At 42.6% G+C, this 72,089-nt stretch overlaps 2 long non-coding RNA genes across 4 annotated transcripts; one reads left to right on the top strand and one right to left on the bottom strand.

Moving 5' to 3' along the window:
• The first annotated feature begins 32,977 nt into the window (after positions 1–32,977).
• On the top strand, positions 32,978–49,349 carry LOC143336499 (uncharacterized). 3 transcript variants are annotated; one of them, XR_013078529.1, is made up of 6 exons: positions 32,978–33,763; positions 43,718–43,763; positions 44,744–44,835; positions 44,976–45,087; positions 45,214–45,487; positions 45,830–49,349. It is a non-coding gene; the product is annotated as an uncharacterized LOC143336499 (long non-coding RNA). The 3 variants fall into 3 exon arrangements; XR_013078528.1 differs by lacking the exon at positions 32,978–33,763 and having other exon boundaries at positions 34,365–43,763; XR_013078530.1 differs by lacking the exon at positions 32,978–33,763 and having other exon boundaries at positions 34,365–43,763; positions 45,214–45,503.
• A 1,642-nt stretch (positions 49,350–50,991) lies between these two features.
• On the bottom strand, positions 50,992–52,459 carry LOC143336500 (uncharacterized). Its single transcript, XR_013078531.1, has 3 exons — positions 52,222–52,459; positions 51,477–51,638; positions 50,992–51,388 (listed from the first exon to the last, which is right to left on the bottom strand). It is a non-coding gene; the product is annotated as an uncharacterized LOC143336500 (long non-coding RNA).
• Positions 52,460–72,089: the final 19,630 nt, after the last annotated feature.

The following is a 72,089-nucleotide window of genomic DNA, read 5'->3' as shown; positions in this document are numbered from 1 at the left end:
CAGGCTGGTTTCACTCCTCACTTTCCTTTCCAAGACTCTTGAATGCACAGTCTTTAATTAATCAAGTCTTTGAATTCCTTTCAACAACCTGCATGATCCTAGCCAATCTGGTTTCAGTCATAGACACTCTCCGGAGACTGTGCACTTATCTGCAGTGGAAACACTTAGACACAGTTAGAGCTACTGGTCAGTCCTCTGTTCTCCTATGGCTCGACCTATAGGCTGCCTTTGACACGGTTAGCCACCAAGTCCTCCTCTCCACACTCACTGAGCTTGACTTCTCAGGATCTGCTCTCTGCTGGTTTGAGTCCTACCTCTCAGAGAGATCCTTTGCAGTGTCTTGGAGGGTAGAAGTGTCTAAATTCCACTGCTTGGTCACAGGGATACCTCAAGGGTCAGTGCTTGGACCCCTTGTCTTTTCAATATACACTGCTACATCCAATGTTCATATCCCTCCACTGGCTCCCGGTTGCTGCCCACATCATGTATAAGTCCTTGATGCTTGCCTATAAAACTACAACCAAAACTGCTCTGACCTACCTGAACTCCCTGAACATTGAGGTTTATGCTCCCTCCCGCTCCCTAGGCTCTGCTCAGGAACGGCGCCTGGAATTGCCAACTCAAAATGTCCCTAAGTCTCTAGCTAGATCTTTAGGAAAAGGCTAAAGACCAAGCTCTTCACTGATCACCGTCTTTCTTAAAAAACAAAAACGAACGAACAAAAAAACCTATTCACTCTACGCACCCTAAGCATTACCTCGTAGCACTGCCTTGTAGCACATATGTCCAATTGGACCAGAAATTTGCATTAGGGCACTTATTCTTGTTCTCTCCTGTCTAGAACCTTCCTTGTGATGTATGAAAATCTCAAATCTATGTCGCTTTGGATAAAAGCATCTGCGAAATGACAAATTGTAATTGTAATTGTAATTGAAAGTAAATTGTCAGTTTGCATCAGAGATGTCCTTCTTATCCTGAAGAAGTTTAATCACACTAAAAGATAACCTACATGGTTTTCATGTTTGTGAATTAAGATTTGAGTTGTGACTCAAATTCACGTCCTCCATTATCTTTCCCTTATCATCAACTATCCTCCACTGTGGAGGCTTTTCGCTTTGTTCTGCTGAATACCCATGTCTATTACAGATCAGATCCTGTAATAGTTTTTAAAAGGTTAAAAATCCCATCCCCTTGAAAATATCCACCGCCTCCTCCTGCAATGTTGATCTGAATGGAGCTTAAGACAGGTCAGCAATTTCTTATTCATTTGGTGCCAATCTGATTTGGGGCCTGCTCTTCATTCTTTCTTACCATCTGAGTAAATAAGATTAAATACAGTTCTTAACTTGTTCTGGGTGACAATTTTGTCAAATACTGACAATGGTCCACACACACATCAGCTTTTAAATTTTAATAGTTTTACATATTTCTCCCTTTACAAAGCAATGAAATAAACACAGGAATCTACATTTAGTGTGAAAAATTATTTGGGCACACTTGTGTGAATGACTCACACCAGTCAGCTAAGATAAATGTAATCTAGGTTTCACATTGTAACTATTTCTCTAGAACACTAATGTCCCACTATTCCATATTTCAAATGATTAGTGGGTCAAATGACTTTGTGTAGTGTAAAAAGTGTTGCTTGTAATGAGAAACTTACAGATAATTATCACCAGACTTTCCACTTCCTCTCAGCACTACAGAGCTGTTACAGATGGAACACATGTTCACCTAGTTATGGGTTGGTGCAGTGGCATGAATAAGGCAGACCCTTGTTTTGGTGCAAAGCCTTAGTGTCGCAGTATATTCAGTTACCTGCTGCCATTATCTCTTCATCTGTTCACCTGTGCCCTCAGTACTTTTCCACTCTCAGCCACGCATACCTGCCTGCTCACCTGATCACATACCTGAGGCTCATAGCAATCCGTGCAATATTTTGGCACGGTGGCAACACTGTCGCCTCACAGCAAGAAAGTCCCAGGTTCGATTCTCGCTGCGGGCACTGGGGGTGTGTCCCCACCATGCCTTCGGTGCCTGCTGCAAAAAAGAGGGCCTTTCTGTATGGGGTTTGCATATTCTCCCCGTGTTCACCTGGGGTATCATCCGTAAAAAAATATACCCTCACTAAAAACATGCAAGAAGATCACCACCTGACCAATGGTGACGGTGAAGATGGGTCCCCGGGCGCCGGTCTGGCTGCCCACTGCTCCTGGTCTGCCGTGGAGGAGGGACGACCACGATGGGTGAAATGCGGAGGACAAATTTCACCTTGTGTGCAGTGCGTGCATGTGCATGTGTGTGACAAATAAAGGGGAATGTCTCCCCCCGATTCTTCTAAATATATCAGCCTTTTGCCCCCGACCACGAGTCTTGCCTTACCCTTCCTGGATTTTTGTGTGCCTAAAAAGACTCAAAGACGTGGTATTCAGCACTTTCTGAATCATTGCCTGCCTGTAACTGCTTGGTATTTTATTCACTGTAAGATACCAGAGACTGTTTTGTTGCTGGTTATCTGGACCTGCCAAGTCTGAGATTAAAGTTATATCCATGTGTGTATTGTGGTGATTCTGCACTTGGGTCCAAAACCCACTGTATTACAAAACAAGGACAGCATAAGGAACAAAGGAAAAAGAAATTGACATTGAAATGCAGAGCAGCAAGTGTACACATTATAAAGCATAAAGTTTTGATTCAAATCAAATCAAGTGTATGATACTGTATTTTGATAAAGCATTGATCACCATTTTGTTGTAGTTAACACAAACTTATTTTCAGGGTTGCTGATAATTTGGGGAATAAAATTTCATTAATGTGAGCCTTTAATTCAAGTTTAATGACATACATTACTCACAGAAAGTTCAGGATTTTTGGCTTCCGGGTGAAATTTATGAAAAATGTAAAGAAGGTCACACTACAGTGATACTATATCATGAAAGTAGGGCATTTAAGTAGAAGCATGCAATGCCTCACCTCAACCAATTTCCAGCAGTGGTGGGTATACCACAACAAAAAATGTCAATGTCTCAATAGCTTGTCATGTGCCCTTGTGCATCAATTACAGCTTGACAATGATGTCTCATGCTGTTCACAAGTTTATTGTCTGCTGAGGCATGGCATGCCACTCTTCTTGAAGGGCGACCCTCAGGTCATTGAGGATCTGGGGTACAGAGTCACCAGCCTTTACACAGTGACTCAGCTGATCCCATGAGTTTTCTATGAGATTCAGGTCTGGAAAAAGTGCAGGCCATTCCATTTGAGGTACCAAGTCTCCAGCAACCATTCCCTAATGATGCGACCTTGATGAGCTGGAGTATTGTCGTCCGTGATGATGAAAGTAGGCCTGTGTTGTTCATGCAGGGGCACAATGACTGGATTAATGATGTTATTCAGGTAGTATGGGCTTATCATTGTACCTTTCACAAAGTGTAGGGCAGTTCTATATTGACTAGACACACCTGTCCACACTGTAACACCACCACCACCAAAGACTTGTCTGGTGACAACAGTGGCTGATGCGTAGCGCTCTCCTTGACGTCTCCGACATTGTTGGTGGCCATCATTTCTGCTCAACGTGAATCAACTTTCATCAGAGAACAGCACTGAGGCCCTGGTATGCCTGGTGGTGTGGTCAGGTACCATTGCAGGTCATTTCGCATGCAAACCACTCTGATGTAAATGGTTTTGAATGGTCTGACGTTACACTTGGGTGCCTCTCACCTCCCTTAAATGTGCCTGGAGTTGAGTGGCATTCATCATCCTGTTCACAATGAAGCGGCCATCAGTGTGGGATGTGGCCAAAGGACGTCCACTTCTATGCCTTTCTGTGACTCTTCCAGTCTCTCTGTATCTCTGTTGCAACCTCCTGATGACACTCTGTGAAACTCTAAGCTCAGTGGCCACTTCCCTCTGAGAACATCCTGTTTGAAGCCTTGCAATGGCAAGGTACCGTTGATTAACTGTTAGGTGTCTTGGTCTCATGATGTCAAAATGTGAACAGCATGATGAAGAGGACTGTTTAAATACCAATTCTAATTGTACCAGGACATTTATTGGTCGATTCATGGATCAAACACCTGTTGTGAATTTTGCTGTTCAACAATAAGTTGTGCAAAAAGTACTGAAACATTGAACAGTTGGACATGTGCATTCAAAAGTTTAGAGAAGGTCAATTTAAGTTCACCTGAAAAGGTTATAGTGCATTTTAGGTTCATCCTGAAAATTCACCCAAAAGCCAAATATCCCTAACTTTTTGTGAGTAGTGTATTTATAAGAACATTTTTAATTGATGTAAAACATATATCTAAAGGTTAATGAATGTTATTGTTTATTGATGTTTATTATATATATACACATATAGGTTGGAATATGATTGCCATTATAACATTTAAACCTGGGTTCATACTCTCTGCTACTAATTTATTATTAAGGATGATCTTTTGTTATTCATAAGGTGTGTTGGAATCCTTTGAAAAGTTTCTTTAATAAGGAGGGATTAAACTTTTAACTGTGATTTTGTTAATTCTTTAGAAAGACTTGGGACAAGACAGATTTAGAGGGAGGAGTGGTGAAATTTATTGTGTTTCACATCGGACACCTCACACCACTGGACACCTCTCTACAGTAGGCTATGAAGTAAGAGATAGCCAAAGTTTCTTCAATTTGTGTGTGCTGACTTGTCTGCTGACCTGACCTGACCAAAATTAGAAAAGTCCCAACTGTGACAAATTCTGTCAAGGCTGCCACCGTGTCTCCTGCACACCTAAGTGGGTGCACTGCGAAGATGTTATCACTCTGTCGTCTCTGGAGAGAGAGCAAACACAAGCCAAAGTTACTTTGTGGGATCAAAGATACCCAAAACTACCTAAGAACTCCAGGAAGCTCCAGACAAAAGAGAGATGTATCAGCTGGCCAAGCTGTTATGAGAAGTGTCATTGCTTCTCCTCTCCTCCCTCCCTCCTGAATAACCTCTCCACCTGACCATTAAACAACAGGTGAAACAATACTTTTCCTGCAAAATTGGGTATCTGCTATAGATTAGATTGCAATCAACAGTGTTTAATAGTAGTTTTCTTGCACCTTTCATGGTACTTTTAATAGTACTTTTCCATCCACTCCTGCCCCCACCCCACCCAAGTGAGTGCATTTCATTCAGGTTTCCTCTTTGTCTTGGCTATGCCTTGGCCTTTTCACAGGGCAACCCTCTGTTGTGAAGTTTCTTAGACATTCTGGATACATCCTCCAAACCACAAAGCCTCTCAAAACACACACACACACACACACACACACACACACACACACACACACACACACACGTGCACATGCACATACACACAAACACACTCGCATATACACACATGGCACACATAATCTTTGTGAGTTAATCACTGAATTTAACTGCGATTGACTTTTACAGCCAGACTAACATGGCTGAAGCATGATGGAATAGTGGAAACTGTTGCAGGGCCTCAGATTAAGAAGAATTCAACAATGGACTCTTCTTCTGTGGCCTTATCAAAGGCCTTTCCGACAGATTGTGTAGTGAAGAAAATTGAGTTATTGAGGCTATAAAGGCTGAGATTCTCTGTGAACAAACATTTGCTGACTTGTTAAGGGAGGGTCTATTCACTGCTGTGTGCGTGTGTGTGTGATGGTTGCTATCTGCTTTAATTAGTCCCACGTTAATGTGGATAGAGAATTTTGACAATATGGAGTGATAGTCAAGCTGTTTGCGCAAATTAAGTTGTTGTAGTCCCGAAGTGGTTCTCCTCACCTTACAGTTATTTTCTAGTCAATTTGATCTGTTGAATCTTGTACAATGTTATGATGCTGTATGCCCATCTTTACAATATTACAACTATTTTTGAAAATCTTGACTGTTTTATTGTCTAAACTGTATCTAAATGTCACAGAACTGTCTTTTTTCAAGGTCTACTTTCTTGTGAACCACATCCTATGGTCATTATGTTATCATGTGATATAAGTATGGAACTTTGGAACTATGGAAATTTGCGACATTACAGCAGCAACAGTGAAAACGTAATAGTAAGAAGCATGAGTTCAAAAAGCAAGATGAGCTAAGGGGGCATCCCAGGACACAGCCGGCCTTCTTAACCAGTCTGTCTCTCCCTGTCAGCCCCAGCAGACCGCTCCATAGAAGACGGCTGGTGCCACAGAATCCAAAAGTCCTCAGGATTGCCCCCTGCTCTCCAAAAGACTTGAGTCTGCACAGCAGAAACACTGTGCTCTGGCTTTTCTTATTTGCCTTTCTTTTTCAGTGTATTGTGAGTCCAATCCAGTTTATTATTCAGATGAACACCCATGTACTTGTAAGATTCCACCATTTCAATATTTCATTTGTGTATAGCATATGACAATTCTTGGAGTTTAAAGTGTTATCCTTGACATTTTGCTGAAATGTGTGACCTGCGGTCCTGTCTCTCATTCTGACAAACTAAACAAAAACATATAACACAATTTACTGAACACAGTTATGCTCTTCAAAATATATCTGTACATGTCAGTCATAGTATTCAGGGTTTTTTGTTTGTTTGTTTTGTTTTGTTGTTGTTTTTTACTGGCACAAATTTTACTGCTGAACTGTTTGAGCAGTAAAACTTGCACTGACACACTTTGCATCAGTTTAGTCCTTCCAGGATCAATTGATTTCTCTTGTGTCTTAGCATTGACTTCATATGCAATTGATCTGCCTCTGAACTTCACTTAATATTTATTCTCAACACATCCTCACACCTAAATATCAAGTTTGTATGCACTTCTTTTATTAGTCCAAAAAACCTAGAAACATTATTTCCCAAGGACCAGAAAAGATCTTGCTGTCTGGCTTTTTAGAAGCACTATTGCAACAGCTTGCAGATATTGGAGTGAATTACAATTACATTATAATATTCAGTGATGAAATTTTAGGAAAATTTATTCATGCAAAATCTGTAAGGTAGAATTTAAATGTCTTAGTACAGCATTTTTATTGCGCAAATTTTCCATTCTCTGCAGCAATGATTAGGCTGAGGTAAATAAATAGGGATTTACAGGTTTGGCAGTCACATTCAAAACTCGGAATACACGTGTAATGTGGCTAAATCTGCATCAATAAATCAAGTAAGAACTTCATGGGGACTAGTTAAAAAAAATCATGGTTTTGTTTCACACTATTAATGTTTCTATATTTAAGTGAACTGGAGTAACTTTCCCCCAATTTGGCTCCCTGTTAATTGGCAGCATATGTGTGGAGGTGTTAATGCAATTAGGCAGCAAATACCACTGAGAATGTCACATTAGGATCTAGTTTGGGGCTCAGTACTATTAGAATTAAGTGATTGCATATTATTGCTGATCTGGTTTGGCAGGTAGAGGTTTCAGATGCATGTCAGTAATCTGTTTCCTACCTCCTTGTTAGTTCTGATCTAACAGGATTGTTAAATCCGTAGGAAACATGTAGTGAGGAGCACTGGACTTGAAAAAAGAGGCTTCGTGAAATTATCATGTATCCAGTTGAAATGCTCAATCATGTTTGTCACCAGTGCAAGCCATAGTCTTCCTGAAAAAGAGTCCATATATACATAGCCAACGTGGTGACCTTGTGCTTTCTGTTACTGAAGTGCTATCGATTTGACTTAGTTTTGTGGAGTTCTGTGATACACGCTGGCTCTGTCTTTCTCTTCGAGTCTGAGTTTGAATTTGGTTTGGGGTGCATTCTGAAATCTGTGAGACACATTTTCCCCCCAAATGTGTTAAAAGGAAGCTCAAAACTTAAAAAAAAAAAAAAAAAAAAAAACTTTAAAAACATATTTTATTTTCTTTCTGCCGGGATTGTAGTCCTGCAACAAGATAAAACTTAATACCAAAGTTTCACATGATCAGTTCATCTTTTTGGCTTTGTCTGTGCTCTGTCCAGTAGTGTAGACAGTAGGCTGGGCCAGTTGGACAGAGGTGATGTCATGTATTTCTATTCAACATCTGGAGTTTAGTAACATCTGAAATAAAATGTGATGACAGTTTTGCGATAGTGTGTTTGTTTGTGTGTCTGTGGTAGTTATTCTGACTGCTTGCTTCCGGCATTTTGGGTTTTTAAGCATTGTTGTGCACCTTTCAAGCCACAAGAATGCAGGGCACACTAAAGAAATGTATTTCATCATTGTTCCAAAATATTAAATTGTTTTGTAAAATTAAGTTAATAACATATGAAATCTATTTTACCTAATTTACAGTGACAATTGATCATCAACGCTACATGCATATTGTTTTTTATAGTAAATGAACAAAAATGTACCAACTATTATATATGCTGTATCATTACAGTAGCAGAAATAAGAAATGATCTGGGGATAATACAAGTATTTAAATCATAATACAAAACAAATGTTCCCACTAACAGGCACTAAACACTATTGACCCAATTGCAAAAGTTGTCTTTATAAAGTCCGCAGACAAAAACTACCAAGCAATCTCTTCATTAATCTACATTGTATGGGCTGCAGTTGGCCATGTAAGGGAAATGTGGAGACAAGCAAGTATGTATGAAAACTGTTATCAGCAGCATCCAAGTTGAATCAGGTTGAGTGTACAGGTTTATGAATGTTCTCATCAGTGCATACAGCTAAGGTAAGGCCCCAAGGGGGAAAACATGAATCTGGTTAAAACAAGCTAAACTTTGTCACACATCACTTGTGTATGATTGTGTACTACTGTAATACTTCCAGTTATATGGCTGCCATTGTAGCATATAAAAGCTGAGAATGTGAGAGCCTTTGTCAGTGTTGGACTTTAGACTGCTAGCATATGGCTTTTGCCAGGAGGCAATACATACCAATGAAGACCTGGTATGAAACAAACTTGAGCAACCTTTCTGAAAACAACATACACTTCCCTACTAACTAATCTGTTCTGTCGTATAAAACAGATTAATTTGATGTATCAGCCCATTGAATGTTATAATGATAATATATTTTTTTTATGTGCTAACCCTAATCCTTACTCAAGATATGAATTCTTGTTTGAAATCCAGCCAATGATGGTGGTGTTGTTGTCCGCAAACTTCACAACACAGTTCTCTCTGTCTGGGGAAGTGTAGTCATGGCTGTACAGTGCAGGGGCAGATTCAGAATTTTTTAAATCATGGGCCACAAAGGGGCTACACAGAGGGGCTAATTATATGTCCAACATCCATGCAGATTTCCTTACTCAGAAAGTCATTCCTTGTTTGCAAACAAGGGATGTATCTTGAACAAAGATACAAATATGATTGAAATATTTTCAAATTGACCCTTGTTGAAGCACACTTCACTTGGACATGATCTTTTCATATTTATTATATTTTAAGATCTTACCAGTCCTGTAAAATTTTGCCTAAAACACCTATCCAAGGCATACCCAAAGTAAGTTGACAGCTGTTCCTAAACCATTTGGAGAACATGCATGGTTTTGGCCTCTTTTGATAAGTAACACTGAACTATATCTGCAGCAATCAGAATCACTGTGCTACTGTTAGGTTTAGATTATTAATTTTAAATAGGACCCAAGGGGCAGACACAAAGCATTGAAGAAGGGAGTTGTTAAAACCAAACGGTTTATTAACAATAACAAACAAACAAACAAACAAACAAACAAAACCCTAATACAATAATTTAAAGAAGAACAAACAAAAACACAATCTCCAAACACAAAAACAGGTGTGCCATTTGCCCACCGAAAAGCCTGGCCACACCACCGCAAAACTGGAAGGGAAACTCACACACAACACATTATACAGAAAAAGATAACAGAATAATAACAACGCACTGCTTAACAGCTACTGTGTCACATCAGCCAGCTCCTTATCTGCTGTCAGCTGTCGAGCGGCTCGAAGAAACTTTCAAGCAGCATCAGTCCACGATGGCAGCCACCACAGCGGCACTTACGGATGTCATGACATCCCAAGAGCAAGCGCTAACGGCGTTAGCGGCACAGATACAACAGATGGTCGTAAATTATTCCCAGCCTGCACCTCCGGCTCCGGCTCTGGTCCAGTTGCTGCCTGTCATTCCGGTGCCTTCCGTCAGCGAACTCTATACCGGAGACCCAGAAACCTGCAATGCTTTTCTGACTAACTGCTCCATCCTCTTCGCCCTGCAACACCTTCGCCTCAGAACAAGCTAAAATAGCCTTCGCTATAAACCACTTGATGGGGAAAGCTTGCCTGTGGGGAACGGTGGAGTGGGAGAGGGGTACTCCTGCCTGTCAGTCTTTCCAGTTGTTCGCAGCGGAGCTTGGCAATGTCTTCTGCCTCAGTGCACAGGGGTCCACCGCAGCCCAGAGTCTCCTAAATCTCCAGGAGCAGGAACGGTCAGTGGTTGAATACTCCGTTGACTTCCGCACTACGGCTCAACAGAGCAACTGGAATGAGTCCGCCCTTTGTGACACCTTCACACAAGGCCTGGCAGCCTACATCATGGATGAATTGGTGTCGCAGGAGGCACTGTCATCCTTAGACAGCATCATCAAGCTGGCCACCAGGGTTGACCTCTGCATCCAAGTCCAGCAACAGGAGAAGAGATGGGAGACATCAGGTCATCAGCCTGCAATGCAATTCCGGACCACGCCCCCGGCTGCTTCGGGTTCCACCTTCATCACGCCCCAACAGGAGGGGCCAGAGCCCATGCAACTAGAATGCACCAAATTGGCACCGGAGGAAAGAGATCAACGCCGTCAGTCTAACTTACGTATGTACTGTGGTAAGAGTGGTCATTATGTGTTGGGTTGCCCAGTAAAAGACAGGGCTCATCAATAAAGGAGGAGATACTCTTGAGCCATACCTCTGCCCAATCCTCCGTTTTGCCCATCAGACCTCTGTTTCAAGCCAAGCTCCTCCCTCCCAAAGGTTCTCACACTTCAGCCACATTCATTGACGCTGGGGCTGATGCCAGTATCATGGATGATGAACTTGCCCAACAGTTGGAAATTGAGCTGGTTCCACTTGCTCACCCCATCCCCACCAGTGCTCTCGACGGCCATCTGCTTGGCACAGTCACTCATCAGACCACTTCAGTTCATGTTCTGCTCTCCAAAAACCACCATGAAACTGTTCAATTTCACATCCTGAGGTCACCACGCTTTCCCCTTACTTTGGGTTTTCCTTGGCTTCAACGTCATAGTCCTCACAACAGGAGCCATCCTGGGATGGAGTGCTTCCTGCCATCAGGTTTGCCTTAGACAGGCCGCTAGTCCTCAACACTCCTCTATCTCAAGCTCCACCAACGACCTGTCATCCGTGCCTCCCGAGTATCACAACTTTAAGGAAGTCTTCAGCAAGGCCAAAGCTACCTATCTGCCCCCTCATCGACCATATGACTGTGCCATTAAGCTTCAGCCCGGCTTGTCTCCACCCAGGGGACATGTGTACTCTGTCAGCACCCAAGAGAGTCGCCATGGAGAGCTACATAAATGAGTCATTGGCGGCAGGCATAATCTGGTCATCGTCTTCACCAGTGGGGGCAGGCTTCTTCTTTGTAGGAAAGAAGGATGGTTCACTGAGACCATGTATCAATTACTGGCCTGTTCCCGAGACGCACAAGCAACTACAAACATTCCTGGGGTTCGCCAATTTTCACGGGCACTTTATACGAGGCTACAGCTCTATAGCTGCTCCCCTCATGAGTCTCACATCCTGCAAGGTGGGGTTCCAGTGGACACCATTAGCAGACGAGGCCTTCCAGACTCTCAAGGCACCCATCCTCCAAATACCTGACCCTGAGCGTCAGTTCGTCGTGGAGGTGGGTGGTCTCCAACCAGAAGCTTCACCCCTGCGCCTACTTCTCTGGACATCTGTCCCCCACTGAGCTGAACTACGGCATTGGTAACCACAAACTATTAGCAGTCAAAATGGCGTTGGAGGAATGGCGACATTGGCTCGAGGGAACCAGGACACTCTTTCAGGTCTGGACCGACCACAAGAACCTAGAGTATATCCGTACAGCCCAGTGTCTCAACTCCAGGCAGGCTCAGTGGTCGCTGTTTACTCAGATCAACTTTTCTTTGTCCTACCGGCCCGGATCCCGTAACATCACCACTCCCATCCTGCCTGCTTCCTACCTCATAGCCCCAGTCACCTGGGTGATAGAGGAGAGGGTGAGATCTGCCACAGAGAACCAGCCCGGCCCCAGCACCTGCCCGCAGAACCGTTTATTCGTCCCTCAGAACCTGCACTTGGACGTTCTGCTGTGGATGTGAATTCAGCGGACCTGAGGAAGTCATCTTCAGCAGGATTCAGAATCTTCGACAAAGTAGATTCCCTCCTCGAGGGTCCCTGTGCTCATCCTGCAGCGGAGGATGACAGAGAGATGTTGGAGGAGTACTAACCCTATGCCAGAGCTCTCCCACCCTTCCCTGTTTCGGATTTTTGGTTTGGATGTCAGTAGGCATCCCTTGAGGGGAGGGTTCTGTCACATCAGCCAGCTCCTTATTTGCTGCCACTCTCTCCCTCACCTGCACACCTGCCAGCACACACCTGAGACTAATCACAACCAGTGCCATTCTTAAGTGGTTCCCTCACACTCACTTTTCAACAGATTGTTCTAAGCCCTTATGCAAGACTCTCCAGTATTTACTTTCGGACAGAAAACGAGGGTGCTATTATTGGTTACAAATACTGGTATGTAAGGTTTCTTATTTCTTTAGCTTTATACATGCATTGTTTTGTTTTTTGTTTTTTTTATTTGCTTGTATCAGTGCACATGTGGAAATTGTGCAACAATGCAGTCAGAGCCTGAGAACATATGCTGCCAGGAGGTGCCACAGGTCACATTATCTTTACCTACACTCGATCACAGTGTATGATTGCAGATAACATGCCACTGCAGATACTCACCTTACGTTATGCATAATATGACACAAGATGGCTGCAGCAGCAGGACAAAAGGCCTCCATGCATGATCGACCATCCATGTTTAGAACCTGTTTGCCTAAATGTGTTCTCGCTGCAGAACCCAGGCAACATTTATAGGGCTGACTACGGTCCTTTACAGCTATGGGGGATAGAGCAGTGAGTTTCATCTATAATAACCCACTTAACTTCACTGTTCATATACCATAATAAACTAAATATTGTCAGCCAATGCCACAAATCCAGATTGTATTTTTTCTTTAACATATAGCCAAGTTCTTCCTAAGCAAACACTGTTACACAGTTATAGAAGATACAGCCCCCCCCCGCGACTGAATCTTAATACGTAGCTGGCGATGACCTCCTCCTTGTCTGGATGCTCATATTGTGAAGACATGTCCGGCGGGATGGTCATCTTTAGAATTGTAGCTCTGTACGATGGTGGGTTGACAAAGACCTTCTCCATGATCATGTCCATCAAATCATCAATATACCCTGTGCAATACACAGACACACAAACATACACACAAAAAAAGTGAATCACTAGTATCATTTACTAGATTATTCAACAACTGTTAATATAGTGACATTTTGCCCTTAAAATTTTGTAGTTTCTCACGTATTTAAGTGTCTTTTTTGGTTTATTTATTGTGTTGAAAGTACCGAGTTGCAGTACTTTGTGTCATGTACAATACAAACTTTTATTTTTTGAGTGAAAAAAGAGAAGTTAACACTTACGAATGTGGCCTGAGTCTTCACTGGTTTTGCTCTGCACTCTCCCCTTATGGACTTTGGAAAGCTCAGTTTGGAGAGAGGATCCTCTGATGATGTGGGTCTTGTCCTCCATCAACATTCTTGTTGTAATGCAATGCATTACAACAATAATCATTGCAGTACATAGTACCCTGGACAGCTGTAACAAAAGCATATATTTATGATAACAGGCCATACCTAGGAGTAAAACATGACAGCACTGTTACAGTATAAATTTATGCATTAAAGGCTCCAACATCTCACTGCTACACTTGATCAACAGCTGGTAACTGTAATGATGCAATGGCCTATATAAAAAGAGAGAAGTGACATCAACTTTATATGTCATGTATAGCTATGCCAACAGCTACATACAGCATAAAAAGGGATCATTCATAAATAACCTCCAAGAAAACTCATGGTACAGAATGGTTGGCTTGGAGTGTAAGTAGTGCTGTATGTAGCAGTTTTAACCATACAGCCGTTTTGTCCTGGGCTTTGCTAACACATTGCAGTTTAGAAAATATTTCCAAATGCATTATTTTCCCAAATTTCCGAAGCTTAGACCCTGCGGAGCATCTGTGTATGTATTGCTTGACCGACTGGGTCGCTGGGTTTGCATATGGAAACCGTGCTGATTGCTTCAATCCATGCCACTCTTCTGTCCGCTGCGGCTGGGAGCTGATGGAGCATTTTGTGCTCATCTTTACAGCCAACAACAGAGCACTGCGTGTGGCGCCTCATATTGTGATTCCTAACACGGTGCTTTAGATGAGGAAATGGCGGATCTGTGAGAAGGTAGCGCTGTATTTGGTGGGTGGAGAGACACCAGAGAGAGGAGGAGGGGGTGGTGGCTGGTGGGTGGGAATATGCAAATGTGCGTGCTTGTTACGTAATTGTCCCCGCCGAATTTGATCGCCTTGTTTGGAAGCTGCAGGCACGGTGCTTTCAGAAATCCGTATCTCACTCAAAAAGCACGGACAGTCTTATTCTACGCGTTGCATGTGTGTGGTCGCACACAGACACCCAAAATAACACCCCAAATCCCAGAAAAAGTGAGTTTTTCATAATATGGGACATTTAAGCTCCCGGAGCTGTAAATAACTTACGGAAGTGGCATATCGCTGTGTTCAGAAATTCATTGGTTAGTTGAAGCGTCACACGTCAGACTGTTATTGGCTTCTGTGGTTGCTAGGCTTCATATGTCAGATCATGATTGGTCTTGTGAGGTCTTATTTCAGACCACAGAGTCCACAGAGCGACTGGAGACAAGACATCTTTCTGTGGATTATTATCATGTTTTATAAATCTTTCCCATCATTAACTTAAAAATGCAGCATCACCATAGTTACTAGAGGTTATTTGAGGTGCCAGGGATCTTATCAGGCCCAGCATTTTTACTCATATTCACTCCCAGGATTCTTCTTACATGTGTGGTGGATACTGACAGTGGCTAGGCCTCTGGAGGTGAAGTAGATTTGACAACCAACTCTTTATTTAAGAGATCAAACCGAACATAACATGTGTTAAGCTTATCTGGCAATGTGGTGCTCCTGCTTTTGTAGCCTGTGATGGTTTGGATCACTTGCCACTTGTCTTTGGTGCTGTTGGTGTTATGGTTTCTCTCCAGTCTCCCCTAATGTCTCCACTTGCATTCAAGCCAGCTCTCATTCTCATTCTCACTCTTGCAGTGTTGCATGCTTCCTTATCACCTGACTGAAAGGCAGCGTTTTTGGCTCTGGATAGGGCCCTCACCTCTCTGTTATTTAGGCTTTCTGATTGGGGAATTATTTTATTGTGCTTGTGATCAGCATATCATTTACATACATTTCTAAACATGTGCCAGTTTGTGTACTCAAAAGATTCCACAGCAGGGAAAAGTGGTCTGACTGACCAAAATGAGGGTGGGGGAGGGTTTTGTAGCTGCCAGGAATGTTTTTGTAAGCATTGTTCACAGTATTGCCTCCCCCTGTGGCGGTGTGGAAATGCAGATGCAATTGAGATAAAACAGTTGTGGGGTTTGTTTGATTTAAATCACCAGCTACAATAAAAATGCTAACCAGTTGTTTTACCACGTGACTGCTGATGATCTCACACAGTTCCTGTAGGGCGTTTTTGAAATTTGCGGTTGGAGGAATGTAAACAGCAGCAACAAAAACACTTTGTTTACTGGGCAAAAATTATCTTAGGAGATAATATGGTCAACATCTTAACATCAAAAATTCCAAAAAAATATTTGGAAAACATTGTCCATCAACTTTGACTACAGTTGAGCACCAAGCATTGTTGATAGAAAAGAGAGACTGCCTCCCCTCAGCTCGAGAGTGTCTTGTGTTCTCGTGCTCTGTCAGCACGCAATATGCACTGCCCAACAAGTAGAGAAAGTAGGTAAGATGTAGACAGTCTCTTTGCTGAGTTTACTCTTAGTCTTATTATTATTAGTCTTATTATTAGTCATTAATTTCATTTTCCCGCTACAGAACATTAGCCAGAAGTAGGCTAGGTACTGAAATAGCCTTTGGTTTCTTTGGTTTGACCTGGGTTAGCTTAGCTGTATCCTGGTTCTCTTCCCAGGGTGCTCATGTGACAGGTTAATATGTGACCAAACAAACAAAAAAGTAATTAATCTGAGATTTATTATTCACTAGGTGAAATAGTTCATTTCAAAAAAAGGTTAATTTCATTCCTCTTTATTATTGTTAGTGTTATGTTTTATCTGTTAATGTATGCAGCTAGTCAAACAAGTAATAGACGAACAAAGTGATGCAGAACCTCATATTAGTAGGTTGATTATTCTGTGCTCTGTTGGTAGTGCCTTAGAGCCTTGTGCAGGTAGATCGATTGCTCAGTGATCTGTTGGTAATGCCTCGGGGCTCCGGTAGAGGGAGGCGCGCTCTGCTTCCTCATGCAATACAAGCGAGTGAACGACAGAGCTGCGGTTTGTTTTCTTGCTCCTCTCTCACTACTATTCCCCTTTTTAAGGTAATTAGGGTACACAAAGCACTTTATAAGTTTATAAAACGCGTTAGTAATATTTTACTCTGTTACTATGTGTGTTAGCTGAAAGGAATGATACGTTTTGTACTGGTTTATTGTTGAAAGAGTTTCTTCACAATGTATAAGCTGGAGACCGCGGCCATGGCGGCGCGGACATGGCGGCGCGGCCATATTGGACTGCTACCCTCACGGTCTTGTTGTTTAAGCTAGCTGCTGTTACATTACATTAATGTTTGTAGATGTTGTTATTGTTTGTAAAGCAAGATAAAATCATTTATTTTATGGAATAGTTCATGTGACAATAGAAATAAGTTCATTGACTAAAAACATTTCATAAGTCATGTAATAATTTAGTTTTAAAAAGATGATTTAAATATTTTAGGAGAAGTTAAAAAGTTTTAAAAATGTATATTTCTCCTGGTATACGTGATACTGTTATTGAGTTTGCTAAATGTATTTGTGGTTAAAAACAAATAAGTTGTATATGTATTCGGTGAGAAATAATGCAATACAAGCGAGTGAACGACAGAGCTGCGGTTTGTTTTCTTGCTCCTCTCTCACTACTATTCCCCTTTTTAAGGGCACAACACTCACACGGTAGTGTGTGGTCTAACTGGTCTGGGTTGGGTGGTCAGAGGATGCTGTGGGCACTGATCATCTGGTGCATTTAATCCAATCCCTGAGCTTCCTTTGTCAACGTTGATGAGTGCATCTCTGTCATATGTGCTTTGTTAATAAAGACAAAAATAAAATAAAAATGAAATTTTTCTAAAACATTTTATATATTGTTTTCAGGGGCAGATTTAGTCAAACATGCACAGGTATGGGGACCTTCATATCCCTTGTTCTCCCCCTTTTTCAATCCTTATTCTTATTTATGTAAGACAGATCCACTTGTAGCTTCTTCCCTTGACCAGACTGCATACTGCAATGATGTCCAGACATCTGGAATTGCATCTTAAAAAAAAAAACACAACAAAATATATTCAGTTTAACAAAAGCACACTCTTATTTTCATAAACAATATCTTCTCTGTTTCTTTTTTCAAATTTACATTGTTTGAGTTTGTCTCACTTTTTATTGGGCTGTTTTTATATTGTTGTGTCTATAGAAGTCATAACAGTGATGTCTCTCATGGATTCTTGTAGTATGGCATAGGACATGTGCCAAATTGTCTATGTGTGGGAGGCACAGTTTAGATGCCATACTAAATTCTGACCTTACAAGCCTTGGCCTTAGCAAATCTTGCAATCAGTAATGCCATATCCAGATATCCATTGACTTTCTGATTCATGGTCAATGGAGAGAACAGTAAATGCAGAGACCCTGTCTGATGACACTGTTAGGATCCTGCCTTCCTGTCTCTCCTAGTGTGTCTCCTTGCCCTTTTTCCTATTGTTTGTTGTCTGTCTGTTCTCCCCTGTCTGTGCAGCTGGGCGTTTCCATGCTCTCAGCCAACTCTGCCTCAGCAGGGGCTCACCTGAGTGGCATTGTTCCTGTAAATGCAGTTGCTTTTGAGTTTATTTTGAAATACATGCTTTTGTTTTGAAATTAGTGAAAGAACAGGAAGTAGCGTCTGTTAGCTCCACAAGCTTCATCAGAGACCGAGGAGCACCTGTAGTAGTGATGGGAATTCTGGCTCTATTTAGAGAACCGGCTCTTTCGGCTCGGCTCACTAAAAAGAGCCGGTTCTTTCGGCTCCCAAACGGCTCTTCAGATTTTTTTGTTGCTTTAATCGATATATTACCAATAATAATGTAACATTATGCACAAAATGAATGAGTAATGTAAAAAAAAAATATTATACTACTATATTATAAATATGCCTTTATTTTTTCACTCTACAGTGAACTTTTAACTAATTTAAACTTTTAACTTTTTTATACTAAGCAACTTTAAAGTCAAGCAACACAGAATCCCTGAAAAACACACGACACAACAAAATGTAAATTAAAAATATTTACTTCTCAGTGCAACAATAAATAAACTATGAAATACAAGAACACACTTTTAGCTTTTTTATACTTAACAAATTAAAAGTCAAACACAGGATCCCTGAAAAACACACAAGAGAAGAGCAAGTTGCAACAATGCACAGTCTGCTGAATGATGCTGTTGACACTGCAGCAGCAGCAGGAGCAGCAGCAACAGTTGCAGATGACACACTGGCACCTTCATTAATACCAGGTTCAACTGGTTGCTTCTCCAGTGGAACTGTTGAATGGACAGTTCTTAGGTGCCTGTGGAGGTTGTTGGTTGAGCCGGCTCGATATGAAATTTTTGTCTTGAAGACAATGCACTCTGCTTTGGAGCCATCAATATAATTAAAGTGAGTCCAGATTTGGCTCCTTTTCCTGCTTTCACTCATTTCTGGACTTACTTTTTGTTGGTAAATGTGTGTGTGTGTGTGTGTGTGTGTGTGTGTGTGTGTGTGTGTGTGTGTGTGTGTGTAACTGCCGCCCCTCCCCCCTCTGCTCAGCGCACTAAGCGGCGCAAACACAGAGACGACACCACGCATATTGACCAATCACGTGCGGCTTCAAGAGAAAAAAAAGCGAGAGAAAAAAAAAGCGTCTCGGAGCCGGCTCCCCACCAGTCAGGAGCCGGCTCCCGTCGTTCACTTCAAAGAGCCGGCTCTAAGAGTCGTTACGTTCGCGAACGACACATCACTAACCTGTAGCGGTGATGTCCGCCAATTCGTCTCCCTCCTTTTTGTTTATCACTCCATGCTTTTCAAACTATGAATGAAGTTTATGAGAGGTTCCTGATAAAGAACATATTTCGACTGTGAAGACTGCCACTGGGAATGACTCTGCCGTTGGTTGAGGAGCAAGCTAAAGTGGTTAGTGTTTGATGTGTTTTTATCGATATTAGCTACGATGCTAAGTCACATTATTTGACTGACGTCTTTTATTTTGTATATTTGAACATTTAGTTCTACGGTGTTGGCGTAATAAACATCAGTAAAAAGAACAGGAGTCTTGCATCAATCAATGGGTAGCATAGTTCCTGATTGGCACAGTATTTAAGGAGAGAGCCCTCTCTTACCTGTGCCAGATTATTCCTCATCCTCCCCATGACGGTGTCTGGTCGTTCCGTTTGAGTACTACGTCTTTTTTGTCCTCCTCTCCTCCTGAGATACAGTTAATGTTCCACTGTTCAGTATTACCACTTATAGTGCGCTTCTTTTGTTCCAGTGCCTACCTGCCGCTTCCACGTGTGCCTAGACTTCATAACTGCCTCGTCGGAGCTCCTTTAGTTATTTTCCACTCCTTTTGAGTGCGCCTCATCTCATCTCTAATCTGACATGGGCTATATCTATGTATAAGATGTTATTTGAAGATATCTTCTGGACTTGAGTTGGCTCTCTTGCTTGATACTCAAACTGGTTTTCCGACACACTTCTGGCTAGCTCATTTCTGCCTCAAGCCTATCTGTTATCTCCCTAGTATCTGTTTAGGCAGAATTGAACCATGTTCCTGAAGAAATTGTGTCACTGCCCTGATTTCTTCCCTCTCTATTTCGACTGAAATTTTGGGGATCTTGCCCACATTATTTACCTGGAACAACACATTGTACCACACAATGGTTACTTACCACAATTGGCCACCTTTGCATCTTCTGGCAGATGCTTTAAGCTGTTGAGGCAACATCTGCATGAGTTCAGGCAGCTGGTTTGGGACAGCTTCAACCAACACTACTACTTGGATGTTTATAATGCCTTTAGTCTAAAGTTGCTCTCTGAGAATGCACCAGCAATGAATTGAGGAGCTGTAAAGTTGTTGTAACAAACCGAAGAAGCAGATAGATGTCACAGATGACTATGCAACATACCCAATAACAAGGTTTATTGTGTGACACAAGGAACACATAACGCTTTGCTGCTTAGTTACAGCACGCTATTTTGCACCCCTTGCCTTTTACCCTGCATTTTACTGCCAGTATCATAAGACGGACCTTGACAGTCAGATATATCCCAACTGAGTGTTACTGAGTGGTGGCTTTAAAATAAATTACATAAGCCTTTTCCTGTTGTGTCAAGTGCCTGAAGAAAACGAGTGCTCATGAAGGGAAACATCTTTTGAGGTTTCATAATTTAATATACTTAGCATCACTGATAGCAGATCATTGTAACTGGGGTCTCGACTGCAGTCCATGATTAATTCATAATATTATGCTTTATTTATTCTATTGTAGCAGAACTGGTCTGTAGCTGACCCTCCTCTCACCTCTTTGCATTGCTCAGGAGAAGTGTAGTGATAAAACAATCAGACTTTTAAGAGTTATTGACCATCTGGAAGGTTCACAGAAAGGTGTGAACCCAGGCAGAGACAGGATGTCTGGTTTAGAGACCTCTTATCACACTCTTTCAGGGCAACAAGAGTCACTGACAACACTTTTACTTCTAATTTACATTTGGTCAAGACGTTCTCATGGAGGTGCTAACTCTTTCTTGATAGCCCGTGGGAGTTAAGGACAATAAAACTGCCTGGATGGACGAATGCCATGTCTCAAAAGAATCTTCAAACCAGATAATGCTGATGGGTTGTAACAACATTCCTGAAGCAAACTGTTCTGTATGTCTGTGTGCCTTTTTGCTTAACCTACCAAATTAACCAAATCTCAATGTTTGATTTAACTGTAGATGTTATTACATTGCTAAGCTCGTGATCAGTACAATAACAATGCTTTCCTGGTGTTTCTAACTTACAGAATGACGAAACTGTGAATTAAACTATTTCAAAGGTTTTCTCTGAGTTTCTACCATGTAACCATACCGCCATCTAGAGGTTCGTAGCAGTTAGGTTGAATGTGCTTAGCGGATACATTTATTAATAAGTAACCATAATAGCGATAATCATTTCGGCAAATATAGTCTGCCCTTCTTTATTCCTTCATCATATTAAAGTAGTTATACCCTTAGTCATCATGTTTGTTAGGTTTGTTAGGATTAGTATTAGGAAATGTTACCATGTTCATTGTTTAATGTTGTCGTTATTCATAAGAATTGTCTAACGCATGTAGCGAACACGCATGTTGTTGTTGAAGTGCCATTGAAAATTGATCATTTAAAATATATTCGATTGACCATAGTGAGAAGCAGATGAGTCCCTCGTATGAATCATTAATTAATTCTCGCTCTGTAGGATGAAATCACGTTGCGCGTCTGCGAACCATCCTACATGCATGACGTCCTATTGATTAGACACGCCCTGGAGCAATGAAAAGGTTAGTCGCGCATTGCGGACTTTAGGTTTAGTTCAGTTTTCTTTTTCGTCTTGTTCAGTTCTTTCCTTTTCCGTCTAGTTCTAGTTCTTGTTTTTCCTTTCTTTCAGTTAATCTAATTTTTGTGTTAAGTTCTTTGTCTTTAGTTTTCAAGTAATTTTTCCGCTCCGTCGTTTTCTCAGTCTTTTTGCTGCTGCTCACAACTACGCAGAGTGGCCTGATTTAATTCTGCAGAAAACGCACTTTTCTAATCTTCGTGAAATTTTCATTTTTGCTCGCCACGCCAAGCCGCATAATTCCTATTTTTGTTGTTAAAGTCTAGTCACGTAATAATAACTTTGAAGACATTTTCGACCGGCCATCGAAGAGTTTCTCAATCTTATTATTAGTAATCAAAAGCTTTGCCAAACGGCCAACAACTAACTGGCCGCACCGAAGACCTGTAGCCTGCTGCTGACCCGCTGGTCCGGGTTAAAGAACCATCAGAAGCCGTTCCTCGTCTGTAACCGACACCGAAGACCCTCAGCTCCCGAGACATCCCTGTCCAACACCAGCTCTCATCAGCGGTTCGCTTGATTCGTCCTGCAGACTGCTGTATGGGCCAGAGTGACAGACCACGGCGCGGAGCCTCTTCGTGTTAGTTCGGAGCAGACATCTACAGGAACATCGCTGACAAAGTAGGCATACTTAAGCGGTTTTGAATAAGAGTTGGTCCGTGAGGTTGAGATATTGTTAATTTGTCTAAATTCTCTAAATCGTTCATTCAACAAATTAACTTCATATTCGCGTCCCCATTTCCCTTTAAAACCTACTTCTCACTATCGCCAAACTCAATTTACCATCCTCTTGCCATAAGTTCCTCTGTGCAGTGTTTGTGTTAATCTACCTCATCCATATAACTATCGTATTATTCATGATTCATATTCATTTCATTACTGTGTTTAATAAATAATCTTTTGCATACAAGTCGTTGTCAGACGGTGTCCTTTTGAGCTGAATACAAGCAATCCCTGTACTGAGAGTTTACGCCTTAGATTATCAGACTGATCCACTGTCGATACATTCGTTCTCTACATCAGCTTTAACAGATATAATATACAAAATCCTTCTTAGCTGACGAAGGTTGGTGCCCCTGGTAATATTAACGAATGTAACATTAATTTAGAGGTAATTCCCCTACACTATACAATTGCATCAGCTGTGTCACTTTACCACAAGCAAAATTAAATAACTGTCATTCAGCTCTTTTGTCTGAATTCTCCTCAGACGCTTTTGTATAAACACACTGAAACAACCTGTCTGACTGACCAAACAGGTGACAACAAAAGTGCACTGTCCTTTTTCACTGCACACAAGCCAGGACCTGCTTATTTTTTTCTTTATTCTTCATCTGCATGTAATATTTATGTTATGACTGTGGATTGTGAGTGTGTTTTGCTCCTGCCCCAGCCCCGGCGGACCTTAACCCCACCCGGGACATTCCCACCTCCAATCTGGACCCCTACTCTGTAAGTTTGAAAAGTGTCGAGGTTTCCTTTTTCAGTGTCGGCTCATTTTTTCCCAGCGGCCCCAAGCTTTTGCCACCGATTGGGCAAAGATCTATTTTATGATCGGGTTACTCAGGGGTAAGGTAACCTAGGTGGAGCCACTGAGTTTGACGCTTTAACTTACGATTCATTTGTTAACCAGTTTTGCTCGGTGTTTGACCACCCAGTTCATTGGGGCAACGCCTCAGCCCAACTGATGGATCTTCGCCAAGGGTCTCGGCCCGTGGCAGATTATACCGTTCAGTTCTGCACCCTGGTCAATGAGGCGAGTTGGAACGAGGAAGCATTAAAGGCGGCGTACACCAAGGGGCTTAGTGATAGGGTTAAGGACGAGCTGGCGTCTCGAGATAGACCCGCTGATCTCGAGGCATTAGTGTCGCTGGCCATCCGGTTAGACAGCCGGTTGTGTGAGTGCTGCCGCGAGGGGGGGGGTGGGGCAGACCGGGCTGGGGAGAGTTCCATACACCCAGCCACGGAGCACTCTCCGCTCCAGTCTCCCTGCCTGGGGGAGGAGCCCATGCAGTTGGGTCGTGCCCGTCTTACTCTGGCCGAAAGACTTCATTGGCTCCTCTCCGGTGTCTGTCTTTACTGTGGGGAGGCCAGACATAGAGTAGCCCAGTGCCCCATTCACCCAATAAGAACCTGCCCGGCAGTAAAGCCTGGTTTACGCTTCTGCGTCGCATCGACGCCGTACCTACGCCGTCGATGCAGACCCCTATGCGGACCCTACGCCGTAGCCTGACGCGCACCTCCAAAAAATCCTGACGTGGTGGTAGTGACGTGAACGTCGAGGACTGTGATTGGTCCGTTCAGAACGTAATTTTCGGTTCAGTCGCAGCCCTATGGTCGCAGCACAACAACACCGCCATTTTCAAAGTTTCTGTGGTGAGAGCTACAAGAAAAACTGGACCAAGCCGAAGAAAGAATTATTGAGGAGGTACGCAAGTACGACCACCTCTACAACTCCTCTTCGCGGCAGCAAGAGCCCCCCGAAACCATACAAAGACACAGCCACACCCCCCTAGCGGCTTGGCGGTGAATTGCGGAGCAACGCGTTCCCTCGACGCAGAACTATGAATGCTCAGTGACGGCGTAGGGTGTACGCCGTAGGTACGGCGTCGCCGCGACGCCGAAGCGTACACCAAGCTTAAACGTGGGCATACTGTCGGGCCAAACCAACTCCACCATGCCCACGTGTCCTTGTTCTGAGCTGCAGGCCACATTAACCTGTGCGAGTGGCGCTTGGCCATTACACGTGCTGGTAGACTCTGGAGCCGAGGATAATTTCCTCGACTCCGAGTTTGCTCCTTAGGTCGGTATCCCCCTTATCCCTCTAACTAAGGAAATAAATGTAAACACACTAGATGGTAAGCTCCTCGCCACCATCTTCCATCAGACTGTGCCTCTGCAGCTGGTTGTGTCGGTAACCATCCTGAGACTTTGCATTTTAAGATTTTGTCCTCCCCATCAGCTCGCCGGGTTTTGGGCCATCCCTGGTTTAAAGCCCACAACCCCCACATTGATTGGTCGGCCGGTAAGATTCTCAGCTGGAGCGCATTTTGTCTTGCCACCTGCCTGCGTTCAGCCATTCCCTGCTCGGCGGGGGCTGAGATAAATGGAAAACAGCGTTCAATACTCCCGTGGGACACTTCGAGTATTTGGTGATGCTATTTGGGCTTACCGACGTCCCCACTGTTTTCCAGGTCTTGGTCAATGACGTTTTGAGGGGCTGTCTTGACCGATTTGTCTTTGTGTATTTAGACGACATCTTGATTTTTCCGCGAAGCCTGGACAAACATGTCCGACATGTGCGTTTGGTGCTACAGAGACTACTGGAAAATGGATCAAGGCGGAGAAGTGCACCTTTCATCAGTCATCTATCCTGTTCTTAGGCTACATTATCGACAGAGGGCAGATCAGGGCTGATCCGCTGAAGATGCAAGCGGTGGCCAAGTGGCCCACTCTGTCCAACCACAAGCTTCAGCGGTTCCTGGGGTTTGCAAATTTCTACCGGTGCTTTATTAAAGACTTTAGCCGCGTGGTGGCACCGCTCACCCGCCTCACCTCCACCAAACTGGTGTTCTCCTGGCTGGAGGAGGCGGAGCAAGCCTTCAGGACCCTGAAGACTTTGTTCACTGCTCCACCAGTGCTCGTCCAGCCGGATTCCACCAGGCAGTTCATGGTGGAGGCGGATGCCTTGAACACCGGGGTGGGTGCTGTGTTATCCCAGCGTGCAGCCCCTGACCAGCGTCTTCACCCCTGTGCCTACTTCTCCCGTAAGTTGAGCCCCGCGGAGAGGAACTACAATGTGGGGAACTGGGAACTGCTGGCGGTTAAGGAGGCCGTAGTGCGCGACGCTCTGCAGGCGGGACACACATCCAAGTTGGCCTGCCATCCTGGCACGACCCAAATGCTGTCCTTCCTCTGGAGGGAATTCTGGTGGCCAGCCATGGAGACGGACGTCTGGGAGTTCATCGCGGCGTGCGTTGTGTGTGCCCAGGGCAAGGCGTCGCACTAGGCTCCCTCCAGTCTCCTCCAGCCCCTCCTGGCTCCCCACCACCCGTGGTCTCACATGGCAGTGGACTTCATTACAGGACTGCCACAATCGAAATGTAACGACACCATTCTCACCGTAGTGGACCGATTCTCTAAATCGGTTCATTTTGTGGCGTTGTCTGGGTTACCATCAGCTAGAGAAATGGCCAAACAGTTAGTCCAACAGGTTTTCCGCATTCATGGATTCCTGTGCTGCTCTTGGTGCATCTGCCAGTCTCTCCTCAGGCTACCACCTGCAGACCAATGGCCGAGCAGGCCAGCCAGGACCTGGAAGCCACACTGCGCTGCATGGATGCACAGAATCCCTCCAACTGGGCAAAGCACCTCCCATGGGTTGAATATGCCCACAACGCCCTAACCTCCTCGGCCACCAACCTCTCTCCGTTCGAGGCCGCGTTGGGGTACCAGCCGCCGCTTTTCCCCAAGCAGCATGGTCATATCGCGTTACCATCAGTCCAGGAACATCTGCGTCGGTGCCGCCAGGTTTGGAGGGAACTGAAGGCGGCCCTTCTACGCACCGCCGATGCCAATAAGAGAGTGGCGGATATGCACCGCACTCCGGCACCCACATACCGGGCGGGGCAACAGGTTTGGCTATTGTCTAAAAACATTCCCTCAGGGTTAATTCACGTAAATTGACTCCTTATTTCCCTCTCAGCTGTGTGGTTAAAGCTCCCAGTGGTCATGAAAATTCACCCCACTTTTCAGCTGAAACCTGTCACCTCTAGCCAGTTGTGCTCGCCTTCCGACCCCCCTCCTCCTGCCTGGATCATCAACGACCGCCTGGCTTTCAGGGTGTGGCGCTTGGTGGATGTCCAGCGGCGAGGCAGAGGTTTCCAGTATTTGGTGGACTGAGAAGGTGATGGCCCGGAGGAACGCTCTTGTCTTCCACAGAGCTTTATTTTGGACTCCCAGCTCTTCCGGGACTTTCACCGGGCCAATCCCGGTAGACCTGGTGGGACACCAGGAGTTGTCCCTTGGGGGGGGGGCCAGGACCAGCTTATTTTTTTATTTATTCTTCATCTGCGTGTAATATTTATGACTGTGGATTGTGAGTGTGTTTTTTGTTGTTCTGTGTGTGTTTTTCCTCTCTTCCCCTGTGTCTGCAGTGGAGCTGTGGCCTGGCGGCGCTGCGGGCAGACAGCGCACCTGAGGCTGATTCCTGTGATTGCACCTGCTCTTAAGCAGCGTGGCGGCTCCTCACTGCCAGATTGTCCAAGATTTTATTTGTTTCTTGGTGTGTGTGTTTTTTCTCGCATAGCTCCCTCAGTTTGTTCCTACCTTACTTAGTCTATCTTTAGAGTTTAGTGAGATAGTTTAGTTTTGGGCTGAATCTGTGTTTTGTTTCTATACTTTGGGGTTGTGTTGGTTGTATTTGTAGTATCTAGTTTGTTTCTAATAAACCGTTTTTAGGTCCAAACCAAAACACTTACACTATGAGTCTTAACACCTTACTGCTTGTAAATCTGTGCCTGTCCCGATTTTTTGGAAAATTTTGTCCTTGACCTGAATTGTTTCTGTCTGAGCAGCACTTTTTGTCGGACAGCAGTTTTGCTCAGAGTTCTGGGTCACCTTCAAGTCAAACACATTGTTTAGGGTGACTGCTGACCGACTGAATAGGTGATAGATCCTCACAACCTGACAGTACCACTTCAGCTTCCTCAGAGCCAGTAGGTTTATGATGTAGAATTGGGGAAAAAAAACAGCATCAACACAGTGCTATATTACATGATGCTGGAATTGAACAGTCTGAGAGATGTTGGGATGAAGGACCTGCGGTAGCGTTCTTTTGTACATACTGTGACAACCTGGATTGCCGCACCAGGATAGTGCACCTAAAACACACCCCAGATACACCCACACACACACCCATCCACGTTTCGCGCACCCATTCGTTAGGAGTTCGCGCCGGCATTCAACTTACTCCCATATCCGGCACTCTGTGGAGGGCAGGAAAGAGAACGTAGGAGACCCATCGAGCAGCACGCTCAGCGCGGTTAAAAACCTAAGTGAGGCCGTTTAATCCCTTGCAGTTTTCATCCTCCGCTGCGTGTCATCCCCTGTACCTATATATGATCTCTGTCAGCGCTTTTCACACCCTGATCGCCGCTATCCACTTCCCCAAATCATCTGTCACTGGAGCCGGTCACTCACTTCCTCAAACCAGCAGCCAAAACCCGGACTGGATTCCCCCGTTTGACTGGACTGGACTGGACTGGACTGACTGACTGACTATTTCAGTAAGTGAATCAAGCATTTTTTTTTTTTTTCTTCTTCTTCTTTTTGGTTTGCTTGAAGGTTTTTTTTTCTTCTTCCCTGTTCTTGCTTGGATTGACTGTTAATAACCGGACTGAATTGAATTGAACCAAACTTTATTGTTTTTTTTTATGAACTGAATCGTTTTTGGTTGAGCAAAAGGAAAACCCGGGGTGGAGTTTTTGGTTGATTGCCTTGCGCTGTTTGTGGACTGGATCGGGAACTTGTCCTTGGAGACCTGCGAGGAAAGAAGTGCTTTGTATATTTGGATGACATAATCATCTACTCTGACACATTTGAACAGCACCATTATGACATCCAAGCAGTTCTGGACAAGCTACAAGAAGCTAACCTGACTGTAAACATGAAAAAGAGTCAGTTCTTCCGTACCTCACTGAAGTTCTTGGGCCATGTCGTTTCCTCTGCAGGAGTGGAAGTTGACACAGATAAGACAATGGCGGTTCAAGACTTCCCTGTCCCTCAGAACCTCAAGGAGCTCCAAAGGTTTCTTGGAATGGCTGGATGGTACCATCGCTTTGTGCCCCGGTTCTCTCAGCTGACTGAACCACTCAACGCCCTTAAACGGAAAGGAGCCAAATTCATTTGGACACCTTCATGCCAGGCGGCTTTTGAAGCCCTGAAACGATGTCTGGTTTCTCCACCGATTCTGGGTCATCCTGACTTCAGCCTCCCATTCATCGTTTATACTGACGCGAGTGATGTCGGCCTGGGAGCTGTCTTGGCTCAACAGACTGGGTTGGGTGCAGAGCAGGTCCTTGCCTTCGCCAGCCGTACCTTGAATCAGGCTGAGAGAAATTATTCCACTACAGAACAGGAATGCCTTGCGGTTGTCTGGGCCCTGGAAAAGTGGAGATATTACCTGGAGGGCAGACACTTCACAGTGGTGACAGACCATTCGTCCCTTGTTTGGGTTTTCAAAACCCAAAAGCCAAGCACACGACTCATCCGGTGGGCGCTCCGCCTCCAAGAGTTCTCCTTTACGGTAGAGTACCGTAAAGGGAAGTACAATACTGTACCAGACGCTCTGTCGAGAGCTCCTGTGGATAACTCTCAAAACCAGTCTGCCACTTGTGCTGTTGTACTACGTTCTAAAAGGGACACCTCTAAAAACCTCCAGGTCACTGATGAGGACATTTGGAAAGCCCAACAGGACGATGATGACATCCAAAACCTATACAGCAAGATCATGGAAATTGGAGAGGTAGTTGAAAACTCCACGACAAAATACACTGTTCTGGAAGACAAAGTATACCGAGTAGTGCAATTACCTCACAAAACCATTTACCAAGTATACATTCCTTCATCCCTCCGCCAGCAGCTGCTTCATCATTATCACAACAATCCTCTTTCCGGCCATTTTGGGAGATACAAAACATATAAAAGGTTGCAAGCCCTTGTGTATTGGCCTAAAATGAGCATTGATGTAAGAGATTATGTGCAATGTTGCCAAGTCTGCCAGCTCTACAAACCTGAAACACGGAAACCCCCTGGGAAACTTCAACAAACAGTGGTACATGGACCTTGGGAAATGGTAGGTGTCGACTTCATGGGTCCTTTTCCTCGCAGCTCCAATGGCAACCTCTACCTCCTTGTCTTTGTGGACTATTTCACCAGATGGGTTGAATTGTTCCCCCTTCGCAAGGCCACAGCAGAGTCCGTATCCCAGATTCTGGCCAAAGAGATTCTGACTCGCTGGGGTGTGCCAACTTACATCCTCTCAGATCAAGGTTCCCAGTTTGTGTCATCCGTCTTTGAGGAAACCTGCAAGAGGTGGAACCTAAGGCAGAAGCGGACCTCACCGTACCATCCACAGACAAACCTGACAGAGAGAGTTAACCGCAACTTAAAAGCCATGATTGCTGCATTCGTGGAAGGAAAGCACAAGAGCTGTGACAAATACCTACCTGAATTCCGCTTTGCATTGAACTCAGCAGTGCATGAGTCCACAGGAGTGACACCTGCCGAACTCCACCTCAGTCGTCTGCTGAGAGGTCCCTTGGATGCTGAGTTGAGCCCCCAACTATCTGACCCTGACGCACCCGCATATGCTACAGCTAACCAGATAGCTCAGCTCCGGAAGCTTGTTAGCGACAACCTAGCGAAAGCAAAACAAAGGCAAAAACAAAACTACGACAAAGGGAGAAGAGACGGGAATTTCACGGACAAGGATCGTGTCTGGGTTCGTACTCACCCTTACTCTAAGGCTGATAAGTCCTTTTCGGCCAAGCTGGCACCACGGTGGAAAGGTCCATATCGGGTCACCAGAAAAGTTGGGCCTCTAAACTTTGAGGTGGTCCTGGAAGAGACCGGGGAGGACCTTCGTGTTGTCAATGTGGCTCAGCTGAAGCCATGTTACCCCACAGCTGAGGAAGTTGACAGGGAACAGCATCGACAGATCCTCAAAATCTTTGAAGAGGAAAGCGATGAGGAAGATTTCCCTGGGTTCCATGCCTCGGAGTTGGACAAAAATAAAAGAAATGGGAGCACATAAAAAAGAAAAAGAGGAGAGATAAAAAGAAAAAGAATAAAAAGAAAAAAGCCTTCCTATGTTCAGGCTTCTCTCAGGGGGGAAGGAGTGTGACAACCTGGATTGCCGCACCAGGATAGTGCACCTAAAACATACCCCAGATACACCCACACACACACCCATCCACGTTTCGCGCACCCATTCGTTAGGAGTTCGCGCCGGCATTCAACTTACTCCCATATCCGGCACTCTGTGGAGGGCAGGAAAGAGAACGTAGGAGACCCATCGAGCAGCACGCTCAGCGCGGTTAAAAACCTAAGTGAGGCCGTTTAATCCCTTGCAGTTTTCATCCTCCGCTGCGTGTCATCCCCTGTACCTATATATGATCTCCGTCAGCGCTTTTCACACCCTGATCGCCGCTATCCACTTCCCCAAATCATCTGTCACTGGAGCCGGTCACTCACTTCCTCAAACCAGCAGCCAAAACCCGGACTGGATTCCCCCGTTTGACTGGACTGGACTGGACTGACTGACTGACTATTTCAGTAAGTGAATCAAGCATTTTTTTTTTTTTTCTTCTTCTTCTTTTTGGTTTGCTTGAAGGTTTTTTTTTCTTCTTCCCTGTTCTTGCTTGGATTGACTGTTAATAACTGGACTGAATTGAATTGAACCGAACTTTATTGTTTTTTTTTATGAACTGAATCGTTTTTGGTTGAGCAAAAGGAAAACCCGGGGTGGAGTTTTTGGTTGATTGCCTTGCGCTGTTTGTGGACTGGATCGGGGATTGTGGGTATCTTGTAAATATTGCATTGTTTTGTTGGGTTTTGGGGATCGTGTACAGCACTTTTCAATACATTTTCACTGGTTTTTGCATCATATACTGTGTTGGGCTGTGTGTTTTGTGTTGCCTCATTCAATGTGCAGGGTGTCATATTATATGTATGTACATCCTTTGTGTGGTTTGCTTTAAATTGAGAAAAAGAAAAACCAAACTGACCTACTACTCTTAAATGCCAGGAGAGAGACCTGGCTGGCACCCCTCATAATAATAACAACAAAATAACTCAAAAAGAACAAGTCAAACTGTCACAATACTGAATGCAGCAGTCTGTTATTGAATTGGAGCTGCTTAAGCCCCCTACTGTCTCATGCAGGGGGTGGGATGCACTGTCCATGATCAATGTCAGCTAGGCTAACATCCTCCTCTTACCCCCCTCCTCGATGTTGTCCAGAGGGCAGTCCAGGACAGAGCCAGCTCTCCTGACTAGTTTGTTCAGTCTTTTTCTGTCCCTTTCAGAGCTTCCACAGCCCACAGCCACAGCACAGAAAATCACAGATGCTACCACAATGTTATTCAATGTTTTTAACCGTGTCCTACATACTCCCAAGAAGGGGGGTAGAATCTGTTGAAAAACAAATTTGCTGATTCCCCATAATATGATATGTATGGATGCATTATACAGTCTTTTCTTCTCACAGCACTTTGCTCCAGGTCTGCATCCCCTCTTCCTTCTCCTTATTTCCATGGGGATCTCCAGTCTTTCCACTGGGAGTACATTTGTGTTACACAGTGCTGTCAGGTGTTCCTGAGTGTAAGCAAAAGAGCCGTGGCTGGCTGAACAGATCTCCTGATCTCCTTGTTTAAGTAATCCAAGAAACATCAAGAAACAAATCACTAGTCTCACCAGGTGTACATTCATGTGAATGTACGATTGACCAAGACTAGTGACAGAGGAAACATTAGAAGAACACAAAAACACACTGAAACAAAGAAATACGGTTGGAGCTGTTGCAAATAACTGCCACTCTTGTGGCGCCATCTTGAATGATGAATGTTTGACAGAAGAGTTCCTGTTTCAGTCAATAGCAGCTCTATACACAGACTGCGTGTTTTACTTCAACTTTATGCATGTGTGGCAGGATAGCGCTACACTCCCCACCGGGAGGGGCAGTGTGGCAGACAATTAGCGGGCGATCACGTATAAATAGGCCCGGTCAGACCCTTCCTCTCCCTTTCTTCCCCTTTCTTCCTCCTTCACGAAGGCGACAGCTGTGTGTGGCAGCATCTCGCTGAATAGCAGATCGGGTTTCACAGCAAAGGTATGCCTGCTCTGCTTGATTCATTCAGTGTTATGGGCCTGGTGTTTACTCCAGTTTCGCTCCGTCTAGCAGTGTGGTGTTACCGAGAGCTGGGCTGTCTCCCTCGGGCCTGTGTGCGCGCGGTGCGCTTTCTGTGGTTGTCTGCCTTTTATATGGTCTGGTGAGGTGTACTGATTATTGTCCTCTCCCAGCCATTGCTGGCAGTGTCTGGGCTGCGGGCTTCCTCCTCATGCCGCTGTGTGACTCCTTGATCCTGTTCTCCGGTAGGAAATGTTTATTTGTAGCTTTTGTTACTTTTTGTAATGTTTTATACCCAAATTCTAATTAGGTTAATTTGTTTATTTTGCAGTGCATGGCGTCACTTGCCACTGTGAGCCTTGCTGCTGTTTTGGCGCTCTCTTTCCTTCCGTGCATTTACTCTCCTGGGTTTGGGTTTTTTGGGGACTTCAGTCGCCTTCATTTGGTGCTCGGGTTCGGCTCTATTGGACTCCTTTATTGTCCCCTTTAACTGCGGCCAAAGCTGCGGCGATACAGCTTGGACAAAAGTTGCCGGCGTGAGCCCGGAGACGGCGTCCTGACCCTCTCATAGACGCAGAGCTGTCCCCCTGGAGACTGGTTTTAATTCAGTTAAAGTGGCAGACACTTAGTAGTTACCTGGTTTTATTCCTTTTCCATTTGTTATTTCTTTCATTGGGTTATATTTGATTTATTGTTTAGAATTCTTTTTGCTCCTTATTTTGATGATTTGGGATTTAAAATAGTTTCTTTTGGGTTTGGGGGTGGTTGCCAATTTGGTTATGGTGGATGCGAGGGTTGCCTTGACATGTTTTTAATGCTGTTCCCTTCCTTTGACAGGTGCTAAGGTCCCCCTGGTGGTGGTTCCTGTTCCACTTATTTTGGTTTGCCGTGTCTCGGGTGCAGTATAGGTTTGGATTCCTCCCTTGTTTTGTTACTGCTGTCGTGGTAAGCCCCAGCCCTGTCCCCTTTTTCCTCTTGACAACTCCTCATATCACTCCTGATCATTATTTTTACTATTTTTTTTTATTATATAAATAATTGTTTAATAAAAAATAGTTTTATAATTGGAAATCACGCTCTTGTCCTGTGGGATTTCACGACCTGTGCGCCTTTGCCTCAACTGAAAACTGGGAATTTTGAAATCCTGTTTATATCCTGGGGTGAAAGCCCCCAGGTGGCGTTGTCTGCAGCTTTTCTACACCGCTCGCCTTGCCACACATGGAACTATGACACAAAATGCATGTATACAGTTCAAATTCACCGTGTCCCTCCCTAACTTTCTAAGCTTCACATGCACATGGCGTTAGGGAAGATACTTTCAAAATGTAACATGTTACATATTAGTAAGATGGTTCAAGAAAGATGGTTCAAGATTGCTTTTATTGTCATTGAGCATGGACATGTCAATGAAATTTACATTGCAACCTCCATGTAGAAGACAGATAATAAAATAAGATAAAATAAACAGGCATAAAAAGTCAGCAACATTCAAAAAGTATATACAATATACATAAACAGTGTGTATACTTAAATGTTAAGTACACAGAAGGTGCAGGTGAGTTGCTGAACACTGAGTAGCTGGCTGGCAACAGTACAGTTTCCACTCTGCACAGAGTGAAGGCTGAAGTTGCTGCTGCTGTGCTACTGACATACTACTTTCACTGCACAGCCTGTGTAGACATTGTTTTAGAGTGGATGTAATCCTGGCTTTGCCTTCAATACGTTGTATTGTTCCTGTCTGAGTTATTAACTTGCTTGTAAGAGCCTTCTTCTGCTTGTTACTCTTCATTCCAGACTTTAACTAAGTTGTAAGCAGCTCCTTCACATTAACCACAGCAAACGCGTCAGGAATGTTAATGTCCTGATGTATATCCTCCCTCATGGCGTCTCCTCAGCCACGTGACACAACCTGCGGTCACACAGAAGAACCGACATGAAGGGAAAAAAAGAGAGATTGAGTAAAAAAGGAAGAAGGAACATCTGAGAATGAGGTGTAATTACATGTTTGGCAGCACAGCTACATACTTGTTTAAGTGGTGCAAGGATTTGAATGTGTGAGGATCTCTGCTTGTCTATATTGTATGTACCCTGTCCTTGTGTCTGTATGTTGTTTATGAATGCATGTATGCATGTAGGAAAGTGATTGTTTGTTTCTTTCATATCAAACCAGTGCAAACGCACAATGACCATGTAACATGCATACACTTATAAACTGTAAACCTTGGCAAGGGATGGTTCTATGTCCTCAACAGTGCAGTGCAGTACATAGTGCTTGAATAGATCTGTATATTTACGTGTGCTTTAATAAACAACTGGGCTTGGCACACTGATGCACTGAACCATGACACTAAATAGGTTCACTTTTGCTGTCTATTGCTGTCCACAATGAGTAGATATCATACAGAAGAGTATTTAACTTAAAGGCGTTTTAAAATAATCCTGTCTCTTCTGAGCAAAGATCAAATCCCTGAAGATTTCTTTCCCTTAAAGAGAGGATTTGTTCTCTCTGTGACAGCGTTAGAGTAATGAGTAGCTCCCACAGAAAGCCACTGTGTTGAATAATTGACTGTAAACACTCAGAGAATGTTAATTAAGCCTCTCACACAACCAAACAGATTCAGTTGGGCATTTTTGTGCTCTGTGGACAGGGAAACCTCATGCAGCTCACATGTGTAAAGCTGCAACTTCAACTAAAATTTGTTGAAAGCAAACCAAGCCTTTATGCCTCCATCAGTGTGGACTGCATATTGATCTGTTGAGTATTCACAGACTGAATAATGGCAGCAACATTTTAACAAAGAGTGATACATTGAATTTCAAATAAAGCTTGGATAGCAGCCAGACCAATTTTAGTGATACACAATACATTTACTGAACTGTGTTGATATTCTGAATACCTAATGTAAAAGTATTTAACCATGATTGTGACCCCTAGAGGTTGCAGTGTTTATTACACCCCATGATGCAACATTGAGAGCAAGGTAAAGTTTAGAGATAAAACAAACATGTCTGCAAGAGTTGAATATGTTTCAACTTAGTGAAAAATTTACTTTCATCCCAAAACTTTATGTATCTTCATAAATGTACAAACTCGTGAAGGAAAAGGACAGAATGGAAGAATATAACAGGAAAAAGTGGAGATCCTGGTGAATTCTCAAAAGAGTCTGAACTATGACATGACATGACACTCACAGTCTCACTCCACACATACAGCCAATGTGTACATTGCTATCTAGCTACATGTTGAGGCTGTGGTATACTTGAACTGAACTTGTGCATATTCAGTGTTGCCACAGTTACCTTAAAAAGTAATCTGATTACTTCTTCAAAAGTAACTTATTTGCTTTAGTGATTACTTGATTTTAAAAGTAACTAAGTTAGATTACAAGTTACTTAATTAGTTACAGTCAGCAGCCCCCCCCAACATAAAAATGACAACCAATTTTGCCAATACTCACTTTACCGGAAGTGCATTAACGTCAACAATGTATCTCCTGACATTCTAAATTATACTTAAAAAACATTTTCTGTCTTTCTTGACTTCACTTAGCATATATACTTGCTTTTTATAAAATAATAACAATAATAATAATAATAATGACAGTCTTTCTCAAATTCACAAATTGTTTTTATAAAAACATAAATAAATAAGGACAGTCTTTCTGGAATTCACTTTACATAAACACGTAAGTCTTTCTTGACCTGACCTGACTGTTAACAAAGCAATGGCAAAACATACTATCTACAATCTACAATGTTTATAAATGTAACTGTGAAATCCTCTTTAACATGTTTCATGAACATTAAACCTGTCGTTCACAGCATCAGAGCAACGATGTGTAGGCTGAATTCATTGGCCTACTTTGGCCTAATCTTATGTTGTAATCGCGGCCGAAACAGTTGAGTGGGGCGAGTAAACCAGTGGTTATATCTCATTAAGAGAAGCTTCTCAAACCGTTTGTTTGAAAGTCGATTTCTTTTAAGTGTCATCTCAAAACCTCCCAGACTAAAAAGCCGCTCCACAGGAGAACTTGATGGGGTTGGACTATTACATTTCAAGAAAATGTTCTTTATGTTGGAAAACTGGTGCAGAATCTGAAGGTCATAGGCTGACCTCAGGTAGTCCATGACTTCCTTTTCTGCTGAGTACGTGTCTTCTGGCTCTGCCTCAAAAGAGAAAAAGTCCAGCTCACCTTGGCTGGCACTGGCAGATGTGGTGGGCACACTGGCAGGGCTCTGGGCTGCAGGAGCAGTTGCACGGCACTCGGCTGTCAGAAGCTCTTTCACTTGCTCCCTCCTACCTGCATCTCTGATCCATTGAAGCTTGAATTTTGGACAATTGACAGCTGCCAGAAGGGCATCTTTGTCGTCCAGCAAATTGGCAAAACAAATCTGGGATAGCCTGAAAAATATGCCTACAAGGCCTACTATTTATTATGTCATTGAATTACTTGCAAACCATGCCTAATGTGGGATCAATATTATGGATTTAATTTTGTTTTAGGTTACTTACTGACATTTGTATTTTTCTTCTTTTGCAATTATAATGAATATTCTATTCCATATCCATGAATAGTGTGATTCAAGAAATTTTAAAATTTGCACTATGGCATCTGGAAGGCCTGCAGTCATCCTGGAGAGGGTATCTTTTAATCAGAACTTCAAGTGTGGGTAGTGAAGTCCCATAAGGACAGTCACCTTGTTAAATGTCCAATGCTATAGTCAGAGGCTTCATGGCGGTGCAGTACTCATGCAGGAACTGGTACTCTTTGTCTTTGAAGCACTTAACTCCCATCTTGTTCCACAGAATACTCAGCTCACTCATGGGAATTTCTGCAATTCTCTTTACGGCATCAAAAAAGGAGTTCCACCTTGTGGTAGCTTTATTTTGCTGACTTCCTCCACTATTTCTGATGCAAGGGTAGATCTACTGAATTTGGTCCAAAGAGCTGTGCATTTTGCTGTGCTGCTCCTATACACCGCCCTGCTCTCTGCATTGGAAGTTAAATATTTCTCCACATCATTTGTGGAAATGAGGTTGATTGTATGTGAAGCACACCTGTGGTGCGGGGGAAGAGACAGCGGGCCATCACTTTCATTCTCAGCTGAGAGGATTTCTGACAGATCTAAAAAAGTGACATCATCATCATCATCTGTGGGGGTGGACTCTTCCTCCTCCGTCTCATCATCGGACTCTGTGACAGGCTGATAAACTTTAAACGCCTTGACAAAGTTGGATCCATTATCAGTCACTGTTGCAACTACTTTGTTGAATAGTCCATATGAAAAGTGAATGTTTTCGATCTCTGCACCAATAACATCATACATGTGTCTACTGCGAATTCTTCTACATGCCAATGCAGCCTTGTTGCGCTCTAATGTGGATCTACTGATCCAGTGGAGCGTTACTCCCATATAGCTGCTTCTGCTATTGGAAGTCCAAATATCCACGGTAGATGACATAAAGTCAACCTCATTTAGCGCGGCTCAGATTTCTCTCCATCTCTGCATATTCCTTCTCAGGTAAGAAGAAAAAGCTGTTCTGTGAGGCAACTCGGCGTTGATGGTGGTAGGGATCTTATTTATTATGGCACAGAATGAGAGCAAGTCAACTGTTTTTATGGGCAGCATTTCCTCAACAACATACTGCCCAACCAACTTTTTTAACTCTCCCCCACTTAGTGCTTTTGGACCAAAGTCCAGCTTTTGTTGTTTGTGTGGTGGTGGAGGGCCTCCATTAGTCTCACTAGCTGCTCTCTTCGCACTACCTGGTGGGACTTGCTCCGATAATTGCACGGTGCCATGCTGCGACTCCAAATGCTTTTTTAAATTAGAAGTCATGTTTTTATAGCAAGAAAGCAATTTCTCGCCAGCACAGAGTGTACAGCATACTTTTAAGTTGTCTTGCTTAGCCGACACAAACTGAAAATAATGGCTATACCTCCAGCTCGAAAACGCAGTTCTCTCTGCTCCCTCCATCGTTGTTTACGTGTAGCTATGATTACATTGCTGGCAGCATGGTATTACACGTGACTTGAGTTGTCCTCATGCTGAAAATGTGACTTTAAGCACACAGGACATTAATCCCCAAGACAAGCAGGAAGCAAAAAATATAATATATATATATATACATTATAGATATTATCTTTTTACTAAGGAAAATGATAAAAAATAGTAACGTACAGTGAGTTGGATAAGTAACTTTAATCTGATTACTGGTTTGGAAATAGTAACGTGTTAGATTACTCGTTACCAAAAAAATAGGTCAAATTTGAGTAACGCGTTACTAAGCTACACAACAAAGACAACCAGGAAGTAACAAAGCTTTTTTTCATGCTGTGTGATAAACTTTCTTTGGGATGATTGCCTCTGGCTCGGTGGGTGGCTCAGGCTGAGGCTCAAGTGTTGGGCGAACCACCGATGGGGAAACAGGAGCTGGTGTTGGCTGGGTTGCCGCCTGGAGATCAGGAGCAGGTGCCGGCCGGACCACCATGGTGCTGGACAGAGGGTCCTCTATGGCACCGGACAGGGTTGAGGACAAGGAGCTGGGCTGTGGCATGGCATGATGTCTGTGGACCCTCTTCCTTCCTCATCTTGATGGCTAGCCTTGTCCCCCAGAATGGGGACCTCTGGGCCTCTGGCAGGAAGCTTGCCAACTCCGGAGCAAAACATGGCTGGAGGGGAGAAAGCTGTTGGCTAACTAAGTCATTGGCTGTAGTTAGCAAGCCACTAACAGGCCTGCGGCTAGCCGACTCTTGGACTGGAACTGACAGGGAGCTAGCAGGCCGGTGGCTAGCCCACTTAGGAACTGGAACTGGCAGGGCACTAACAGGCCGGTGTTTAGTCCACTCAGAATCTGGAACTGGCAGGGAGCTAGCAGACCAGTGGCTAGCCCACTCATGGACTGGAACTGGTAGGGAGCTAACAGGCCAGTGGCTAGCCCACTCCAGGGTCAAAACTGGCAGAGGCTGGACTGGAGGTGGCCCCGAAGCCACCTGCTGGGTCTCGGTGTCGATTAGCTTCTGGATTTATGCTATTAATACTGTGTAGTGTTCTTCAATGGCAGAAACTGTGGACATCATCAAGGCCTCATGGTGCTGGAGGATGCCCTCAACCCTGTCTGGCAACCAGTGAGTGTGGCAGAGCAGCTTATATACTGCACTGATTGCAAAGAACTTCAGGTGTGTGATCAGGTGAGCAGGCAGGTGGGTGTGGCTGAGGGCACTGGTGAGCAGATGAGGAAACAACGGCAGCAGGTAAGACTGTGACACAAAAATAAGACAAGATCCAGGTTCTAATAAATGAAAATTGTCTTTTAAAACTGAGGATTAACTTAATTTGCCATCCAAATACAGTCACAGTATTTTATGAGCAACAATATAAAACTTCTGCCAGCTGCATGTGCATGTGGCAGATATCAAATGGTCACTGTTGCTGGGGTCTGATCGCTCTGCTTGAGTTGAGGAGATTCCAGGTTGTCTTTGAGAAGATTACCCTCTCCTTCTAACAACTCCTCTCCCTCATGTCATGTGCCTATGTGAATGTTTATGCGTGTTTCTATGTATGTGCGTAAACTCACAGAACCAGGGTTTGACAAGAACAGCGTCCAGCAGAGGGCATTCTTTTAACATCTTTAACATAGGGAGTTACTAAGCACAGACGTCAAGGCAGTGCACAAACACACATACACACAGTAGGGCCAAGTAAGTAGCTCGAATTTACAAGCTAATAACTGTTTCCTGCTGACCTATTGCTTCTTGCTTTATTAAATAAATTTGAATTAATTATTGTTTTCTATAGTACATATATATAGTGTATATAGTACACATGTAGTACCAGTCACACCACATATGAAATTATGTAGTAAACAAAAAAGTGTATATAAAGCAAAATATGTTTTATATTTTACAGTCTTCAAAGCAGCCACCTTTTGCTTTGATGATAATTTTGCACACTACTGGAATTCTCTCAACAAGCTTCGTGATATATATGTTTAGCACTTGCTGGTGTTTTTTCGGTCATTGTCCTGTTGAAAAACAAATGATGGTCCCACAAAGCTCCAAACCAGATGGAATGGCTTGCTGATGCAGAATACTGTGGTGCCCATACTGGTCAAATGTGCCTTGAATTTTGGCTAAATCGCTAACAGTGCCACCAGCAAAGCAGCCCCAGACAATCACACCTCTTCCTCTATGCTTCACCCTGGGAACCGCACATTGTAATACCCTCCATTCACCTTCTCTGCATCTCACAAAGACACAGCAGTTCGAACCAAGCATCTCAAAATTTGACTCATCACACCAAAATGCAGGTCTAATGTCTGTTCCTTATGTTTAATGACCCAAGCAATTACCTTCTTCTTGTTGGTCTCTATCTATTTGCAGCATTTCACGCGGTCTCCTCCCACTAGTTGATGTTGAGATGTGTTTCTTGAACGCTGTGATGCATATACATGGGCTTTAATATGTGGTATCATTAATTGCCAATTTCTGAGGCTGGTAACTAATGAGCTTAGCCCCTTCAGTACTCTTGGTCTACCTTTCCGGGCGAGGTCCTCATGAGAGCATGTTTCATCATAGCGTTAAATGTTTTTTGTGACTGCAGTGGAAGATACATTAAAATTTCTTGAAATTGTCTGGACTGACTCACCCAAATAAGTTGTTCCTGAACAGCTCTAAATAGATGATATCGGTATATAAGAATTAGTTACTAGAGACCAGGCTGGTGAGTAGCTAGGGACCAGACTTGAAGATACTGTTTTAATGAATCACAATGTAGTAATTAGTTAAGCAGCACAAAACTAGTAACAACCCATTAATTACTAAATACTATGACATTAGTTTTTTTTCCACCCTCATGTAGTGATACATCATATTGATAGTTACTATGTAGTCCTTCATTACGTCATGAATATCTTACCATTACTTACCCTCTTTGTTCCTCCTAAGTACAGCCTTATCCTACAAAACTAACAGGTAGCAACAAGTTGGTTTTTTTTTACTGTGAAATTGACAATTAATTCCTTAATAACAGACCAGAGCCAGCAGAATTCTCAAAAGCCTTTTAATGATCATGCTTCTTAGTAATGTTAAGTCCTGACAGAGAAAACTTCATCTATTATTAGATGGTGTATGCTGGTGATTAATTTTAAATGTAACACTATCAGGTAATCCTTAAATTTGCTGGTTGAGTATTTATTGCGTCATGTTTTACTTTAATTTCCACATACTCCTGGTTTTAGTTTACCTTGATTTTATTGTTATACTCCCATAGTCATATTTACATTTATTGATGTGCTCTGATACTAATATATAATATTGCGCTGTACATTGTGTTAATTAGTTTATTCATGCTACTCTACTATTTCATTTTACAAATCTTGCATATTTCTACATTCATTACATTTTTATATTACATTGTTTTTGCATGGTACTTATTGTTTTACTTGTATCTTGATTTTTTCACTCTCTTAGAGAGTCTGTGTCTGGGTAACTTCCACAGGAAGCGTTAGGAATATGTTCATGCGTATGTTCAGTATTTTCCAGAACAGTTAGGCAGGATGTCATGTATACAGGATGTGTTAAGAGTATAAAAAGGCCGGACAGACTTGAAGTGGCGCTCTCCTTTTTGGGATCTCTACTCTGGGTGCTTCAAGCAACTCTGTTTTTGACTTATTTTTGGTCATTGTCCATATGTTGTAACTTTGCTTCTTTGACCAGTCAGACTTTGTCCTCCTCATTGCTTTCAGCCAAGCACCCCTCCCTGTGGTGACTAAAGGTTAATCCCCATTTAGCTCTAAATTTGGAATACTAGAAGCTAGGGACCTTTAGGCATTCCTTTTAGCGCCATTAAGAACAAGGCAGAGAATGTTATTGCCTCCCGATTTAAAAAAGAATCTTCACTAAGTCTTGAAAGACAACATTGCTTCACACAGGGGCACACAAGACTGCGTTCTGATGGAGACAGTGTGTAGCATCATTATCATTACCATCTGACATCAGATGCCTCACCAAAGAGAAGCAGTTACAGCTATTGCATTAGAAGTTAATGTGATGTGTTCAGTAGTATGCCCCTCAAAGGATGTTCTAAAATTTAAAATGGCTTTTAATAGGAAACAGTTCCCCACCACTGGGTTAAACCTAATGTAGCAGGATGAGCAATCTGCCTTAAACCAGCAACCACTAAATCTGGATTATTTGGCGTTCCTAACTCGCCATGATCTTATACTATTTGGATCATTCTCTGAGCAGATAGGAGGTGTATCAGAGATTACAGAGGCACTCCATCACATTGTCCAGAGGGAAATTAATGCCAGCTCTATGCCTGTTGTGGAACAGGAAACAGAAGTTGGTGCAGGTCCTGATCACCTCAAAATTGTAACAGAGAAAGAAAAACTGAAGACTTTGCTGGACACACATCTGCTAGTCTTCTGCATTGCAAAATGCCTTGGTGTTTCAAGAAGAACTGTTCACAGGAGAATGCAAGAATTTGGCTTGTCAGTAAGAGGATCATACAGTTCTGTGACTGACCAAGAACTTGACAACATAATTTCAGGTGTTAAAATTCAGATGCCAAATGCTGGATACCGAATGGTTCAAGGCCATCTGGTTTCACTGGGCCTTCTCGTTCAGTGGTGGAGAATGATGGCCTATATGCACCGAGTTGATGCTGCAGGGATCTTCTCACGCATCCTAGAACTGGGGTGTGTTGTGCGAAGAAGTTATTCTGTCCGCGGCCCTCTCTCCTTGGTCCACATTGATACAAATCACAAACTGATAAAGTAGAGTAAAATAGCCTGTTTATGCAATTATCTACATACAGAATATTGGGAGTGGAGTCATGTCATACATTTAAGAACGGCCTTAGTTATATTTCAACCTTTTCTCCCCTCTTGAACAGGTACAATATTGTGATCTTTGGTGGAGTGGACGGATACTCAAGGATGGTAATTGATTTTGTATGCGCGTGTCTGTGTGTGGTTAATGTCATCAGCTTAATGTAGATTGTTTTGAATTCCAAATTAGACCTTAATATGCATATTGTTAAGATCTCAACATCCACTCAGGGATGTAGCAGGCCTAGGCATAAAATCCTAATTGGCTGCTTAGGATGTAAAGTTCTTTTATCGTTGTGAGTTCATACAAATTGTGTATAGTTTATCTCCAGCTCTCCCAAAGAATTCTTCAATTACAGGGTAGTGAACCTTGATCATTTTTTTGCATAAAAAAATACTGCCAACAATCTGAGTGCTAAGAAATCATTATGCAAACACCACAGCTTAGCTATGAATAGAGTCATTGCATTGGCTAGTAGATGTCAGTATGGAATTCCTGCTAATATCAAATAATGATCACATCTGGTTATTCTTTTGATATACAAAAAAATCTTAAATAGAAATGATTTGACTTAATATAACCTGTCCAAATAGGCAGCAATCAATCAAGTTGCATTTCTTAAACCTTTACCTTACATATTTCTTGTGGGAAGTGCTTAAAAATACAATGCATTTCATGTTGCTACACTAGTTTCTCAGAATTTAACTGTAAGTAGTCCCTAATTCATATCTGCTTGCCTTTCCTGTCCCACAGAGTAATAATTTAGATGCAACCAAATGTATAGTTGTGTATTTCAGAACAACGTTGTGTTTGAGTGTCTGACTTCTCTCAACCAATTTAAGTGTTAAACATGCAAAATAGTCAGTTGCATCACAAGTTCACTATATATAGTATTTTAGTATGCAACATATACTGAGTTGATATCAAATACAACATAAGGTTCTGTTGCAATGGTATGTTATGAGTAAAGATGTAGGACCTACCGATGTCTTCTTATGATATAATAAAATACCAAAAGCTCTATGACTGACTGCAAGAATGTAATACAGTAGCTGATAGCATATGTAAAATTTTCCATGTTTTATTGCAGATAATGTACTTGGATGCAGCAGCAAATAACAAGGCTTCAACTGCATTCTCATTCTTCCTGAGATCAACCCAGCTTCATGGCCTACCATCTAGGTAATTATCCTGACAAAAACACATGTTGGGAGAAGTGGCATTTATTTATTAATTATGTACTAGCAACAAAATATTTCATTTCCTCTACTAAAGTTGAAGTAAACCTTTTTAAATGTTATTAAAATTTCTTTTCATCTTAGGGTAAGGGGGGGACCAGGGTGTGGAAAACGTGGACATCGCACGCCTCATGTTTGCCACATGGGGAACTGGTAGACAAAGCTTTATCTCAGGAAAGAGCGTTCATAATCAGAGGTTCGTAGTTTTTCAGTCTTGAAATTTTTGACTGCATAATTATTTCTAGTTATAGTAGTTTGTTATTTTAATGAAAGAAAAAATAGCTTTGTAAATCCAAGTCAAGCAATTCAAATTTCATTCTAGGATTGAGAGACTTTGGCAGGACGTCTGGGTTGCGGTCACTAGCAAGTACCATGACGTTCTTCACTCTCTGGAGGAAGATGGCCTACTAGACATCTCTGATGTGGTCCACCTCTTTGGTTTGCACTACATCTTTGTCCCCCGACTATGAGCAGACCTTGACACCTTCACTGAGGGATGGAATAATCATCCTCTGCGGACAGAGGGAGGTCTCATTCCTCAACAGCTGTGGTGTATGGGACATCTACAAGATCTCGACGAAGGGGAGAAACTTGAGGTACACCATAATAAAGGTAGTTCACATAAAACATTTTAAAAACAGTTGTGTTGCAAGGGTAGACAGATATGTTTTCATCAACAAACCATAATGACTTCGAGTTCCATTGCATCAAGTGATGAGAAATATCTGACAGAGGTATATAATTAACAATAGCTATCTGTTCTACTACCAATAGTTTGAATATTAGTTTTAAAAACTTTTGAGTAAACAAACACCTTTTTGTAATATTTGTGCATTTATTTTTTAAACATACATACAAAAAATCCACCATAAAAATATTTTAAGTACAGAGTCTTAACTTGATTTTACTCAGTTTGAACTGTTTTTCTGAATTTGTAGGATATTCAAGGCCCAGGGATTGACTGGGAGAGTGCCATGCTACAAGAAGACTCTAACAGTACAGTTGTGGTTCCTGAAATTGTGTGCCCACTGGATGACAAAGTTCTAGAAGAACTTCATAGAGCTGTTGATCCTCTGGAACATTCTCAGTCACATGGTCGTGACTTGTACACACAATTCTTGCACTGTGTGTCAAGCCTACAATGACACTGAAATATTGAAATATGAACTGAGCTGGTTACAACATTGCAAAGCTCGTTTCCCTAAAACATCCCCTCAAGCAAAAAAAGGGAAGAGGAGGGGCATTTAAAGGAGTTTTGTCAGCCAGAACATATGACTGAAATAACAAATGTTCAACCAGTAGTAACGTTGCAGAATTCACAGAATGAGACTGACATCTAGAAGAACATAGATTTTAGAGATCATGGAAACAAAACTACCAGTCTCTATTCACTGAGGAACACAAAACATTGTGGAGCCCTCTTGCTTTTATTTTAGTAGAGCTGGTAGTATTACACTCTGTGGAATCCACCACCATATCTAACTGCTTCACTCATGATTCTTCTAAAGTCATCATAAGTGCCAAGATGCTGTACTGGAAAAGTGACAGTCTGAGTACATGCACTGACAGTTGGGTAACACACTGAGTGATCTCCTTGCTGCTCTCTGCAGTCATGGTTAAAGTTGCATGTTATTTTGAAGCATCTCTTTTCATCAGGGAGGATGGGAATGTGGGATTGCCCCGTCATCCACTGGAACACGTGTTGCACTGCAAGAGGCCCTGTGTCACCAGCTGCACTGTCTGTCTCCCCACCTGTGATGGATATATTAATGTTTCAAATAACACTGATTAAGAAGAGCAATTTAAAGTCATAGTCTTTAAAATAGTTACAGTATTTCAAAACATTTATATGTGCTTGGTACAACAAAATCTGTAAAACATTGAAATGACGTGTGTGTTTGGTATATGTACAGTATATAGTACCTGACATTTCGATCTCCTGCAAGGAATCTTGTAAGAAGTTGATTATCTTCCTCTCAGTTCTCTCCTTAGATGTCCCCTTTTCACTTAATTGCGACTGGCAGTTCACCATTATGAAGTCAGCATCAGGCTGTAAAGAGAGTGAATGCAGATTGTTTAAACTCAGGCTATGACTGAAACACACACACAAAAAAAGGGAGTTTCTGTGTAAAAAGTGGCAGTTAAAATTGTTACCTTTATGATCTTTGCCGGAACAAACAGGGGGTGACAAGCTTCAGGGTTTGTAGCCATCTGGTTCACCAGGCCATACAGTTCCATGCCCTTTCTGAGTTGCTGCAGCATTGGAATCAGTCTTGCTGTAGAATGTAAGACAATTGCTCTTTGAAGAAAAGCACACAAAAATTAAAAACTGTTGCAAAGTTAACATTTTTGCATGAACAATATTTAAAATGTTATTCTTTGAAAACTTACCGAATTATGTTTTCTTTGCTGTCCAGTTTGATCTGCCTTATGTATCCACAGCTACTAATTTCATCAACAACAACATCAGAGACTCAGCATCTGCAGAATTTTCAACCTGAAAATGTGCAACATAAAATAGAGAATTCAATATGTGGTAAAACATTATAAATCTAATTCAGATCTAACAATACTAAACAGAATGCTGACCCTGCTGATGAGCAGACAGGATTCTATATTGGTCACATCCTCCTGAGACAGAGAGTTTAAGTCCACCTCTCCTGTGCAGAGGAAGTTGTAGCACCACTCCCTCAAAAAAGCAGGGGGTGGACCACCTTGTGCGAGGCTGACTGCCATTATTTCACCAACAGTTCTGTGAGCAACATAGAAACAGTTTGAGTAAAAGAAAAAAAGTGCTCCCGTATCAATCCCTGCCTCTCCTATATAGACCACCTTAATTTAAACTCTGTACTGGTGTCAACTTGTTGTTCAATGAAGCACAATACATCTTCCGTACTTGAGGAAAAGAGAAAATAAAAAGTCCCAAATTAATTTCTAAACTATTTGTATACATTGCTGCCACATAATGGTGTCATTAAGCAATATGCCGAACAGTGTCTGGGAAAGAAAGGGTAATAAGATTACATGTGCTTACAAAAAACTGCACATGTGATGTGTTTTTAATTGTCATTTAAAATGATTTGAGACAATGTGATTTCTAACTGTTGTGGAAGACACAAAAGCATATGTCTAAATCTGTGGTTCTTAACCTTTTTGGTATCAAGGACCTGCAAATTGAAACACATCAGGCCATGAACCTGTATTTTTTGATGAAATGGTCTCAGGGATCACCATCTGATCAGATTTAATTATTCCATAACTGTCTATACTATAGACTGTAGATTAACAGGGAAGAGTGAAAACTATGAACAGAATAGTCATCCTTATACATTCTCTCATTGGGATAACTTCTCGACAATGAAATGTTAGTCAAGTTAAAATATTCCCCATTTCAGACCCCAGGTTGACAACCACTGGTGTAAATAATGGTACACATCATTTATTCTGTATTTGATATAAACTCATGCAAAGCCCATCCTAATAAAACGTACCTTTTTGGTTTGAATGCTGCAGTTTGAGCAGGCATACTTGGATTACTGTCATTTTCTGCAGAAGTCACTGTACATTCAAAGCTGTCACTGTAAATTCAAACAATTTGCAGTTTTAAAGACCAAACACTCCATATACATACATGGCCATTAATTGTGGGGAAAAAAAATGTAAAGAGAGAAGAGAGCAGATTACCTCTCTCCACATAGGCTGGCATGGACTGTTATCTCATTGTCTGGGAATTCTTTGGTACAAATTGGACAAACTGCCTGAAATTTGAAACAACGTTTCCTTACATTACAGAGAGCCAAAACAAAAGATTACTGGTAAAAGGGGAAATAAAGTGATTTTGAATTTACCTTGCACTTGTTCTCCACAACACATACATCGGAGGACTGCAGATTCACTAAACAGTGATTAATTAACATGTAATATTTTCCTTGTAATTTTGTAAAGACAATTTAACAAAATAACAATAAAAATGATCATAATAAGAATCTCACCTCATCACCAGTGTCATCAGAGGACAGTCTTCCCTTGCATGTCTTAATGTGTACTGCAAGCATCTGCAAAGGCATCGCTTCATCACACTGGAAGCATGTTTTCTTTGGCATTTTTGAAAATTGCTGTGAGTCGGGAGGCAGAGGAGTCGTGTCCAATGTCTCCTGCAGTGGTACGATGTAAAAAGTGGCTTTGCCACCTGCAGACACGGCTCGAAGAGCTTTGACAGAATACCCCTCTGCTTCTGGTGGAATGACAGTGAGCTTTCGTCAACCACTGCCACCTTTGAGAAAAATAGAGAAAAATGATTAGCTTTATTGTGGAAAAATTAAATTTTGTTAGTCTTTGTCAGTCTACCATCTCTGATGTTTACAGTCAGTGATCAAATGCACAATAAGGATTTATGTACATCATGAATAAATGAGAGTGGGATGTGATAAAGAGTGTATGTCCATTGTCCCTTGTCAAATAAACAAACAAATAAATAAACAAATAAACTCAATAATACAATTTTAATCTTGCAAACATGTTGCCTTATGCAATAGCCATCCTCAAGAAAGATCCTCCATTTTTGGAAACATTTCAGTCAGGAACCTAGAAATCTTGGTGAGCAGAGAGAGCGAGAAAGAGAGAGAATCACTTACAGTGACATCTTACAAAAACAACCTTTAATAATAAGTAAAACAAGTGGAGTTGACCACTGTACCTCCAAGTGGTCACCATCTTCAGGAAGAGACACCGTTTGTCTTCCCATGCCCACCTGGAGGAGTTCAAGCTCCTCAGGTGGCAACGGTGTGTGGGCTGTATTTTTTGGCGGCAGAAAAAAAATTCAGAGCTGTTGTCTTACTGGTTATCTTAACAGAATGCTTGGTGGCAGTCAAACACCTCTTTTTACCATGACTGAGGTTTGATTTGAAGTAACCAGGAAAAGATCTGTGGATTATGTGAATTTAATATCAATCAAGTGATGCATTAAATTTCCAAAGAGCATGTATATATTTTTTCAAAAAGTCCAAAGTCCTGTCTGGAGCTGAATCAAAATGTGCATTTGAATTTACATGCGATTTAACAGATGGGGCCTACCAAATTATACATATATACATATAAACACGCACACACATGCATATTAATGCGAATGAAAATGTGACTGAATAACAAACCTTGCCATCTCTTGCTGCACAGTTTCTACACTGTAAAAATAATTAATGTGGTTTAACTTAAAAACTTAAGTTCAATTGCTGCCTTAAAAGCATGAGTTAACTCAATATCAAGATATGCTTTGTTTCAGCTCACAAAGTTAAGTTACACAAGTTGTTTAACCAATTGTCATTTGTTGTTTAAACTTGATACTCTGAGTTTAAACAACTTACTATGTTACATTTTACATTCAAGAAAACTAGCTTTTTCTAGTAAAAGAAACATACAGTTCTACACAATTTAGACTTACAATTTTAAGTTAAGATAATTTTGACCATATTAATACCAATTGATATTTCAAGTTATGTTCACTTACGTTTTTAAGGCAGCAACTGAAGTTTTCAAATTAAAACGACTTATGTTTTTAAATGGTATCCCTTATCTAAACTAATAACAGCAAGTTTACCAGTTTCCTTCAACTTCACATAATCAACTTGCAACTCATCTGTTCAAATATAAAACATTTATTTGAAAAACTGCCTCAACTTAAGAACTCAAGAAATTTTACACAGCATGTTCAGCAAGATATACCCTGAGCATAGACAAGTCAGCTTTATTAGCTCTTATTATAATCTTTAAATCAAAAGTTGTTGCTTTAAATCCTGAGACAGTGCTACAGATATGCATACGTGCATTTACCTTCATAAAACGTTACAGAAAATCATCTGCCTAAGCAGACAACAGCCAAGACCATCAGCTCTCATAATCAGTCCAACAAAATAAAGTGGGAGAATATCAGTGCCTTAAATCCTGAGACTGTCTGTGGTAAGAACATTAAAACAGTGTCATCAAACTATATCTTTTGTGTCCACCTTTAACAACTTCCCAACGAACTGCTTTAAAATTCTAAGACTGATATCTACACACTACAAGTACAGCACAGTACAATGCTTAAGGTTGTGTATGAACAAAATATTTGGGCAAAGTTCTGAACTCTTTCCACAGAAGAAAGCAGAAAATCAGGAACACGTGTTACAGTCTTACAGTCTGTATCTCAAGAGTTTGTTTCTTAATCCATGTACTCGTGAAGAGGCTTGTTCTGGTTTGATTTTCATCACCACTTTCTGAAAAAACTCAAAGGAATACTTCATGGCTTGTGGGTATTCAAGATTCAGACAGTAGATGATTCCCATGAGCATGGCAAAGCCGCATGTCACATCTTTCAGGTTGTGTAGCACGATGGTCTCCTCGACTACAACTGCCACATTGAAGATCTCACTTGGAAAGGCATCCTGTTGAGCATGTTCATAGCCTATCAGTAGGCCAACTTGCATCCCCTTCATGGCTTCATCCAGGTGCTCATTGTGAGCCTTTAAAAGAAGAAATAACAGTGAATGACCGTTTTGATTTAAAAAAAAAAAAATGATAAAAACAGATTCCTTAGTATATCATATTTACAGCATATCTGACAACATGTACAGAATACACATCCACAGTTGTGAATTGAAGAAGTTGTTATGGTCTTACATCGCACATCCTGATGACGTCTGATGGATCTTCCCTGGATATGTAGTGTGGTAGACCAAGCACAGCAGCAGTCCTCCTCCTCTCATTAGTGTCCTACAAGACAAAGAAATATGAAATATAAATTTGTGTAACAAATGGCTCCTAATTTTATGATCATCAGCTCCTCCACTTACATCTTTCTCAAGGCTGTCCAAAATGTCTTTGAGTGCCTGCTTCTTTCCAGATCTGGCAGTTGCTTTGTACATCTCCAGCAGTCTTTGGACTAGGCCATCAAGCCCGTCAAGAAAAGATTCCAGAAGGTCTGTGGTAACGATCCGCTTGAACTCTGCCCTAATCTAAGGAGACACAGACAGATAGAAAATACTAGTCAAACTAGGGCTGCACAATTAAAACAAAATTTAATTGAAATCACAATATGGACAACTGTAATTTTTAAACTGCAGGGGGCACAATATTTGTTCGAGGAGAATAATGTGTTTTGAAAAAAAAATTAATTCAAATAATGTGCAGAGTTGTCCTGGCCTACACATCATATTCTAAGAGATTTAAGAAAACATCTTTGTAAATCAAACCATAATCATTTTAATGTTTTTCAATGAAAATGTATGGAGTATCTGACACACAACATGCTTTACATCTTTTTGTAAAATAGATGTACAATGCTAGGACTGATTACCTGTCGCTCACGGAACAGAGCTGGCCATCTGGAAATTACTTCTGTGATGAGTGGCTGATCTCCAATGATCTCTTTTCTGCGCTGGGAAAATGTAGCAGTCATCAGATCTTCTACGAGTTGGTGATCAGGGTCTTTTTTCAGCATTTCCATCTCCATCATCTTGCGCTTTTCCTCCACACTTTCAAGACTCTGTCCTTCAGGTGGATCTGGACAGTAGTTGACCTCACCCTTCTTTGACTTTTTTACACATTTTCCCTTCACTTCTCCTCCTCTTCTTTTGTTGATCACCACTTCAGGGCATCCTGCTGCACCTAACTTCTGCCGATAGTTTCCAAGCTTAAATTTCAGACTGTGAAACCATGAGTACCATCCCTTGTCAGACCCTGGCTCCTTCAGGCAGGGATGCTTCTCCACAAGCGCTTTGGCAACACTCTCATAGTGCTGCCTCTCAGGATAAGCACTAATTTTTGACATACTGTCTGCAAGTGTGTCAAGAATATCAGTCTTCAAACCTTTGGGAATCACCATCACAGATCCATCCTTAGCATACCTACAATTTGCGTCTTTCAGCTGAAGCTCCACATCATGTGAGAACTGTGGAATTGGGAAGGGGTCAGGCCAGTCGAAAGAATCACCACTACTGGGAGACGAGAGGCTGCATGTGTCCAATGTAGAATCTGAGACAACTGCATCATCTGTGAACAACACTTTCAATGTTGCTCGCTCCACAGGAAGGTCATTGATGTCAGTCAGGTTGCACAACTGATTATTAAAATCAGGATCCTCAAATTGTAAAATGAATCCACCTCTCAGGCCAAGGTTTGTTTGTAACACCTGATTCAGCTCCTCAATGCTTGCAGGGATGTTTTCAATTGAAAGCCGTCTGATTTCTTTTTCGGTTATGATGACACGCAGCAGCATTGTAGAACACTTTTACCTGAAAGGGAGCAAAAAATACATGTTTAAGTATAAATATTCAGTATAAAAAACTATTTATGGCAGACTACATCACACATCTGTCCCCAAACACTTAAAGCGTTATTCCACTTTGCCAGGATAAACCACTCAGTATGTACTCACCCTTATGCCAAAGTAATGATGGGTGAAAAAATTAATGTTGAAAATGAACCACAAAAGATGCCATTTACACCATGTTTTTAGCCTAAATGTCAACTGTAGCATGTAGCAAGTAGGATGTAAACATGGCCTCAATCTCGCGAGACTTCCGCATGTGCATCATGTGCCACAGTTGACATTTAGGCTAAGAACATGGTGTAAATGGCGTCTTTTACGATTAATTTTTAATGTCACGGCTCACGGACACTTGGATTACACCACAGCAACCAAGATGGAGACATTTTGTGTTCTTTTTTTTAACGTTTTATCTGTGGTCACCATTCACTGCCATTGTACTGGATGAGGCTGCTACCCTGTTTCTCCTAAAACACCAGGATTGTTTTGTGAACTGAAGATCTTCACCCATCATCACATGACAGTGACTACAGCACAAATGACATGACAATGACAATCTGATCATTTCAATTCTGAAAGTTACTTTCATAATTGGTCTGAACAAGTCTGAACAGTCAAACTGGATTCATGCACCTTTACATCACTCAAGCAGAATTCATGACAAAGCTGTTGTATTATGTTTCATTAGTGTTCAGGTGTCCCTAATAAAATCATCACTTAATGTATATGATAATAATGTATGAGTTAGGGGTCAGCAATTAATCAAAATTGCAATATGGCCTGCTGCAATTTTCAAATCACAGGAGGTGCAATATTTGTTAAAGGCAAAATGTGTATCAAACAATTCAACTTCAAGCTTTGACAGTCTGAAAGTTTAGCTTCTAGCTTTTCTACCGACTACTTCAAATCCTTTCTTCCCAAGGCAATTCAGTTCGGATTAAATTTCAGCCTGGTTTACATTTCAGCTTCTAGGTTTTTCATCAGTACAGCGTATTGCATTTTTGATACCATTTCTCTGGCAATTCTACTCACATATCTGCATTTTCAGCAATGCACTGGCACTTCAGCCCTCAGCATTTACACTACATTTTCAGCAGGAAATGCAATTTTCTAGTAGCAATTACATATTACTTTTCAAAGTTGCTCAACCGTAATTTGAGTGTACAATTACTTACAGCAGGTTTATTTCAGCAAGAACGTCCTGGGAGTAACCAAGAGGCGCCCCTGGATGAGGTATGACACAAGTGGCACATAGTCATTGAGATCCTCTAGTTTCACCAACAGACATTTAGTAGGGCTTTTCTTCACAAGATGGTAACTCCGCAGATGCTCCACATAGTATGCCATAAAAGGTTCAATGATGAAGCAAACATGAGTAGTCAGCACAATGCATATTTCCAAAATTCTTCCAAAGTCTGGTAGTCCACTCGTACTCCCAGCAGAAAGAATCATTCCCTTTGAATACTTAGTTCCATTTAGGAAGGTGTGAGGGGTCAGTCCAACTGTGTCCACGTCACTGAATCTGTTCAAGATAGCTTGTCTGACACCACTATCCAAGACTTCAAGGAACACATCAGACACCTTTGCAGTCTCAATTTCAGGCTTGAAAATGCTTGGCATGTCAAAATAATGTGCCAACATGAGCTGATGTCGTGAGGCCAGGGTTAGCAGAATGTTTTTAAAATTGTTGGCATCACGTACAACCTTTTTAAAGAAAGAGTGTTTTGCCTCAAACCGGATTGTCCAACATTCAATTAGGGGTCCAAACTTGTGAATGAGGTATGGATAATGCTCAATGAAATGATGTTTGGGGCGCAACTTGTTTTGCGGGAAAACTGTCAGCAGCAACTGTCTGTGGTCTGATATTTTTGATTGTAAATAACAAAGAGAGTCTGAAGTGAAATGTGGGGTCGACAATAACTCAACCAAGTCTTTGAGCTCAAGGACTAATTCCTATATTTGATCACCTTCGGGAACACGATGACCAATAATTAGAGGAAGGAAGCGCACAAGACTCCAATTTTCATGTCCATTACCGCCTAGAGTCTTATTCCGTTGAAAAGTTGATGGAACTTTCTGAGGGCGGTTTGTCTTGTCAGAGAACTTAAAAGGAAAGCCTTGTATTTCACTATTAAGCTCTTCTAACGTAAAATATTTCTTAGAAATGAAATAGTCCAGGCACAGACTTAGTTCTATGGGTACAATGCCTTCCAGCACATCATGTAAGAAGTCAGGCGGCAAACCTTTGCATGCGTGAAAACCTTTCAATCTGTTAAGAGGACATTCTTGTTTCACACCATCAACAGACAAAAGCTCACTCTGCTTCAACAAATTTACAGCATTATCATACAATTCTGGTGACCGTAAAACAAAGTTTCCACTTCTAACATCACAAGTCTGTATGTCTTCACGACTGACCATACAAAACCTACAAAACTTTTCCACATTAAAGGACTCTTGGAATCCACCTAAGGAGTGTGCAGCCAAGTTGTCAGAAGCCACATGCAAGATGGTTCCTTTTACATTACAAGCAAGTTTCTCTACGAACACACCAACTGTTTCTAGATATTGAATATCTTTAATCAGCGGCTCCAAAACCCTATTATACCCGTAAATCTTGATACGTTCACTCTTGCACAATAAAGCTAGGTAGATTGATGACAGTGATGACTTGTATCTTGCAGGCAAATTGGCAAGAATCCAATACACACCACAGACTTTGTGTTTTTTTCGCGATGTGCCTAAAGGATTACAAATTTCAAAATCATCGATGTACAAGGTTATGGATAAACTAACATCTTTACCAGAGAGAATTTCATTTTCTTTAAAATAGTCACCATCCCGAAATGACCTGTAGAGGCCAGACTGTTCAATTGGTTTTCTTACCCCTAATACTTGCAGAACCTCCTCTCTTTTCAGAACTTCAGAGAGTAATTTTAGAATAGGGACATAAACAACAGTATGTGTCCTTTCTTGTGTGCTCAAAACATATTCAACAGGTTCAATGACAGTAAAATTTTGTCTGTAAAATAACTGCCTTTTATGCTCTGTGCCTAGAGGTCCTTCTCTTGAAAGAAAATTAAGTGCGTTTGCATTCTGTACTGCTTCAGTCAATGATGATGTCAATTCCTCAGATGTGCAATTGTGCACCTTCAAAATACTTTCAATTACCTGTCTAGTTGTTTGTCCAGCACATACACCAATATCAAATAAATCATCTACAATTTCTTGAATAGCTGACTGTGACACATGAAGGACTGCTTGAAGCCGAAGTAAAAGTGATCCAATTCGCCTCTGAACAGATTTCTGTAAAGGCTGAAATTCAGGTTCAGGTAACAATAAATCTTGCGACACTGAATCATTCAAGTCATCCTGTTCATCGTTTACAGAGGCGTGACTGTGACAGTTAATAACAAGGTCAGGTCTAAAATCCTGAAAATTAGATGTACAATGATACCGACTTTTATGGGCAGTTAAAGTTGAGAATACCCTAGACTTAAAAGAGCACCCAGCAAATGGGCAATTCACAGTCTCTCAAGTTCTTAAATGTCTCTTTATATGAAGAAAGTATTGTTTGATGTTGGTTGGTGCTGAAAAAGCACAAAGTTCACAGCGAATCTTAGCAACTGGATTGGATCCTTTTTTGTGCTCCTTTAGATGTTGTGCAAATTCCACATGAGTTTGAAAGACTCTTAGACAATTTGGGTAAATGCAGCTGAAACCCCGTCTTCCACGTCCATGACTGTCTTTGTAATGATTCACAATTGTTTTCTCATTGTAAGTGGTGAAACTGCAAAACTTACACCTCCACTTCATCCACCAAACTTGAACGGATGAAATATCTGCACCTGAAACACAGAACATAGTCACATGACATGCTATAGCAACCTTTTAATCAGTCATATGAATTGAAAACTTGACAAAGAGGATTAACTTCATATATGGGGTGCTAAATGTAAAAACTTGATTACAGTTTTCAAACTGATACTTTCAATATTTAGTTCATTTTCTTCACATTTAGCTCATTTTACACATATTTGAGACATAAATTATTAAAAAATTTGGTTACATGTGAACGAAAATGAAATGTTAAATCTAAATGTTAAACCTATCTAAATCATTTAGAATTAACATTTCTTTTTCGTTCACATATAACCAAAATTTTAAATAATTTATATCTCAAATGTGTGTGAAATGAGCTAAATGTGAAGAAAATGAACTAAACATTGAAAATATATCAGCTTGAAAACTGTAATCGAAGTTTTACATTTGGCACCCCATAACAATGAACTTCAATTTGATTAATGATCTGAGCAACCATGCTTGTTTACACAGCCCTAGCTGACTTTTCATTATGAAATTTAGAAAATCATTAGAAACTCATGAGAGAAAATTTTCCATTAACATTACTGAACCATCCAGCCCCTTCACTGCCCAGGTGTTAATAATAATTTTTCTGTCGTACCGCTAGCCAGTCTCTCGTGAGAGAAAAAATACCAAAGATTGTCTATTGACGTGATGAGCACCCACTCTACAGAAACCAAAACGATCCTTTACGAAGGATGTCTCACTCTGATAACTTTTAACCACAGCATTTTAACAGTTTTTAAACCATGAAATTAACTTATGTATTTAAACATTTTGAACTTATTTGTGACCTTATAACTAACTGTTAACCAAAGGCATGACAAGCATACTGAATTGAACCGGAGTGCAGAGTACGGTCAAAGCCCCAACAGGATGCCATTAAATAGTCAACACCATTACATGCAATGAACTAAATTAGCCGCCAGCTAGCTTTATCACCACTTAATAGTGATGTATATTGCATATCTAAAACAACAACAGAAATGACTTCAAATTCGCTCATGAAAAGAGGAAGTCACCAATATGTACAAAACGAGGCGCCCACCATAGTTGTCTCCTTCTAGCAGCACATTGTGGTCAGCTAACGTTAGTGGCTGCAAGCTGAGCATTTTATTTATTTTACCATCACTGCAGTGTCTTGCAAGAACACCAGCTCGACCTTAATTCCACAGCAAACACCACTAAACTGATAGCTCTACAATTTTACGGTAAAATTGCACTTGTCACAGTGAGAAACACCATATTAACATTAATTTAAGGTGAAGGTGAGTAACGTTAATAAAGCAGCCAATATGGCGCTACTCACTTACGCCCGCTGTCTTTCAAATTGGCGGGTTTAGTCCGAGCTGAACACAAACCAACATCTGCGTGGATAACGTTGCATGAAAGGGAAATAATACACGCAGTTCATTTAATAACGTCGTATATCCTCAAATCCTCTCAATTCGGACAATACAGCAGCAACATAGCAGGGAAGCAGCTAACCGCTGACAAATTAAGCCACACACACACACATACCTTACCAGGGCCGCGGCTAATTGCTGACACTCCGACACAAACACATGCCCTGTATCAAAGCTGACAACTCCGCTACAAACAACACCGGTACCATACGAAACTTAAACAAGATGCCACGAAGATGCTTCTGTGAGAGTTAATAAAAATAAACAGTTAACTAACAATTTGAATCACTTACCTTACGTCATCTGTATCCCGTCTGTCCTCAACCGAAACTGTCAAAGCGCGGTTAAAATCATGTCAATCATCAAGTCGCTTTCAAAACGTATCCATCCGCCGCTTGTCTTTTCACTGTTGTCGTTATGCTCGGTTGGTGTTCTTCTGTTAATGGCCAATAGCTTCTGGGTGCATCACTTGTTTCGGTTTAATAAAATCCTATATCCTTTTTATCAGTCTTGTATCAAATAACGGCGCTTTAAGACCAATTTTCCAGGACTATTTGCATCGCGCATTAATACAACTCTACCACGTAATGCGACGATTAAAAGTCACGGAAATTTGCAACTCACACTGTAATGTTGGCACCATGAAATTTTTATACAATTGAACTGACTTATAAACCTGAGTTTTAAACCTGATAAATCAAGAAATTCAGTTGAAATTGCGTAAATAGCTATGTTAAGTACAAGTAAATTACAGGAAGAAGTGACCATGACTTATTGATCAAATCCTTTTTTACAGTGTAGGGGCAGGGGCAGGCTGCCCTGTCACTGTCAGCCTTGTTGAACTGCTTGAGGCCAGAGTGTTAAGCAGCAAAGACACCAGGTTTCTGGCTGCTGACTCAACTGTACCATGGCTCTAAATAAATTCAGGATTAGCATTAACATCTCTTCAGTTAAAATTGCAACAATTAGATATAACCCATACTTAAAACATGTCTATCATGTAAGTAACGTTAATGTTAGTAAGCTTCTGCTTACTGACCTAACTTTAGCAACCTACCAAGATAGCTAACTTGGTTTACAGGCTAAAAGTGTACAGACAAAAACAAACATAATTTCATAAAGGTTCATAAAACATGACATAATACTAAAGCACAAACTACTCACATGTGGCAGTGTGGCATTTGCTTCAGAAGACATATCTGATGCTAGCAGCAGCCAGGATTGCTAAAGAGGGATATGAGTGAAAATTGTCACTCAGCGGCCGATATCTCAAGATACATGGACCTGTAACGTTAATGTTAATCCAATTAACGCAGCATGGCTGTTGTCGTTATGCTCGGTTGGTGTTCTTCTGTTAATGGCCAATAGCTTCTGGGTGCATCACTTGTTTCGGTTTAATAAAATCCTATATCCTTTTTATCAGTCTTGTATCAAATAACGGCGCTTTAAGACCAATTTTCCAGGACTATTTGCATCGCGCATTAATACAACTCTACCACGTAATGCGACGATTAAAAGTCACGGAAATTTGCAACTCACACTGTTATGTTGGCACCATGAAATTTTTATACAATTGAACTGACTTATAAACCTGAGTTTTAAACCTGATAAATCAAGAAATTCAGTTGAAATTGCGTAAATAGCTATGTTAAGTACAAGTAAATTACAGGAAGAAGTGACCATGACTTATTGATCAAATCCTTTTTTATAGTGTAGGGGCAGGGGCAGGCTGCCCTGTCACTGTCAGCCTTGTTGAACTGCTTGAGGCCAGAGTGTTAAGCAGCAAAGACACCAGGTTTCTGGCTGCTGACTCAACTGTACCATGGCTCTAAATAAATTCAGGATTAGCATTAACATCTCTTCAGTTAAAATTGCAACAATTAGATATAACCCATACTTAAAACATGTCTATCATGTAAGTAACGTTAATGTTAGTAAGCTTCTGCTTACTGACCTAACTTTAGCAACCTACCAAGATAGCTAACTTGGTTTACAGGCTAAAAGTGTACAGACAAAAACAAACATAATTTCATAAAGGTTCATAAAACATGACATAATACTAAAGCACAAACTACTCACATGTGGCAGTGTGGCATTTGCTTCAGAAGACATATCTGATGCTAGCAGCAGCCAGGATTGCTAAAGAGGGATATGAGTGAAAATTGTCACTCAGCGGCCGATATCTCAAGATACATGGACCTGTAACGTTAATGTTAATCCAATTAACGCAGCATGGCAGCATTATAATGTAATATCATTCAATAATACTAATATTTAGAGTGAAATACTGACCGAAAATGTGTTTCCATTCAATCACTTTCCCTCCGTCTTGACCTTTGGTGGGAAGCAACTCCACCGGGATGCTGCAACCTCATTGGAGCCAAAGCAGCCAATCAGAATGTACCCAATCGCCCCTGGGTTTTCTGATTGGTTGATAATTGTGGCACATTTGTAACACCCGTGAACAGGATTGGCCGAGAAGTCGGTGTTGTGTTTAGGCGGTTGGCACGACTGGACTGTGAATGGACAGGAGATGGCAGGAGCAAAAAGTAGGCGAAAACGGAAAAAACATTGTCAGCAGACTGAAACAGGGAGTGCAGAGGGATCAGACACTGAACAAAGTGTGATAGGATCAACAGGGCAGAACGAGGAGTATAAAGTTAGCATAAAACTTTGTCAAGGCGGGGCTTTGTTCGGTGAGTGGAATCCTATTTTGCTTATGAGGTCAATAAATAGGTTGCTTGGAACCGTTAAGAATGCTAAAATCCTATGTAATGGCTCGCTGCTAATATTTTGCAAAGATAGTGCACAGCAAGGGAAGGCTATTCGGATAAGTAAAATTGATGGTAAGAAGGTGCAATGCTCACTGTTAGAGGACAAAAGGCTGGTCGGGGAGTCATTTCTGGAATACCTTTGGTTGTATCAGTTGAACAAGTTAAAGATAATATTGAAGGGGCGAAAGTACTAGAAGCAAAGCGGCTGAAAACAACCAGGAATTGGGAAAAGTGTGACAGTTAGGGTCATCATGATCAAATTCGATGAAGTCAGACTACCGAGTAGAGTGTACATGGGGTATATGAGCTATGAGGTCAGGCCATACATTCCTCCACCGCTCAGATGCTTTTTACGTGCCAGAAATATGGCCATGTAGCGGCGGTTTGCAAAGGCAAACAAAGATGCGGTAGATGTGCGGGTGAGCATGAGTATGGGAAGTGTGGAGAGGGAGCAAAACTTAAATGTTGCAATTGTGGGGGAGAGCATAGCTCGGCTTATCGAGGATGTGTAGCTAGCAAGAGAGCAGCAGAAATACAGAAAATCAAAATCTCTCAGGGGATTACACATGCAGAGGCAATAAAGAAAGTGCCCAGGCAGGCAGACACCCCTAAAGCGGCGGAAGCAGACAATAACAGCAAACCCTGTGGAGGATGTGCCAAGTGTGCTGTGAAAGAAGACCAGTTAATTATGAGTAAAAGTGAATTTGTGCTGTTTGTAGTGGAGGCGATTAATTGCTCTGCACAGACGGACAGAAAGAGGGAGAAAACTAAGGTCATAGTTAAAGCAGCTGAGAAATACCTTGGGATAACAGGATTAAAGTGGGAAACAGTGGAGGAAATGTTAAGCAATGAGACATCATACTCGCAGTCATGGGCTGGTGGCTCCTCATGGTCATAGTTATCCTGCAGTGGAATGCAAGGAGCCTCATTGCTAACGTCAAAAATTTAAAAAGTTTGTATCAGATTTATCAGATAAACCCCATGTATTATGCATACAAGAGACATGGTTAAAACCACAGTGGGACTTTGTTATTAATGGCTATACTGCAATCATGAATGATAGGGAAACAGGAAATGGTGGTGGGGTGGCAACATTTGTGAGGAATGGGATTAATTACAACCTAACTAGTCTAGGGAAGGAGCACGAGTCAATTGGTATTAAAGTATGGGTAGGAGAAAGAAGTTTAACCGTAGTGAACTATTATAATCCATGTAAAAAGCTAAATAGGGATGTAATGGATACTGTCAGTGGGAGAATGCACAGGGATTTAGTATGGTGTGGGGACTTCAATGCACACAATACACTATGGGGGAGTAGCAGCACGGATGCAAATGGGGTTATAGTAGAGGAGTATTTAGATGATGGAGGATTAGTGTGCATCAATAACGGACAGGGTACGAGGTATAACAGTTCTCACAACACAGAAAGTGCAATAGATCTCACTCTCACATCTACGGTAATCGCAGGAGTTAGTACATGGGAAGTCTTAAACTAGTCCACAGTAGGTAGCGACCACTATCCAATACTAATCAGAATAGGAATCGACATACAGCAAGTTAGGGCAAGAAATATACCAAGATGGAAGTTGGACAAAGCTGACTGGGATGCATTTGAAACATTAAGTGAAGCTAGTTGTAATGTATTGAAAGGAGAAAACAACAGATATTGAGGAACTTAATGGAAAACTGGTTACAGCCATGATGCAGACAGCTGAGAAAACGATGCCAAAAAGCACAGGAGGCAACAGGCAAAAGAATTTACCGTGGTGGAATGAACAGTGTAGTAAAGCAGTCAAAATGAGAAATAGAGCATTCAGACAGGTAAGGGCTCATCATACCCTGGAAACACTAATACAATACAAAAGAGCACAGGCAACAGTTCGAAGAGTTATTAGATCAACAAAACGTACATACTGGAGGCAATACTGCAATAAAATTGGGAGGGAAACACAATTAGCGGACATATGGGGAATGATTAGAAAGATGAATGGCATTAAGAAAAACTTTCTAAGATTTCTTAAGAAATACCAGGGCTACTCGACAATAACATAAAGGCAGTCAGTAATACAGAAAAAGCAGAATTGCTAGCTAAAACATACGTAAAGATTCACAGCTCAGGTAATTAACTACCACAGGCTAAGCTGACTAGAGATAACATTTTGGCGCAAAATCCAGGAATTAAAGATGAGAGGACTCCATCAGGAGAAGACCTCAATTTGCCATTTACTCTGTTTGAGTTAAAAAGAGCCATTTCGCAGGTACGACAAACTACACCAGGAAAAGATGGCATGTGTTACAGTATGCTAACCCACATGAAGGACAGTGCTCTGGAATTAGTTCTAGACTTGTACAATAAAGTATGGAATACAGGTAAAATCCCGTCAGCATGGAAGCAGTCAGTCATCATCCCAATATTAAAACCAGGTAAAGACCCATCAAACCCGTCCAGCTATAGGCCAATTGCATTAACATCACAGTTAGAAAAGACCATGGAACGGATGGTAACGAGAAGGTTAACCCACTATTTAGAGAGTAGGGAGCAGATATCAAGACACCAAAGTGGGTTTCGTAAGGGCAGAAACACAATGGACTCAGTATTATGTCTGGAAGCAGAAATAAGGAAAGCTCAAACAAATAAAGAAATGGTACTAGCTGTATTTTTTGATGTTGAAAAAGCATATGATATGTTGTGGAAAGAGGGTCTACTTATCAAGTTAGATAAATTAGGTATAGGTGGCAGTATGTACAACTGGGTGATAGAATTTTTATTTGGAAGAACAATTGAGGTTAGAGTTGGTTCAACGTATTCTGATAGATACCCAGTAGAGAATGGAACTCCACAGGGTAGTGTTTGTAGCCCGCTGCTGTTCAGTATAATGATTGAGGGGATTTTTGAGCAAGTCGAGCAAAATATTTCTAAATCACTCTACGCTGATGACGGGGCACTTTGGGTCAGGGGTCGAAACCTACAATATTTAAGAAGGAAAATGCAAGCCGCGATACAAAAAGTGGAGGAATGGACAAATAAATGGGGATTTAAATTATCAATTGAAAAGTCACAAATTGTATGTGGCCCACTGCTGCATCCAAGCCCAGCCCACTGCTGTGTCCAAGCCCAGCCCGCGGCCGCGTCCAAGGCCAGTGCCCCAAAGTTCTTAGTAAAGTCCAAAACGGCCGAGTCGAAGTCCCTGCAGCAGCTGAAGAGGGAGAGAACGACTGCCAAGCAGCGGTTTACCCGACAGGCAAACTTACTGTTGAAGTCTTGCAAGAAAATGTCGGAAGAAGAACTGGTGGAAGCCTTCAGCAAGGTCGTACTTGAGGCCGAGAAGGTACTGGAGGCAAATGAGGAGGTGGAAACCTTGACTGAGGAGGCGGAGCTCGAACCTACTGCTAAAGGGGACATCAATGCAGATGTGAGGAGAACAGCAGAGGACTGCGAACAGAAGCTTGAGGAAGTGGAGGATGCCGTCCAGAAGGTTCTATGGCAAAACTTTGGCTGCCCCGAACTCTCCTTTGCAGTGGAGGCAGCTGAAAAAGAGTGCAAGTGGTTGGTAGCAAGCAGACCTAGCCTGAAGCTGGAGGTATATGAACTCATGCTTAGCAACCTTGAGGGGCTGGTGAAAATGGCAAAAGAAACCCTGCGCCAATGGACTCGGTGGGTCCCAGAAGAAGAGCGGCCTGACTTCCGGCAGCGCGTCAGGAGTGTGGAGAGTTCGCTGCAAGAGTTAATTTCAGACAAGGCTACCCTACTGCAGGTAAAGCTGGAAAACAAGGAGTCCTCTGAGGAGACGCCACACCAGTCACCTACCGTCAAACTGAAACCAACAGCACTCCCTCAGTTCGACGGCAACAAGCGGAACTTCTACCTCTGGAGGAAAGAGTGGGAGGCACTACAAAGGCAAGGAGAACTGTCCGGCTCCAAGGAGGTCCGGAAAATCCAGCTGTTGGGCAGCCTAGAGGATAAAGTAGTGAGGGACCTTCGCCTGGCAACATATGGGACGGTGGATGAAATCTTTCGTGTGCTGGAAAATCGGTTTGGAAATAAAACAGCAATTGCCCTGGAAATCATTGAGGAGCTGCAGGCACTGGCACCAGTAAGAAGTCACCAACCCAGGAAGATTGTCGACTTGATACAGATCGTGGAAAAGGCCCTGTACGACCTCAGTGAACTGGGAAACACTGGCGCTCTGAAAAATCCACTCGTTACCAAGTCCCTGGAGAGTAAGCTGCCAGAAGGCTTAAAGAAGGAGTGGCTGGTCCATGTGTCGGAAGGAGAGGAAGCCTCATCACCTGAGGGCAGGTTTGACATGCTCCTCAAGTTTCTGAGAAGCCAGGGAAAGATTTATGAGCAGCTGGACCAGCTCAGGGACGATGATCCCAGCAGGAGGGAAACAAGAGTCCCACAAAAACATGCCCGAACAAAAACCACCAACTCCTCAAGCTCCCAAGCATCCTGTGTTGTCTGTGGAGAAAGGGGCCACAGAAAGAGACTCTATTACTGCAAGAAGTTCAAAACTCTCAATGTAGCGGAGAAGAAGGAAGCAGTTAAAAAAATTGGTGCTTGTGGGAGGTGCCTGGAGGTCCATGACGATGATGTAGAGTGCAAGACCACCTTTCTGTGCAAAAGCGAGGGGTGTAAGGATGCTCAAGGTCCGGGTCATCACTACTACCTCTGTCCCAAAGCTGCAAGTAAGGGAGATGGGCCAAGGAGGCCAAAGCCCAGTCCAGCAAGAGGGAGATGGAAAAAGTACACAGAAACCCAGGAAGAGTTCCTGACAAGCCTGCCCCCTGACCTAGCCCAGCGGTGCCGGGATGCGTTCTGCAACTCTGTCTCAAATACATTCAGTTCAGCTGTACCTGCGGGGAGTTTGCTGGCAGAGAATGGCCTTGAAGAGTTTCCTGTCATAATGATGATCCTTGAAGTTACTGCAAACGCTGGACAGAGGATTGGGACCCTGATAGACTTGGCATCCGATACGAACTACATCACTCATGAGGCTGCAGGTGAGCTGAACCTGAGGAGTAGTGATGTGATGCTCGTAGTCCATGGAGTCGGCGGGATGCAAGTGATTGTGGAGACCAAGCGTTACCTCTTGAAGATCCAGATCACAACTGCAAAGGGAACCCTGAGGTCCCACCAGCTTGTGTGTTACGGGCTGGACAGCATCGCAGAGGTAAATTGCCACATACCACCCAAGACACTGCAAAAGATATTCCCTGATGTCCCTCTTCATGAACTGGTCCGTCCCACTAAAATCAAGCTCCTCATCAGCCACAAGGAAGGCCAACTCGTCCCTCAAAAAGTGCGCTCCGTTGGTGACCTTGTCCTGTGGGATGGTCCCCTTGGGAAAACAGTGGGTGGCTCTCATCCAGATCTCATGGAAGATATTAAAGTTACAGCTCATGGATCCAGAACCCACTTTGCCCGCTCCATGCGCACAGCAGTTGTTGCGTACAAGGAAGTCACCAGCAAGAGCCCAGTTCATCCACCTCAGCTCACTCAAGAAGTCACGTCTGCTGCCAACCGAGACTTCATGGACTGGTGGAGGTGGGACAGTATTGGGGCTGCGTGTGAGCCCAGGTGTGGCGGCTGCAGATGTGGAAATTGCCAACCTGGAGGAAAGGAGATGACAATCTCTGAGGAGCGAGAGCTGGAGCAAATAAAGAGTGGACTAACATACATCAATGGAGATCGCCACAGTGAGAAACCACACTGGCATGCAAAGTACCCTTGGGTGGAGGATCCAGCAACATTGCCAAACAACAGGAGAGCAGTCGAAGCAACATTCCGGAGGACTGAGAAGCCGTTGGCAAAGGAGCCAAAATGGAAGGCGGCCTACAGAGCTCAAGTCCACGAGATGGTCGAGCGGAACGCTGCAGTCAAACTGTCCAAAGAAGAGTTGGCAAGCTGGCCTGGACCCGTATGGTACATCAGTCACTTGATTGCACCAAACCCCCACTCTGTGACTACGCCAGTCCGCCTCGTCTGGAACAGTAGTCAGAAATTCAGAGGCCAGAGCCTGAATGACCTGCTCATCAAGGGTCCGGACGTCCTCAATGACATCCGTGCTGTCCTCATCCGGTTTCGCCAAGGTGTCTTCGCTGCACTTGGGGACATTAAAAAAATGTATAATTCTGTATGGCTTGAGGACCAGGAAGTTCACCTACATCGCTTCCTGTGGAGAGACTCTGAGGAAGAGGACATCCAGGAATATGCCATCACCAGGGTTAACATAGGCGATAAACCAGCCGGCTGTATCGCTCAAGTCGCCATGCGGGAGACAGCCAACCTGCCAATGTTCCACCATCTTGCAGAAGAGCGTCGAGTACTGGAGCAAGACGCCTATGTAGACAACATCTTGACTTCGCATGATGACCTGTGCCAGCTCAAGCGAATAACGACCAATGTTGAGCACATCTTGGAAGCCGGAGGATTTCACATGAAGCCATGGGTTTACTCCGGCCAAAGTGGGAGGTCAGAGTCAAGCCACTTAAAGGAGGAAAAACCCCCAGTGATGGTCCTCCCAAACCAACTCTCTGAGGAGAACAATAAAGCCCTGGGCCTTGGGTATGATCCTGAGAGCAACAAGCTTCATTTGATGGTAGCTGTGAACTTCTCCAAGAAGAAAAAGAAAATGAGACTCGGAGAAAACGGAGAGGAAAAAAGAGAGGAAGTCAGAGCGCAGGCGCCGGATCCATTCACCCGAAGAGAGCTTCTCAGTCAAGTCTCTGGGCTATACGATCCCCTCGGCCTTGCGACTCCTGTCAAACAAAAGGGAGCCATCTTTGTGAGGAGAGCTTTCCAGGAAGCAAAGGTCAACTACAGTCCATCAGTAGACACGTGGGATGCACCTTTGACCGAGAGCCTCCGTGAAGATGCCATCTGTCTCTTTGAAGACTACGCTGAGCTCAGCCAGTTGAAATTCATCAGAGCCCTGACGCCACCTGATCCGTGTGCCAAGCCCTGTGGTATCACCTTCTCTGATGGGAGCGAACGCTCTTATGGTGCCGTATTGTACCTCCGGTGGGAGTGTCCAGAGGACGTGACCATACGACTGGTCGAAGCCAAAGCCAGGCTGACACCATTAGACCACAAGGGGGACGCTGTCAAGGCTGAGGTCTGCGGAGCAGTCTATGCAGCTCGTTTGAAAAAGCACTTCCAGAAGCACTGCAGCATCCATGTGGAGAAGTGGTACCACCTGGTCGACAGCCAGACAGTCTTAGGAGCCATCCAACGTGAAAGCTACGGCTACCAAACATTTTTTGCCAACAGAATTGGGGAGATCCAAGGCAGTACAAATGTCCAAGACTGGTGGTGGATCCCTGGGCCCCTCAATATCGCAGACATTATCTCAAGAGGCGCGAGCCCCAAAGAACTGGACGGAGGCACAGAGTGGCAGCAGGGTCCTAAGTTCCTATGCCTCCCGGAGAGTGAGTGGCCAGTGAAGTCCGCCAAAGATGTTGCTGTCGAAGCCAGAGAGAACCTCATGCGCATCCAGAAAAAGGCATTCGTTGCTGCCCTGACCAGAGCTGGAGGAAAGACAGAGCCCAAGCCTGAACTAATCTCAAGCCTCGCTGATCTGCACAGGCCTCCTGCCAGGGCTGCAGTCACAAGCCTGATGGATATCCAGCGATTCAGCAGCCTAACCAGACTGGAAAAGTCACTCGCACTGGTCTGGAGGGCAGCAAAGAAGTTTCTTCATGGCACAGCCAGGGGAAGATCAAAGTGGGAGGCAGTCCCGTTTGGTGGTATAGTCACCGTGGCAGAGAGAGAGGACGCCTTCCGAGACCTTTGTCTGGCAGCACAAGTAGGAGCTACCTTTCCCAGCACCACAACAGACCGGCTGGTTGTGTACAGGGATGAGGCAAGTGGGCTATTGGTATGCGGAGGCCGAATCCAGCACTTCAAAGAGGACGGCTTGGCTGTTCCACTGATCCCCTTTGGCACTTGGCTGGGGACTCTGCTTGCACGTCAGAGTCACCAAGAGGGGCATGAGGGGGTTGCCGGGACTCTACTCAAGATGCGGAAGTGGGCTTGGGTTGTGCAAGGCAGAAGGCTGGCCCAGAAAGTCGTCAACCAGTGCGTCCACTGCAGAAAGGCCAGAGCTCAAGTCTGTCAACAGGTGATGGGTGACCTGCCAGTGGAAAGATCAAGACCTGCTGCGCCATTCCAGTTCATGTCAGTTGACCTGTTTGGACCTTACTTGGTGAAGGACGATGTCAAAAGAAGAGTATCCATGAAGGTCTGGGGGGGTCATCTTCTGCTGCATGGCGAGCCGGGCCCTACACATAGACCTGGTCAACAGTATGTCCACAGAGAGCTTCCTAATGGCCTACCAGAGATTCACTGCCATCAGAGGCCACCCCCTCAAGGTTTGGTCAGATCCTGGGACCAATTTCATTGGTGCAAAGTCCTTGTTGGAGGAGTTGTATGCCTTCCTGAAGAGCCAAGACAGAGCAAGCCTGGAGGAGTATGCAGCAACAAATGGGACAAACTGGACCTGGAAAGTGCTCCCTGCCGACTCACCGCATCAGAATGGAGCTGCTGAAGCTGCCGTGAAGGTCGCCAAGAGAGCTCTTCAAAGTTTGAGCAAGTCGACAAATCTTACCTTCAGCGAGTTCCTCACAGCCCTCCAAATGGCAGCTAACCTGGCAAACGACCGTCCTATTGATGCGAGAGTCCAGAGTCGGGAAGACCGCGTGGAGTATGTGACGCCAAATTCGCTCCTCCTGGGCCGAGCATCTTACAGTGGTGACTTTAAGTCCTTTGATTTCCAGAACTACCCTTACAAGCGGCTCCGAGAAATCCAAGGTCAAGTCAACGAGTTCTGGAAAGCATGGTGCCAGCTTGCTGGTCCAAACCTTTTTGTTAGATCAAAATGGCATGCTACAGAAAGAAATGTCTCCGTTGGTGAAGTTGTATGGCTTTGTGATCAGAATGCTTTGCGTGGGCAGTTTAGACTTGGCCGAGTCGTCACTGTAGTTCCCGATTCAAAGGGCATTGTAAGAGATGAGGTTTTTGTCACTCCAGGCAATTGTGCCTCAGTCCACCATCAGCAGCCAGTGATCCACTCCACAGGTTCTAGTGACCAGAAAGAGAGGTCTAATGGTGTGGTATTGCGCAGAGATGTCAGGCGGCTTGTAGGTCTTTTACCTGTAGAGGAGCAGTGCCCCTAGTGGTAAAGTTGTTTGTGAAGGTGTTCGCCTTTTCAGTTTGCAAGCTTGCTGAGTAAGTTCAGAAAGCTTGAGTGGGAGGTGTAGCGGCGAACAGCTGTTTCGTCAGCTGATGCGCGAGCCTGCAACCGCGGCAGCCTTGCGGCGCGCATGACAACCAGCCAAACCCCATTTGTAAGTATTGTATTTTTATTGTAGAGTACTTGGTGGAGCACGTCTGCACCCATGTTCACCTGGGTAGCCCCAGATGAGTTTTATGTATAGTTCGGTCAGCCAGTTTGCACAATCAAAAGTTTATTTATGTTTATGCATAATTACAGCGGTGAGTGTTCCCGGCTCATCAGCTGGGGTGCGAGCACGTTAATTGCTCAGCTGTTTTAAATCAAGCAGGATAAAGAGACGCCACTGCAGAGCAGAGGAGTTTGGTTTCCCCACAGAGCGTGTAAAAAGTACCAACAAAGAGTTGAACAGACCGCCGGTAAGAACGCTTTTACTTTTATTTGTGGATGCGAGGTACCTGAGATGTGGGTGAAGTTGATTGTAGCGTCCAGTGCTTTGCGTAAATGTTGGCTGGTCGTAACTTGTTTGGTCGGATAAATATTGCAGCGGTCTGCTTTATCCCAATTTAAAATGTTTGTTGTGCAGACATAACTGTGCTTGGCTGCTAGTGTGGGCATAGGATAAACAGGGAAATTGTTGGGTGATTAGTTATTTATTAATTTGTATGTTGGGTCTAGTAAGGTGCTTAATTCATTGTTTCCATGGTTAAAAAAATGTATTTTATATATTTTGACGCATTTACATTGAAACAATTCACTTAAGTCTGTTTTAACTTAAAGGGAAAAGGTTAATTTATTTTCATGCACTTGGTTAATGTGAAAGGGTTTTGATAATCGATAATTATTAATTGGTATATTAATTAAAATTATGGGTTTGGTAATTATTTGATTTGTTAGAACCTGGTTTTACAATGTGGTGTTTTGTCTTTTAAGGTTTTTCACCTGCTGAGAGAGAAAAGGCTGTAAAAGAGGAAAAAAAAGAAACTGTTTCCTTCTTCTGCACTATTTTGGGCAAAAACTAAAGAAAAAATAAAAAAGGAAAAAAAAGGACTGGTCTTTGAGTGGATTCCAGCTTAATGTTCAGCGTTGGTACACCCCTTCAAGTGTGGGGTTAATACAGCAAGAAGCAAAACACTTGACATTGTTATATTTTGTACTTTCATTTTTAGTAGATGTGTCTGCACCAACTTCACCACAACAAATTCCTCGTATGTGTAAAATCATACCTGGCAATAAAGCAATTTCTGATTCTGATTACCTTTTTTTTTACTTTTTTTTACCGGGACTGATCCCTTTTATTTTGAATGAACGATTGAATGTGTGTGTCCCATTTTGTTTGTTTGTTTTTTTTTTTTAGTAATGTGCTTGGGTTCATGTTTCGATTTTATGTAATTCTATTTTGTTAATTTCAAGTTGTTTTCTGTAAATGAGGTAATTGAGTTTTGTTTTGTTTTGTTTTCTTTATTTTTCTTTTCTTTGGTTATACTGGGCAGTCATTATTTGTTATATTGTTTAAGTCTGTGACCTGCCCACTAATTGTGATTTTGTTAGGTTTTCTTTCTTTTTGGTGTGTGCAACCCCATTAATCTGTTTTATTTTCTCGCTCTTTAGTTGCTGTA

The sequence above is a fragment of the Chaetodon auriga genome, chromosome 18 (assembly GCF_051107435.1).
Source record: "Chaetodon auriga isolate fChaAug3 chromosome 18, fChaAug3.hap1, whole genome shotgun sequence".
Classification (NCBI taxonomy): Eukaryota; Metazoa; Chordata; class Actinopteri; order Chaetodontiformes; family Chaetodontidae; genus Chaetodon; species Chaetodon auriga.
Note: the sequence above shows the minus strand (reverse complement) of the source record. Positions and strands in the feature narration are given on the sequence as shown.